Consider the following 71,868-nt stretch of genomic DNA (forward strand, 5'->3'; position numbering starts at 1 on the left):
TACCATTAAATGGACCAAGGAATGGACCAAGGAAAAATATTCAGTGGCACCATCTTGGTCCCATGCTGAAAATGCAGGTAAGCATTATCTACTAGCCTGCGTAATGAACTTCTGGGCTAAGCACTGATTAGATTTCCCTCACCCAAATTTAGCTTTTAATACCTATTGGCATATTATTCATGGGATGCAACTGACAGTGATTGGACAAAACCGGGCTCAACAAGGGCTTTTTTTGTAGCTGGAACTCCTTTGCATATTAGGCCACGCACCCCTGATGTAGCCAATACTCCAGGAGCTTACAGGACTCTTAGTACAGGCCTACTGTAAGCATTGTCAACATCAGGGGTGCGTGGCCTAATATGCAAAGGAGCTCCTGCTACAAAAAAAAGCCTTGGGCACAACTCAACAAGACATCACAGCTCATCTTTTCCGTTTAAAGCCCCATCTTTGCAGCATTCTGGACACAGCCCCATGGATGTCCTTATTGCGTAAGGTATAAATGATAGGATTGAGCAATGGGGTGACCACGATATATAAGACCGCAAGTTCTTTGTCACGATCAGGAGTGGCGTCTGACCCGGGTGTCAGGTACACAAAGATAAGGATGCCATAGAACAAGATGACCACGAGCAAGTGGGAGGCACACGTGGAGAAGGCCTTGCGCCGTCCAGCAGCTGATCGCATACGCACCACAGTAGATAATATGAGCATGTAAGATGCAAGGATAACAAAGAAGGGAATGACAATGATAAGAGCAGCCAATATAATAATGGTGCGCTCTGTCACACGTACGTCAGTGCATGCAAGTTTCAACACAATGGGCATGTCACAGAAAAAATGATTAATGCGGTTGGGGCCACAGTAGGGAAGGTGAAGGGTAATACCCACATTTATTGACGCAAGAAGGAACCCACTTGCCCAAGAACCTGAGGCAAGCTGAACCTGACGCCACCTGCCCATGGCGATGACATATCTCAGAGGGTAGCAGATGGCCAAGTAGCGGTCGTAAGCCATGGCGCCCAGCAGAAAACACTCTACGCTACCCAAGCAAATCACCATGTACATTTGAAAAGCACACCGGGTGAAGGAGATGGCTCCGTTTCCAGCCAAGAGATGAGCCAGCATCTGGGGCATGCTGGAGGTGACATACAGGATCTCCAGAACTGAAAGGTTTGAGAGGAAGAAGTACATAGGGGTGCAGAGGGAGGAGTCGCCTCGTACCAACATGATGATCACGAGGTTCCCCACAACTGTGAGGGTGTAGATGAGGAGAATGATCAGGAAGAGAAGAATCTGTGTCTTGCGGTGGTTGGTGAGTCCTACCAAAATGAATTCTGTGATTGCAGAGAGGTTCTCAGCCCTCATCATGGGCTCTTGTCTGCAGAGGAAAGGCAAGAATCAGTGATGTAGTCGTGTATAGTTCATGTCAGTAAAGTAAACAAAAATAGCCTGTCCAACTCAACATCATGAGCTCAGTACAAATAAAAGCCCGAGCCTTGAGTCTTTAGCGTTCCCTTTCAGAATGTATGCCACAAAAGACCCACAATGTCTCTGGACTCAGTTCCCAGAATGTATGAGGGCACTGAGTCCGGACACATAATAGCGCTGTTCTGCTTTAGTAAAAATGATCCCAACTTTCAATCATGACGGGTCGGATCCAACCAAGTTTCCCCTTTTCTGAACAAGAGAGAGGGAGGCTTTTGAGCCACCAGAAAGGGAAGACCAGGAGCCCTACATGGATGAAAAGCATATAGGATAGGGGCTGTAGCCATGTGGGCAAGATGCAAGTCCTGCAGCAACTTAAAAGTCCAACATGATTTCCAGTGTTTAAACTTTCAAGGAAGCTTATATAATGGGAATCATTTTGGGTCTCTATTGAGCTACAGGACTCCGGTCTTGCTGTTCTATTGTAGACCAACACAGCTACCCACCTGAAACTGTAGTAAGGAGAGAAATTTAGTTGAATCAAAAAACTGTCTGAATCCAACCCTATAGTATGAGTGTTAACCATCACAAGCATTTCTGGTGGGCTTGTGGTAGAATTGTGACTTTTGGGGATTCTGTCATAGAACAAATTTCTTTCATAACTGTGAAACCAATACCTAAGCAACCTGAATTACTCTTTCTTTATGCATTGAAGTCAATGTACCTAAACCAACAAAATTTGAATTGAATTTTTACTAGCAGCGGCATGAGCTGCTATAGCATCTAGGTAGAGATGTAAATTATCACCATCAGTTTATTTATGGTTCGATAATATCTGGAGGTTTTTTTTTTTAATATGGAAAAATGTACTGTAATCAATATAGAGGAATCATTCATTGCAATTCTGATTTCCCACTGATTTCCTCTTAAATTATATGGTTTTAATGGATAAAGTTCTGAATCGTGTATATCCTATAGATTTGCTTCAATTGTAATCTAATGATTATCTTAGGCATTTATCTTACAACTCTGTATTTGGTATTGTTGTTACCCATAATGTGTATATTTGTTTGGAGAACATATTTTATTAAAATAAAATTTAAATAGGAAGGAAGGAAGGAAGGAAGGAAGGAAGGAAGGAAGGAAGGAAGGAAGGAAGGAAGGAAGGAAGGAAGGAAGGAAGGAAGGAAAATAAATAGATATGGGAGAGTGATGAAAAATAAACAACTTTAACTTTAAATACATTCTCCAAGATGCTGGCTGTCTTGGCTTGGAGAAGTGATTTAAAGAAATAAATGCCTTCTCCAAGCTGGCTCTGGACTATACCATGCTGCCTTCCTGCTTTTCCTGACATTTGTTCTAGAAAAGCTGGTGTGCAATTGGTTTGTTCATGGTAAGCACAATTCCAAAGAGCACTGGTTTTTATTTTACTTTTTATTTAGGCTATCATGTTTAGAGAAATCAAGGAGGCGGGAAGGCAGAAAGGGATAAGATAAAACTGTCCAAGCTTTCTCCATGCAGTGTATTAAGCAAAGTCAATATGGACTTTTCAAGATGGAGAATGCCTACAATCTTAGCCACATGAGTAAGATCTAGAACAGATAGTTCTAATAGTCCCATCCATAGAAGCATCAGTGACCAAAACAAATCCCACACCTCCCCATTGTATACTGCAAGCTTACCTCAATTCTCCACCCAAGCGTTCCTCAAACAGTGTCACATTTTTCATGTCAGTGGCTAGCATTAAGGCATGCAAGACCCGGGTGGTTTTTAGTCTGTTTTCTGGTGCCAGATGCTGAAAAATCATGTGAAAGACAACTGGATTGCCACTGGTTACAGGGGACATTTTCTCTCACCCAGCGATGGAGGCTTTTCCATGCTGCTCTGAAAGAGTTTACGGTTGTTTTCTTTTTCCAGTTTGAAAACTTGAACCTGGAAAAGGACAAAATCCTCTGGAATCAATTCTGTGTCATATTATTAGTTGGGAATACATTGCGTGTTTGACTGAGTCACAGAGCCTCCGTTCCAAAGCAGATGGAAGAAAACAATGATATTCATCTTTTCCAAGTAGGTTCTTTAAGGTTCAGGGCACTTTTAAGATAAATGGTCCATCAAATCTATCTATATCTAGATTGGCAGAACTACGTCTGGTTTTCTGATAAAAAGACTTCCATAACTTAAAGCCTGTAATCTTTAATTGGCAGCCTAGAAATTTCATGCATTCCTGGATATCCTTTAGCAATAAGTTGTGGTTATCAACCCTTATTGAAAAGGACTCCTACAATCGTTTTGTGATGCCTTCTAAGGTCAGAATTCACACAACACTTCAACTGTTTGACTAGTCTCCGCAGTAGAAGACTGACAGCATTGTGGTGTTTTTTTTCCCTGTGACCTGTCCAAGATTCAATGATTCAGTAACATAATAAAGACTGTGGACCTACTCCATGGTTACTACTCTAATTCCTGTGGCACTTCTCCTCTGGTTCATTAGTAGTCTGTTTGTTCCTTCAACCTCTTGGGCATCTCAAGTACTTAGAGCAAGACGGAAAAGAATTATGTAATCATGAGGGATGGGGTTTGGGGTGTTTTTTTTTTTTTTTAACTTTGCAGGTTTTCAAATAACTTGTAAGTTGTTGGCAAAGAAGAAGGAGAGAGGAAAAGGATTTCCCATGTTTATTTATTTCGTTTATATCCCACCTGGCCATCAAAAAGTTGAGAAATTTGATGAACCAGCCTGTCAATGTGGGGCTTTTTTGAGATTAAATTCAGGCTCTACATTTCCCTCTCCTAATTTCTTTCTTTTTTTTAATTCCAAGTTTGGTTGCATTTTTTTCCAGTTGTTGTTTATAATTCTATTATAACCAGTCACATGAATACATGAAGCTGCCTTAAACTGAATCACACCCTTTGTCCATCAAAGTCAGTATTGTCTACTCAGACTAGCAGTGGCTCTCTGGAGTCTCAGGCTCAGGTCTTTCACATCACCTACAACCTGACTCTTCTACCTGGAGATGCTGAAGATTGAACTTGGGAATATCTGCATGTCATGCAAGTTGCCACTGGGCCTCTACTCCTCCGCTTCCAACTCCAAATTGCTGTTTTTGCCCTATAAAGCCCTATATCATCTGAAACAAGGATACACAGATGCCCACTGAAGTCTTCACTAGAGGACCTCTTCTCTGTGCCCTTACATACGGAAACTAGGTGCTTATGAATAAGAGGCAGGGTCTTTTTGAGATTGGCACCCACACTTTGGAATTGCCTATCCACAGAAGCTTGGTTCAGGCACCAGACATCTTTTCTATCAAGTTTTTTTTTAGACCCCATACAGCTGATTTTAAATTCCATGTCAATCGGAATTTTGCCTTAGGATATGGCTTGAGCTGGCATTTCCACAAGCGGGTTGTATAAACGTGCCGGCTGGAGATCCGGACCCTGCGGGACCTATCCAAATTCCGCAGGGCCTGAAGGACAGAGCTCTTCTACCAGGCTTTCACTTGAGCCAGCAGGCATCCTGTGAAGTCACCGCTCCCCCCAGCACCCTACCATCAAGGTGCTCAAGCTGTGCTGAAGCTTCCAGCCTACATGCTGTTGTGAGGTCCGTTGCCAATGGTTTGGATTACTGTTCTCGGATCTGATTTGATATATCTGTCGTTACAATGTTTAATTTTGATGTGATTCATTGTAATGTTGTTTTAATGCTGTAAGCCGCCCTGAGCCCACTTGTGGGATAGGGTGGGGTATAGATGGAAAAATTAAATTTAAATTAAATAACATGCAAAAGCGTTAGCTCTCGTGAGCTTTTGGCAGGAGCTCCTCTGAATATTAGGCCACACACCTCTGATGTAGCCAATCCTCCAAGAACTTGCAAGCTCTTGGAGGATTGGCTACATCAGGGGTGTGTGGCCTAATATGCCTCCTCCTTGCCTGGGGCCCAGTTAAAACTCACACTGAATCTCTGGGGGTGGAGAACGGGAAGTGTAGTCAGCCAGCTAATCAGCAACCTGTAGCAAATGAGGTTGTAAGTGCCTGCCATGATACACACTTTCCTGCCTAGCTCAGCAGCAAATGACTCAAATCCTCCTCCTTTCCCCTTCTTGGTAGGTAATTGGGGCTCATTGCAGAAAATACTAAACAGTAGTTTTGGCTGCAGGAAAACTGTTTTCTATCTCCCATATAGGATTGCCAGGTCCAAGTCAAGAAATACCTGGGGACTTTGGGGGTGAAGCCAGGAGATATTGGGGGGTGGAGCCAGGAACAAAGTTGTGACAAGCATGACTGAGCTCCAAAGGGAGTTGTGGCCATCATATTTAAAGGGACTGCATGCCTTTTAAATGCCTTCCCGCCATTAGAAATCATGGATGGGGGCAGCTTTTTGGGGGCTCATAGAATTGGACCCCCTTGTCCAATATTTTGAAACTTAGAGGGTGTTTTGAGGAGAGGCATCAGATGCTATGCTGCAAATTGGGTGCCTCTACCTCAAAAAACAGACCCCCCCATGCCCCAGATATTTACTGATTAATTTTCTATTATACCCTATTGGAATATGTCACCATAGGGAATAATGGAGTGCTCAGCAGACATTTCCCTCCCACTTTCTGATGACCCTGAACTGGGGGGAGGGCCTCCAAACTGGAGGATCCCCTGCCCCCACCTGGGGATTGTACAAAATTTATATATGACTTATCCACACAAAAAAACAACCAAAAAACTCCTCCTCTTCAGCTGCATATTGTCATGGGTGCTGGGGACCCTACAGAAGAAGCTGAGCCTGCAGGAGAAACTGTGCCCCTGCCACCTGCGCCAATGCCCCCGCCTCCTGCTGGAGAAGATCCAAGCCCCCCTGCCTCGCCCTCTCGGGTGGCTTGGGTGCGTGACCGCCTTCATCGGGACCTCAGGGATCGAAGGAGGATGGCACGCTCACGAGCAAGACGCTCCCTGAGCCCTGAGTTTTAAAAGGATTCTGGCCTTCCTAGGTGTGAGGATGCTGGAGTCTCAGCAGGATCCTGGCCGCCTCTCTGGGTCAGCAATTAGCCCAAATGGGCAACAGACAGCAGAGGGCTATATAGCTGTGGGTTTTGGGAGGAGGCTTTGTGGAAGCAACTAGTCACTTACCTGATGTTCTAGCATCCACTTCGGCTTCTGACTTTGGCTTCTGGACCCCTTGAAGTTGGCTTTGACTTCTGGACCCCCTGACTTTGACTTCTGAACCTCTGACCTGCGATACCTGGACTGTGATTTGGTTTTGGTGCTTTGAACCCTCTTTGCTCACCAGCTACAGACCTTGGACTGCCCCTGGACTTCGCCTGGCCTGGCCCCAGCTCGTGACACATATGTTCTATTTTTGCAGGAAATACATCAAATATATTATGCGATAGGATTAATCGATTTAATTTTCCCTGTTTTGCTTCCAATGCCTTATCCAAGCTAAAGCTTATTTCATTCTAACCTTTCTTGTCACATTTTCCACCGCTTCACTCTCAACCTTCAACGTAATTGGCAATGTAAATGACAAAGTGCTGGATTCCTCATCTGATGAAGTGTGCTTGAGAGCACACGAAAGCTTACGTTCTAAATAAAAAGTGGTTGGTCTTAAAGGTCCTACTTGACTCCTGCTTTGTTCATGCCATTTGAGTTGAGCCTGTGTGGAGCCGGGAGGTCTATGCCTGGGCCTGCGGTGCGGCTCACAGCAGATGAAGTTGCAGCTGTCGCCTCTTTTTGAAATGCCATGGATAGCTTAATAAACTGTTACCGTTTTCGCACACAGCTTGCCTCGCAGTCACAATCCTGTTCCCTCCGCAACGTCTGGTCGGATTTCCCACCATCTGCACCGGAGTTACAGGAAGTGCCGCAGCTTCTGTGTAGCAAACGTAAACTGGGTTTTAGCGGTTTACGTTTGCTATGCAAAAGCCGCGGCACTTCCTGTAACTCCAGTGCAGATGGTGCGAAATCCGACCGGACGCTGCGGAGGGAACAGGATTGTGACTGCGAGGTTTGCTGTGTGGGAAAATGGTCTGTATCTTGCTGCATTACTGAGCAGGGGTGGACTGGCTATTTAACTTACAGGGAAATTTCTGAATGGCCACTGACTTAGAGGGCCACTAGTGCAGGAGCAAGCATACCTAAGGTCTAGCAAGTTTGGCAAGGCCCACTTAGCTCTGTCCTTTCATCAGGGATAGCAACTGATATCAGTTCATCTTTTCCTGCTCTACTACTAATTTTCAGGAGGAAGCCTTGTATGAGCTACTATTCATTGTTTGCACCTCTTAGTTGAGTTGTCTGGGTTGTGTGGGCTTGTCAGGCCACTCAGCTTGGCTTGTTCCAAGGCCATTTTTACCTCTGAACCCACACCTGTTTTTAATGGTCATCTTCATGCTTTCTCTTCTGGTAGTTTTGGTTCTGCCATTTCTCCTTTTGGCTTTCTTTCTTTCCCTCAGCTTTTCCAAGGATGCAAGAATGGGTTATAAATAATGAATCTGAAATGGGTCCTATAGGATAGTGCAAGTTCCAAAGTCCATGGGGAAAATTTTAGGGTGAGTTTTCATGATCAGATTCAAGACTCCAGAATCTCTGGTCTAATGTTTGTAGTAGGCCAGTCTTTGGCAGTATCAAGACCAATAAAATAATAAGAAGAAGAAGATGAGGAGGCAGAGATTAGATTTATACCCTGCCTTCTACCACCCGAAGGAGTCTCAGAGCAGTGTACAATTTCCTTTTCCTTCCCTTCCTCATAATAGACACCCTGTGAGGTAAGTGGGACTAAGAGAGCTGTAAGAGAAAGCCCACACAATGAACTTCTAGGCTAAGCAGTGATTAGAGTTCCCTTGCCCCAAAATAGTGTTTAATACCATCTAGCATATTATTCATAGTAAGCAACTGGCAATGGCTAGACAAATCTGGGTGCAATTCATCAAGACATCCATACTCATATTTTCTATTTAAAGCTCCATCTTTGCAGCATTCTGGACACAGCCCCATGGATGTCCTTGTTGCGTAGGGTGTAAATGATGGGATTGAGCAATGGGGTGACCACAATGTATAGGACTGCAAGTTGTTTGTCACGATCAGGAGCTGTGTCTGACCCCGGTGTCAGGTACACAAAGATAAGGATGCCATAGAATAAGATGACCACTATCAAGTGGGAGGCACAGGTGGAGAAGGCCTTGCGCCGTCCGGCAGCTGACTGCATACGTATCACAGTAGACAGTATGAGCATGTAAGATGCGAGGATAACAAAAAAGGGAATGACGATGGCCAGTGCAGCCAATATAATAATGGTGTGTTCTATCACACGTATGTCAGTGCATGCCAGTTTCAACACAATGGGCATGTCACAGAAAAAATGATTGATGCAGTTGGGGCCACAGTAGGGAAGGTGAAGGGTAATACCCACATTTATTGACGCAAGAAAAAAGCCGCTTGCCCAAGATGCTGAGGCAAGCTGAACCTGACACCACCTGCCCATGGCGATGACATATCGCAGAGGGTGGCAGATGGCCAAGTAGCGGTCGTAAGCCATGGCGCCCAGCAGAAAACACTCTACGCTACCCAGGCAAATCACCATGTACATTTGAAAAGCACATCGGGTGAAGGAGATGGCTCCGTTTCCAGCCAAGAGATGAGCCAACATTTGGGGCATGCTGGAGGTGACATACAGGATCTCCAGGACTGAAAGGTTTGAGAGGAAGAAGTACATGGGGGTGTGGAGAGAGGAGTCACCTCGTACCAATATGATGACCACGAGGTTCCCCAGAACGGTGAGGGCGTATATGAGGAGGATGACCAAGAAGAGAAGAATTTGTGTCTTGCGGTGGTTGGTGAGTCCTACCAAAACGAATTCTGTGACGGAAGAGAGGTTCTCGGCTCCCATCATGGGCTCCTGTCTGCAGAGAAAAGGCAAGAATCAGTGATATAGTCAGATATATATCTCTGTCACATGAAAGTAAACACAAGGAGCCCATCAAACTCAACATCAGTCAAAACAAAAGCAAGAGTCTTGAGTCTTCAGTGTTCCTTTATTAGCCACTGTGTGTGTGTGTGTAAATATATATATTGGCCACTGTATGATACAGAGTGTTGAACTGGATGGGCCATTGGCCTGATCCAACATGGCTTCTCTTATGTTCTTATGTAGTGTCCCACAGTATGAGGGCTCTGAGTCCAGACACATAATAGTGCTGCTCTGCTGTAGTTAAAATATCTCAGCCTTCAGTCATGATGGGTTGGATCCAACCAGGTTTTCCCCTTCTGAAGAAGGGAGAAGGGGAGCTTTTGGGTCACCAAAAAAGGAGAACCAGGAGACCTACAGAGATGAAAAGCATTTAGGATAGGGACTGTAGCAAGGTGGACAAGGTTCAAGTCCTGAAGCGACTTAAAGATCAACAAGATTTCCAGGGTATAAACCTTCGAGAAAGCTTATACCATAGGAATTGTTTTGGGTCTCTAGGTGCCACTACATTCAAATCTTGCAGCTCTACTGTAGACCAACACAGCTACCCACTTAAAACTATAGTAAGGAGCAGGGCTATTTTTGTAGCAGGAACTTATTTGCATATTAGGCCACACACCCTTGATGTAGCCAATCCCCCTGGAGCTTTCAGTAGGCCCTGTACTAAAAGCCCTGTAAGCTCTTGGAGAATTGGCTACATCAGGGGTGTGTGGCCTAATAGTCAAAGGCGTTCCTGCTGCAAAACAAGCACTGGTAAGGAGGGAGTTTTAGTTGAGTAAAAAAATAACTGGATCCAACCCTATAAGGGTTATTCATCCTAATAAAACCTGGGACTATTCAGCAGTTTCTAGTGTCAACTTCTACACGCCACGGTAATTACAGGGCACCTCAACATCCAGGGGCAGAAAAGGTCTCAATACCAGTGCTTGGAGGTAATATTGGCAAAAGTCTTCACCTTTGTTGGTTTTCTTGTTTTCTTATGTGTTTTGTGCCACTTAGTTTAAGAACCAGGGGAGAAATCTAGGCTCTGTAACGTTATCCTCAAGGCAAGAGGCTGACCATAAAACAATTATTCAATGCTGACTGTGTGAACCCATTGCAAGTGGGAAGAAGAGGCTGCCTATAGTCCCAACAATTCTGAAGACCTCCCAATTTGTACTTGATTATTGAAGTGAACTAGAGCTGCCAGCTGCCAGCTCTAGTTTGGAAAATTCCTGAACATTTGGGGAGGGGATACTAGAGATGGCAGGGTTTGGGGTAGGATGGACCACTAGAGGAGCATAATGCTATATAATTTGTAACTCACAGCAGTCTTTTTCTGCAAGAGGACTGCTCTCTGTAGCCTGGAGATCAGTCGCCATTCCATGAGATCTCCACACCACCCATGAAGATTGGCAGCCCCAGTGTGAATGAAACAACACCTCTGCACAGGAAAATTCTGATGCCAAACACCAAAATGTATTCCCTTTTCACATCTAGTTGTAAACCATCACTAAAGTGCATTGGAAGTGCATTACCTCACTGGGTGTGAAAGCAGCCCTTGTGTGTGTGAGTGCCGTCAAGTCATGGAAACCCCAGAAAGGGGCTTTTGAGGCAAATGAGAAGCAGAAGAGGTCTGCTGTTGCCTTCCTCTGCAGAGTCTTCCTTGGTGGTCTCCCTTCCAAGTACTCCTGCTTAGTTTCCAAGATCTGGCAAAATCAGGCTATACGATACTGCCTTCTCACCTCCCCTGATAATAGCTCTTTAAAAAAGCCTGATGTGAAATTGGTTTGATCATGGTAAATACACTTCCAAAGAGCACTGGTTTTTCTTTTACTCCTCATTCAGGCTCTCAAATTTAGAAAGATTAAGGTGGAGGAGAGGCAGAGAAGGATAAGATAAAACTGCCCAAGCTCTCTCCATATAGTGTGTAATCAAAATAACTTATCAAGATGGAGAATGCCCACAATCTTAGCTACATGAGTAAGATCTTGAGAAGATGGTTCTAACAGGCCCATCCATAGAATCATCAATGACCACAATGAAGAAGACTGCAGATTTTTACCCCACCCTTCTCTCTGAATCAGAGTCTCAGAGCGGCTTACAATCTCCTTTATCTCCTTCCCCCACAACAGACACCCTGTAAGGTGGGCGGGGCTGAGAGAGTTCTCCCAGAAGCTGCCCTTGCAAGGACAATTCTGCTATAGCTATGGCTGACCCAAGGCCATTCCAGCAGCTGCAAGTGAAGGAGTGGGGAATCAAACCCGATTATCCAAGATAAGAGTACGTGCACTTAACCACTACACCAAACTGACTCCCTGCGCACGTAACCACTAAAACTGGTCCCACATCTCCCCACTATATACTGCAACATAAAAGCTTACCTCAATTCTCCACCCAAGCGTTCCTCACACAGCATCACATTTTTCATGTCAGTGGCTAACATTAAGGCATCCAGAAGCTGGGTGGTTTTTAGTCTGTTTTCTAGTGCCAGATGTTAAAAAAAATCATGCGAAAAGACAACTGGATTGCCACTGGTTACAGGGGACATTTTCTCTCACCCAGTAATGGAGGCTTTTCCATGCTGCTCTGAAAGAGCTGTTGAGTGTTGTTTTCTTTTTTCAATTATGAAAGCTTCAAGTTGGAAAAGGACAAGATCCTCTGGAATGGATTCTGTGTCATATTATTGGTTGGGAATATATTGTCTGGTTGACTGAGTCACAGAACCTCCATTCCAAAGAGGATGGAAGAAAACAAAGATATCCATCTTTTCTACTGGGGTCTTTCAAGACTCAGGGCAGAGTGGAAGCTGCGCTAAGATAAGTGCTCCATTGAATCTACCTATATCTATACTGGCAGCACTACTTCTGGGTCTCTGATAGATAGACTTCCATAACATAAAACTTGAGGTCTTTAAGAGGCAAAACAGAGATTTCATGCTTTACAAGGAAATCATTCAGCACTAAGCTCTGGTTACCGGACCCTGTCGAGAAGGGCTCAGACGACAACCATTTTGTGAGGTCTTCTTAAGAAAGAGTCCACACAACCTATTTTCTTCAACAGTTTGACCGCTTTCAGCAGTAGAAGACTGGCAGCATTGTGGTGTTTTTCCCTGTGACCTGTCCAAGATGTGAGCATTCAGTAATGTAATAAAGATTCTGGATCTACTCCATAGTTACTACTCTCATCCCTGTGGTACTTTTCCTCTGGTTCATTAGCAGTCTGTTTGTTCCTTCAACCTCTTGGGTATCTCAAACACTTAGTGCAAGATGGAAAAGTTATAGAATATTGTTTTTTTTTCTTTTTTTTCTTTGCAGGTTTTCAAATAACTGCTAAGTTGTCGGAGAAGACGAAGAAGAAGAAGAAGAAGAAATTTTCATGTTTATTTCATTTATATCCCACCTGGCCATCAACAAGTTGAGAATAGCAATGAACCAGCCTGTCAATTTGGGGCTCTTTTATGATTAAATTCTGAACCCACATTTCCCTCTCCTAATTTCTTTCTTTTTTTAAAAAAATTACAGTTTCTGTTGTATTTTTTTCAGTTGTTTATAACTATTACATCCAGTCACACATGAAGCTGCCTTTTACTGAATCCATCAACCATTTACCATTTACTTGGTCCATCAAAGTCTATATTGTCTACTCAGAATAGCAGTAGCTCTCCAGGGTCTCAGGCTTAGGTCTTTCATATCACCTACAACCTGACCCTTCTACTGGTTCTACAAATTTCCACACAACTCTAGGCACAGCTCATGTCTCCAATGAGATCTTAGGGTTCTATTCCATTGTAGACATGAGCTGTACCTAGAGTAGTGTGGAAATTGGGTTCCATTTTTCAGCCATTTATTTGATGAAGAATTGTTTTGAAATGTCTTGTATACTTGGGAAGGATGTATCGGCTGTAGAAATTTCTCTGGGACATCCTCTGCCTTCTTTTTGGACTTTTGGAGGTCTCTTGGACACTACTATATGAAGGATTACAGAGGAGTCTCTTGTTGGATTTATGATTACTATTGAAGAATGTGTTTGGAATGGTTATATCTATTTCTCACTACTTGGATTTGAATTGTGACCACCAATTCTATTTATTGTATTGTTTATGTTTCAATAGACTGATGGTGACTTGTGAAATTTTGATGGTCCACCCTTTTGTTTTCTGTCTTTGCATATGGGGTCCCTATTGTTTGACTAAGAGGAGGAGGCAAAGAGGGACAGAGGCTGGGCACTGCAATGAGAGTGGTGGTGTGTGGGCAATAGTGAGCTTCTTGGACTTTATCCCCCCACCTGAGTTGCACAAATTTAGTGGTTGCTTTGAAGCCCATCTCTAATTTTCCCAGCGGGGAAAATCCCTTTGCTGCAGCCTTCTTTGAGCTTTGGACATGACACCAATGTTCCATTTCATTTTTAAAATTCTGCACCGTGATTCATGAGGTACTACTGACTAGTGACATTAGCATTTTAAAGTTGCCATTTCACTGAATGAGGTTGTGATTAGTGTGGTGGCACTGATAAACAGAATAAGACCACAAGAACATATGCAGAGTCCTGCTGAATCAGACCAGCGGTCTATCTGGACTGGCATCCTGTCTCACACCACAGCCAGCCAGTTCCTATGGAGGTCCAACAGCAGGTCACAGAAGCCCAGGCCTTCCCTGATGTTGCTTCCTGGCACTGGGATTCACAGCCAGCTAGCTCTGAATCCTAGAATCCTGACTCCTTCTGAATGTGGGTGTTCCTTTTATTCACCATGGCTAGCAGCCACTGATAGACCTATCCTCCATTAATCTATCTAACCCCCTTTTAAAGGTATCTATGCCTGTGGCCATCACTGCACCCTCAGGCAGTGAAGAATGATCTTCGTGTGCCTTCCTCTCATAGTCATTATTTCTCAATCCAAGAAGGATCTCTCCAGTGTGCTCCTCGAGGCTGTATCTCACAAGCTTAAAATGGCAGCTTCTTTTCCTCCCTCACACCAGCCATTGACAGGAATATAATATGTCTGGAGAGGGTGTAGTGAATGGATGTACCTGATAGGATGCACTACTGACAGAGACAGAATGATTCTCATGCATCCGAAGTCCAGGGGAGGAGGAAAAAGAATTTATTGCAAAAGCTTGTGGAGCAGCCAAGGCCTGCAATACCAAGCTGCTCCGCCCCCTTTCAGGGTGGTCAGTACTTTATATAGTCTTGATGACACATTGGGATATGTTGGCATATACACATATTAATCGGCCATTACACCCATCATTGTGAGAGTCAACTACACACTGCTGATTCATTTTGCCAGGGCAGCATCAACTGACTGCTCAAGATTTATGTCACCGAAAGAAATTTGCTTCACGTGCGCCTTGACTAGATAAATCCAATTCTGGGATTTAGGAGCCCCCTTTAGTTCTATTGTTACTTCAAGCATAATAGGATCACTGTAAAGCATAAGTGAAAGTTATGTATCTGTAACAGATAACGCTGGGGTTTTAATAATTCTCTGTCCTCTTTCTTCTCAGTCAGGCCTACCTGTGTATTAACCCTTAAAGCTGCTACTTGAGCAGGCTGAGCAGGCTTTAGGCCTTCCCAACTAGAACCATTGTCCCCACAAAAAAGTATAAAGAAACAAATACATTTCCCAAAAGGAGAACTGTGCCACTGAAATTAAGTGGAATAGCTTGGTGGAGAAGGATCCTTCAGTTCTAAAACAGTATTTTACTAGAGAGGAGCTCCAGTTTCTGAAGCTTTCAACTATTTAGACATGCCACCAAAGTAAGGGGCACAACCAAAGTAAGTCCCGCCCCCTTTTCCATGTTTTACTTTCTTGGTCTCTGTCTGCCTCTTTCTTGTGATCATATGCCATCCCTAAGACTTGTGAATGTACATTATGTCCAATCTCAGCTCTCAAGCCAAGCATCTGTGGCATAACACGTGCAGCAATCAACTCACAATCCCAGATAAAATACGAACAAACTAAGCCAGAGCAGATACCAAAACTCAAATTTTGGTTGAAAACCCAAGGAGTGTTGATGGGCTAGTCCCCATTTTCCCCAAGTTAGCGAGCAGGCATAGTAAGAAAACATACCAAATTCCCTGAGGCACTTGATTAAGACCTCCTGTTAATCTTAAATCTCTGTTGGGCCACACCAATCTGGAATCCATAGGGATTGGTCTGCTGTTGCTAAAACAACAGAGAGTCTTGGGGAACTTTGAACGAGTATTGTATGTATTGCTGAAGAAGTTTTCATGGGAGGTTCTGGACAGGGCTGGCCTGTCACTAGGCAAGCTAGGTGACTGCCTAGGGTGCCAGCCTTCTGGGGGTCACAAATTGGGCACCCCCCCATGAGACTCAGTGACATTATCAGTTCGAGGGGGGGGTGCCAGTAGTTAGCCTTGCCTAGGGTGCCAGACAGTCTAGGGCTGGCCCTGATTCTGGATCACACACAAGGCTGCTGAAATGGGCAATTAGGGGAACAGAATTTCAGGGGACTTTGGCAGTCTGAGGAACCATAGAGCAGAACAAGTCATATGATCGGTTGTCACATGACATTGGAGTTGAATCCAGGTGAAGCCAGGAGGTCTATGCCTGGGCCTGTGAATTCGACATGGGTCCTGAAAGTCCACAGGGAAAATTTCAGGGTGCGCTTCCATGATCAGACTTGCCTCTAAACTCTCTGGTCTAACAGTCATAGTCTGCCACTCTTGGGCAATCAGAACCAATAAAGCAAGATGCCAGCGGTCAACCTTTCTCTCCAAAGTCTCGCCTTCGAAGCACCTTGACTACTGCACCGTGGACATCTTTATTCCGCAGTGTATAAATTATTGGGTTAAGCAGGGGAGTGACCACAATGTAAAAGATGGCAATTTTCTTGTCCAAATCAGAACCTGAGCCCAACCCAGGCCGCATGTACATTGTGATGACAGTACCGTAGAACACCGTGACCACTATCAGGTGGGAGGCGCAGGTGGAAAATGCCTTGCGCCGTCCCGCCGTTGTCCTCATTTTTAATACTGAGGATAGAATGAGCCCATAAGAAGTCAGAATAACAGACAAGGGACCCAAGAGGATTAGTGCCGCCGTCCCGAAAACAACCTTTTCCGTGATACGGGTTTCAGCGCATGCAAGTTTCAACACAGCTGGCAACTCACAGACAAAGTGGTTAACGTGGCTGGAGCCACAGAAAGGATGGTGAAAGGTGCAGCTCACATTTATCGTCGCCAGGAGGATGCCTACTCCCCAGCAGAAGGAAGCCAGCTGCAACTGGCGCCACCTGTCCATGACAATTGCATATAGCAAGGGGTGGCAGATGGCCAGGTAGCGATCATAGGCCATGGCGCTCAGCAGAACGCATTCAGTGCCACCCAAGGTCAGTATCAAGTGCATCTGAACTGCACAGCCGATGAAGGAGATGGTTCGGTTTCCAGACAGAAGGTTGAACAGCGCCTGGGGCAACGTGCTGGTGACATAACAAATCTCCAGGCCTGCGAGGTGAGTGAGGAAAAAATACATGGGGGTATGGAGGCGGAAGTCGGCCCGCACTAGTACGATGACCATTCCATTACCCACCAGGGTGAGTGAGTAGATGACAAGGATGACCACAAAGAGCAGAACCTGCATCTTGCGGTGGTAGGTGAATCCCAGCAAGGTGAACTCCTTGACAGAGGTGAGGTTCTGAGTCACCATTCTGGTTTCTTGCCTGCAGAGAAAGGATGAAAGTGGAAGTCACTGTCTCTGAGAATTAAAAAGGTAAAGGTAGTCCCCTGTGCAAGCACCAGTCATTTCTGACTCTGGGGTGACGTTGCTTTCACAACGTTTTCATGGCAGACTTTTTTACGGGGTGGTTTGCCATTGCCTTCCCCAGTCCTCTACCCTTTCCCCCCAGCAAACTGGGTCCTCATTTTACCGACCTTAGAAGGATGGAAGGCTGAGTCAACTTTGAGCTGGCTACCTGAACCCAGCTTCCACTGGGGTTGAACTCAGGTCGTGAGCAGAGCTTAGGACCGCAGTACTGCAGCTTTACTGCTCTGCGCCATGGGGCTCTTTGTCCCTGAGAATAGGACAACCTTAAGAAGAAAAAGAAGACTGCAGATTTATACCTCGCCCTTCTCTCTGAATCTGAGACTCAGAGCTGCTTACAATTTCCTATATCTCTCCCCCCCCCCGCCCAGGTTTCCTTTACCTGCCCTAACTGTGAGGGGGAATCCTTTATTTGTTCTTCATATCCCTCCCCCACTTTTAAAATGATTTCTTTAGGAATGGACTTAATTACTTGTGGGTAGAAATTCTGTAGCAGAAAAACGTGATTTCTCATGGAGTATGTAGAAGGCAGAAAGGATCGCCTGCACTATGAAATCAGGATCTCTCTCCCTCTCTTGGCTGTTTCCAGGGTAGTGGGAAACAGGAACTCTTTTGCCTTAAGTGTGAATGGGTTCTTTGGAGTCTCCACAGATATTTGTGGCTTGCCTTTAAGAGAGGCAGATGCCATCATTTGAGGAGACCCTCTTTTGCATCATGACCCTTACAGGACTTCCACATGGTCAGCACAAAACATGGTTTGTAGCCTGGAGAAGTCAGAGGAAAAGTGAGCCCATATTTTAGCCAAGTTTTATTGTCCATACTGTCCCTGACCATGGAGTATGGCTATAGGAAGTGACCACACAGAAATTCCTTCCTTCCTTCCTTCCTTCCTTCCTTCCTTCCTTCCTTCCTTCCTTCCTTCCTTCCTTCCTTCCTTCCTTCCTTCCTTCCTTCCTTCCTTCCTTCCTGTGAGCTCTTGGAGAGGATCTCTCAGAGAAAGGGCAATGCAAACAGCTTCTTCACAAAGCAGCTTCTTCTTTTCCTTAACTAGTCATAGTTTGCTTCTTCTCCTCAGAGGAGAATCCAGCACAGTTGATAACATTAGTCACCCCTCCTCCATTTTATGCCCACACCAAACACTGAGAAGAAGTGACTGACCAAAATCACCCAGTGAGCTTCCCTGGCACACGTGAAGATTCAAACCTGGGCCTGCTAGATCCTAATCCAGCTCTCTGACAGCATCACTATGAGGAGTATTGAAGACTTAAAATGCCCTTGATGTTGGCTACCTGTGTACAGTGCCTTACCTGCATCAGTTAAAATAACCTGTTATCTGAATACCCAGTTACATAGAATCTTACCTGCTTTCTCACAGGTGTTCCTCTACAACCACAAGGGAAGCTTGCGAACCACCCAGCAGAGCGAATTGACTTCAGATATTTAATTCAAGATGAAGGGAAACTCTTTGGAAGGTCAGGGGACTAGCAGAGTGGCCATGAAGAAAATTAGCAGCATTTCTCAAATGGGAGCAATAGCTGGTGGATTCTTTCCCCATGCTCTGAAAGCTGCCTGCAGTATTATCTGAGTAGCTTAAAAGTTTCATGCCTGTATGAACATGTCTCAAATTTCCTAGGTAGAAAAATGACCAGAAGTACCAAAAGCTCCTCTGGGTTGAGTTACGGACCATGGACACATGCTGCCGCAGAAGATATTGGACACATTTTCTGCTTAGTTTGTTACCGTTAGCTTATCAGGGTCTTTGTTTCTGTGAGAAATGCATAAGCAAATAAAATAAGTCAGTAGGACAACTGTTGACCAGCTATTTTGCTTCCAGGGCAGAAGCTCCTTGATGCTGTGAAATGGTCCATTTAGCTAGCATCATCTTCTCTAGCAGCATCTTTCCAAGGGTTCAGGTAGATGGCCTTCCAAGCCAGCTTCCCAGAGATCCTTTAGCTGAAAATATGAGGAACCTCATACATGCAAAGCCCTAACTCTTTGCCCAGGAACCAGCCTCCCAAACCATTTTTGCCAATATGCCTACAACCAGTTTGCAGATACTCCAGTTTGGCTTCTTCCACTGCTTAAGAAATCTCAGTTTTGGAAGACATGGCAGCAAGCTGCTCGGAGTTTTCTGGGTTTTTTTCCTTCCTGGAGCTTCTCAAATATTTGAGAATTCAGGAAGATGATGAAGACTGTAGATCAGCTCTCCTGGGACTACTCCAGTCCCTTGATAGCTTTGGATGATTAATAGTTGTTTGTTAGCTCAACCTCTTGGGTCTGTTGAGAAAGCTCCATAATTAGCTATTTGAAGGGGGAAGGAAGAAGAAGAAGAAGAAGAAGAAGAAGAAGAAGAAGAAGAAGAAGAAGAAGAAGAAGAAGAAGAAGAAGAAGAAGAAGAAGAAGAAGAAGAAGAAGAAGAAGAAGAAGAGATTGTATTTATATTCCGCCCTCCACTCTGAATCTCAGAGTGGCTCACAATCTCCTTTATCTTCCTCCTCCACAACAAACACCCTGTGAGGTGGGTGGGGCTGGAAGAGCCCTCTCAGAAGTTGCCTTTTCAAGGACAGCTCTGTGATAGCTATGGCTGATTCATGGCCATTTCAGCAGGCGCAAGTGGGGGAGTGGGGTATCAAGCCCAGTGCTCCCAGATAAGAGTCCACTCACCAAGCATCCTACAAATCAATAATGCAGGGGCCCTTGTCTCACTCATATTGTGCAATACAAGCTACAATGTATGGGCCAAGAGCCGCCCAAAATGATATAGTAGGTAATGCAGCAAAACCTTTTCCTCCTTGAAAGGTGCACGCCTATGCATTATGTCTGAACGTGGAAGCCCATTCTGATTGGTAGTTTGTGCTCTTTGTGATGTCATCAAGGTGGTCGAAGCCAATTTTTCCTGCCATTTGTAAACTGAGGTGTCACTTGTGAACCAAGTGACCGATTTCAAATTTTAAAGCATTTTAAGGTGCGTTAGGCATTCGGTACATCAGCCAGATAGCCAAATTCTCCCCAACATCCCACACCAGACCTGCACACTCAATGCCGGTGATCTCCAGGGCCAGGAGTGCCTGGAAGGAGTAAGTATGAAGAGCACCATCCCGCCCATTAGTCTGTGCTTGGTGGTGGACCGAGAACCCGGGGGGAGCTACTTAGGAGAGAGCTACTGTCTTCCCGTCTCGCACCCAGGTCTCAGTCACGCAGGCCAGGTCCATTTTCTGCTCAAGCAGATAGTCTTGTAGGACTGCAGTCTTATTATTTATGGACCTAGCGTTGCACAGCACCAAGGACAGAGGCAAGCACTTCCACTTGGCCTCCATACCTGCCATCGTTGGGATGGGACACAGGCTGGAAGGGGAGCATGCCCTCCTGTGTCTCAGCTTCCTTCCTTTCCCATTATGCCTGTTCCCACCGCTATACTTGCCCCTCCCCAGGAGCACTGGTATCCCTTGGGCTAATTCCTTCCAAAGTCAGAGCCCTCCCCTCCTCCCCCAATGTTTCTGCCTGATTTTGCACAAGCTGCTGCAGGGCTGTGACTCACCCCGCCTCTTTCCCGCAGCAAGCAGAAACTGGTTTTCAGAGGATCTTGCTTGCTGCGGGAAAGAGGTGAGGCAAGTCGCAGCCCTGTGGCAGCTTGTGTGAAATTGGAAGGAAGTGTTGGGGGTGGGGAATAATTCCAATGCTGGAACAAGCGTAATGGGGAATTGGTCTGGGTCTCCTTTCTTCATTTCATGGGCTAAATGGCTAAATGCATGTAATAAGAACCCACACAAAGAAATACACTGAAAAGCATATTTAGCTATTATTTATTGTTATTAGGAGAAATAATAAATACTTCAATTTTTTCTCCATATTATTTGCTCCTTTCTGTTCAGTTGAGGTTTAAGTAATATAATGTAACACTTTGGACAAAATATGCATGCCAATAAACCAGCACTGGAAGCCAAGATGGAGAAGATCTCCACAGCCACTGTGTATTTCCCTTTGGTGCTCAGATAGCTGGGAACAAAACACAGCCAAACACTGCAGAACACCAACATACCAAAGGTGATGAATTTGGTTTCATTAAAACAGTCTGGCAGTTTCCTTGCTAGGAAAGCCACGTTCAAACTTACGATGGAAAGAAGTCCAATGTAGCCGAGAACAATAAAGAACATAGTGGCAGACCCTTTGTTGCATTCGGCGACTATTTCTCCTCTAACAGACTGTGTGTCCAAATTGGGGAAAGGAGGGGAGGTTCCCAGCCACAGCATACAAAAGCCTACTTGAAGAAGGGAGCCGGAAAAGATAATGGAGTTGGCCAGTCTTCTTCCCACCCACTTCCTCATGCTGGACCCTGGCTTGGTGGCCACGAAAGCCACCACCACAGTGATGGTTTTGGCCAGTATGCAAGAAACAGCCAGTGAGAAGATGATGCTGAAAGCTGACTGGCAGAGTAAGCAGGTCATCTTTGTAGGTTGTCCAAGGAAGAGCAAAGAGCAGAGGAAGCAGAGCAGGAGGGAGACGAGAAGAATATAGGTGATCTCTCGGTTGTTGGCTTTGACAATGGGGGTATCTTTGTAATTAATGAAAGTTTGGAGTACTAAGGCTGTGATTAGGGCAAAACCAATGGCTACTGAGTCTAAACTGATTCCTAAAGGTTCTTTATAAGACAAAAAGCTTATTATCTTGGGTATGCAGTCATCTTGGTTCTTGTTTGGGTACTGATCATCTGGGCAATTGAGACAGTTGTCCATGTCTGGAAGGGGGGAAAAAAGAGAAAGACGGCCCACCTGAATGCGCCACCAGATGCAGACATCTAGAAACACATGCTGTTACTGGATGATTTTTTCTGATGTTTTTTTTGCTATCTCTTCATTGTGCTTAAGAGGAGCCCTGTGGCACAGAGCTGCAGTATTGCAGTCGGAGCCCCCTGCTCACGACCTGAGTTCAATCCCAGCAGAAGCTGGGGTTTCAGATAGCCGGCTCGAGGTTGACTCAGCCTTCCATCCTTCCGAGGTCAGTAAAATGAGTGCCCAGCTTGCTGGGGGGAAAGTGAAATGACCGGGGAAGGCAATGGCAAACCATCTAGTAAAAAGGTCTGCTGTGAAAACGTGAAAGCAGCGTCACCCCAGAGTCGAAAACAACTGGTGCTTGCACAGGGGACCTTTCCTTTTTCTTTTTATTGTCCTTAAAACACTTAGCACTTCCATTGTGTTCAATTGTTATTTTACCCAATAACAAAGCATGCTTACCTGCCTTTTCATTTCTGTAAGTAGCAAATAAAGAACAGGCAACGAGGACCTTCCCTTAAATCCTTGTCACCTTCTAAATGAAACACAACTCTGCATATAGAGATACTAAAAACTATTGACATGTTGGGTCAATATGGCAATACAAGTTGCTGACCAATGCAAAGAATTCCTTGGGGAAGTCTTGATTACTCCAGTTCCATCCTACCTCAATGAAGATTTGGGACCATATGAAAAAGATCTAGTTCAAATAATCTCATCGTTAATTCCACCCCCCACCCCCCATTACTCTATGCCATTCATGCCCATCGTTAAGGAATGTCTCCCTGCTGAGTTATCACACTCCATAGATTGGGTGTGTGTAATGGAAAAATAATGAAAAGCCAGGTACCTACAAAAGTGCTATTCATATCATCAAAGGAGTGAAAGTTTCAACCACCAGCAATCTTTCCCATCACAAAGTGTGTCCATAGTTTATCGAACCAGAGGTAAAGGGTAACATTATGATTTAGTGGTTTAGATATTTTCAGGTCGGGGATAGGATAGAAACCATGAGAAGAAAAGGCTGCTCCTTGTTCCTGTTTTCAGTTTTTCAGATTATCTCCAAGGAAAATTATGGGAATTCGAGAGACCTCCTTTCTTATCTTCTATCTACAGTATTCTCATAAAGGTCTTTACAAAAGGGCAGACATTCATGCAGGAGGAATGGGGACTGGATCTGGGTATGGAACTTTCACTTACCAAATGGCATCAGGTTTGGAACTTGGGTGCTTGCTCCTTAATTTTATTTTATTTTTTAAATATTCAGCTTCAGGTTCTTAAAATGCAGACCAGGTGATACTGTACTCCCTCTAAGTTACATAAAATAAATAAGAGCATTAGTCCACTGTGTTGGAAGGGACGCGGTCAAGTTGGTACATTCCGACACTGTTGGTGGGACTGTCCCATCATCCAGGGATTCTGGTAAGACGTCTTAGCTAGGATTGGTAGAATAGCAGAACAGGTCATCCCTCCTACCTTGGATCTAGCCCTGCTAGAACTGTGGTCTCCCTGAATAAGGGTAAGAAGATTATGATTTCTGTCTTACTGGTGGTGGTGAGGTTAGCCATTGCTTCCAAATGGAAAGCCAAGGAAGCACAAACTTTAGAACTTTGGTTCAATAAACTATGGACACACTTTGTGATGGGAAAGATCGCTGGTGGTCTAAACTCTCACTCCTGTGATGATATGAACAGTTCTTTTGTAGGTACTTGGCTCACAGTTCTGCAATATTTAGCTGAGAATGAGATTATTCCATTTAATATACACTTCCGGGACTGGATTTATATCTGAGTGATTGGTCATCAACAGTTTCTCTGTTGGCATTCTGGGAAAGAAATGCCTTCTTTTTGACCCAGGTTTATTAGCAATAGAATAATTAACAGGCATTCTCACATTCTGAAATGTTACTGTTTTATGGCTTCCCACGCTAATTCAACCCAGATCAAAGGTTTTCTGAATTTGTTAATTTTACTATTCTGCTGTTGGTTTTTAACTTTGTACCACTTGGCATTCCAAACCCCACCAACTATATGTGGTTCTGCTTACTGTACCTCATTCCTCGTCTGAAGAAGTGTGCATGCACACGAAAGCTTACGTTCTGAATAAAACTAAGTTGGTCTTCAAGGTGCAATTGACTCCTATTTTGACTTAATGCCCCTAATAGCAGGAATATGGTACTTGCCTTCCCTTTGCTATGTAGGTGTTATCACTTCTTTCCTTTACCTGTCCCCCCCCCCCACAATTATATGTGTTTTTAATGAAATAAAAATGAATTTGTTTTTTAAAAAAGGGGGGGGGGGATACAAGGTGCTAGCCAATGCAGATAATCCCTTTGGGAAGTCATGATTGCTCTAGTCCCATCCTATATGCGCTAGGGTGACCAACCTCCAGGTGTCTCATGGAGATCTCCTAGAATTAGAACTCATTCTCAGGTGACAGAGAACAGTTCCCCTAGAGAAAATGGCTGATGGTGGGCTATATGGCATTATACCCCTGCTCCTCCCCAAACCCGTACCTCCTCAGGCTCCGAATTTCCCGGATTTCCAGATATTTCCTAACCCAGAGCTGGCAAACTTAATATGCACACTTGATTTCTCACCACATGTGACCCACATCGGAAATGTGTAATGAATGGACAGCCTTGGAAGCATGAACTTTGTGTTGATCCTTTTCCCAAAGTGTCTGATTCTGTGCAGAAATAGCCCTAACCTTACCTGTAGGAATGATACAGAGCCCTGGTTTACCAAATTACTGTGCACACAGTATGGCATGTTGGCATTAGACATATTATCATTGGAATTATCACCACATGCAGAAGAAGCTGTTTTGGAATTATCATCACATGCAGGCACCACCTACCCTTCTGGTTTGAAATCATCCCATCTGGGCACAGATCACAATCATAGCAGCAAAATTTCTCGCCTTCCTTCTTTTTCTTGAGGTATCCAGGAGGGCAGTGGTCACTACACAAAGAAAGAGGAGGCACCTATCCCAAAATATGAAAAGATTTTAGGATGGGCCTCAAGAACCATTATTTAGTGTTTAGAAAGAAATACAGGAATGAACAACTGAAATGGAATGATGGAGAACATGATGGGTTGGATCCAATGCTAACCCTAGAGCCTTTGTCTGAGGCAAAGAAACTCCCCCTGGCACAAATGCCCATTCTGATTCAAGAGGTTGTTTGCCAGCAGGAGTGCTGAGGCACCATTTGTCAGGGGAACAGAACGCAGATGTGTCAAATGCCTCAGTTTCCTCAAGTGTTTCCTCAGGAATCTCCTTGGCAACCAGCAATAGTACCACAAATCTCAGAAAATAGCAAATAAAAAATGTGGTGGACTTTTTGCAGGCTACCACAGACTTTCAAAATGCCCCCCTCTTGCATTCTGTTCTGAGGAATTGGCTTCACTGGGCCTGAAACTCCAGACTGTAAAATTCCTGGAGATTTGGGGGTGGAATCTGGGGAGGGCAGGGGCCTCAGTGGAGTATAATTCCATAGAGTTGGAAGGGGTAATACAGTCCATCTAGTTCAACACCCTGCTCCATGCAGGATCAGCCTAAAGCATCTCTGACAAATAATCATCCAGCTGCGTTTTGAAGACTGCCAATGAAGGGGTGCTCACCACCATCCTAGGCAACTGGTTCCACCTCCAAACTACTCTGACTGTAAAAAAAAATGTTTCCTAATATCCAGCCGGTACCATTCTGCTTGTAATTTGAGCCTATTGCTTTGGGTCCTATCCTCGGCTGTGAAGTGGAACAGCTCCTTGCCCTCCTCTAAATGACAGTCTTTCAAATATTGAAAGAGAGTGATCATGTCCCCCCTCAATCTTTTCTCCTCCAGACTGAACATTCCCTTAGCCCTCAGTCTTTCCACATAGGGGTCTTCCTCTAGGGCACTCCCCCAAAGATACTGTTTTCTCCAGAGGAAATGACTTTCGTGGTCTGGAGATCAGTTGTAACTCAAGGATGTCTCCAGGTCCCACCTGGAGGTTGGCAACCCAAACACCACACTAAGCACTGGCGAAGGGGAGAGCAAGATGGGGTACCTGGAGAGTGGGATAATGAGCATCCAGCAGGAAGCTGAAGCTAACAGGAAGAAAGGAAGCAGGAAGCTGAAGACAGTATGTGGGAATGGAATATCCCCTCCTATGCAATTCCTCTATAATAATAATAATAACATTTTATTTATATCCCGCCCTCCCCGCCGAGGCAGGCTCAGGGCGGCTTACAACCTCAGGGGTCCATCGCTTGTAAAAGGCATGATCCAATAAAAATAAATAAATTCTTACAAACCAAGGAACAGCTAAATAATAACATCTGAAAAATAACACCAAAGCATGCCGGAAAATCCCACCGTAAATTAATGCTACTCCCTTTAGAGATTAAAACCCTTCTTCTCAAGGAAGGTCCTACAAGTTGCAGGAAAACTTAATAGCAAAGCTTTCTGTCTAATCTTTGTGGTGAGAGGGTTCCTGAAGGTTGGTCCACCAAGCAGGCTCTGTTTCCCACAGCTGTTTATCTTTGCAGTAGGAGGGAACCACTAATAAATAGTATACAACAGGGGTGGCCAAACTTGCTCAATGGAAGAGCCACAGATAATAAATGTCAGATGTTTGAGAGAAGCGAGGGAGGGGAGAGGGAGGGGAGAGGGAGGGAGGGAGGGAGGAAGGAAGGAAGGAAGGAAGGAAGGAAGGAAGGAAGGAAGGAAGGAAGGAAGGAAGGAAGGAAGGAAGGAAGGAAGGAAGGAAGGAAGGAAGGAAGATAAATGGATGGTGAGAGAGGTGAAAAGAAAGCAACTTTAAATACATTCTCCGAGCTGCTGGCTGACTTGGCTTGGAGAAGTGAGTTAAAGAAACAAATGCCTCCTCCAAGCTGGCCAACGGGGTGGTGGGGGCTTTGAGAGCCACACAATGTGTGTGGAAGAGCCACATGTGGCTCCCGAGCTGCAGTTTGGCCATCTCTGGTATACAACTTTCTGCCCAACAAATCATCCTTACACAGAATATGGTGTCCCATGAGAATGTCCTAGAATCCACACCTGGTTAAAATGCCTTTGCCACACAATTAAATCTTCATGAATGATGAATTTGTTTCTTCTGGGATCCACTCTCCCAACTTTCTTTCTAAGGAAAGAGTTGTTTGGGAATATGATCATGTTCATTATATCATATCCAGTTTCTGTTTCTCTGTTATCATTAAAGGACACAGATTTTCCTGCTGAGTCATTAAATGAAATTCCTTGAAGAGACAGGTGTACCTTGTTGAAAGAAAAGGGAGGGGGAGCAGTAACAAGATATAGAAACTGGTATCAAGATTTCGGAACATGTACGGTCAGGACTTTTTTTGTAGCAGGAACTCCTTTGCATATTAGGGCGCACTCCTCCAATGTTCCCTCTAAGCTGTGTTAGTGTGAGCTGGCTCACAGTTTTTTAGCCTCCAGCCTCACACATTTTTGTCTCAGCTCAGGAAAAATGGCCCTAGAGCAAATGAATGTGTGCAGTAGTTCACAACTTTAATGCCAGTAGCTCATGAAGCAGAAGTTTTGCTCACAAGACTCCACAGCTTAGAGGGAGCATTGCATAGGGTTGCCAATCCCCAGGCGGGGGCAGGGGATCCCCCAGTTTGGAGACCCTCCCCCCGCTTCAGGGTCGTCAGAAAGCAGGGGGAGGAGAGGGAAATGTCTGCTGGGAACTCTATTATTCCCTATGGAGATTTATTCCCATAGAAAATCATGGAGAATTGATCTGCGGGTATCTGGGGCTCTGGGGGGGGGCTGTTGTTTGGGGGTAGAGGCACCACATTTTCTGTATAGCATCTAGTGCCTCTCCCCAAAATACCCCCCAAGTTTCAAAAAGATTGGACCAGGGGGTCCAATTCTATGAGCCCCAAAAGAAGCTGCCCCCATCCTTCATTATTTCCTATGGAAGGAAGGAATTGAAAAGGTGTGCCATCCCTTTAAATGTGATGGCCAGAACTCCCTTGGAGTTCATTTATGCTTGTCACACACTGGCTCCTGGCTCCTCCCCTAATGTCTCCTGGCTCCACCCCCAAATTCTCCTGGCTCCACCCCCAAAGTGGAAGCCAAGCAGTTTCTAAGCACATGCTGGGAAAGTGAAAGTAACTGATCTGCCAAGTAGATCATCTAAAGTGACAGAAGGTGGCTGGTTGCCAGATTGCATCAGCCTGGACAATGTCAGCATGACTCAGCAGCAAGCTGATTGGTCACCTGGGTGGATGAATTGTATAAATGTACAGAGACACTTTACTGTGTGTGGGTTACATATGGTGGAGTTGCATCGGAGCATTCTGTCGGTTTGGAGAGTGGAGGTGTAAATAAATTGTATATAGTAGTTTTATCACTGCTGTGTGCAAGCCTTCATTCTTTGCGTCACTAAAGACCACCCTCACTAAACACAGGCGCATCAACACAAAGTCTCCAGATATTTCTTGAACTGGACTTGGCAACCCTAACATTGCACCCCTCTTATGTAGCCAATCCTCCAAGAGCTTAGAGGGCTCTTATTCCAGGGCCTACTGTAAGCTCTTGGAGGATTGGCTATTACAGAGGAGTGTGGCCTAATATGCAAAGGAGTTCCTCCAACAAAAAAAAGACCTGTGTATGGTAGTAGTAAATATATATTTCATGCTGTTTCACTCAGATCTAACTAACAACAATTTAGCATTCATAGGTTACTGCAGCTCCACATTATTCAGGTTCTGTGTCTAGGAAAAGATAAAGGTAAAGGTAGTCCCCTGTGCAAGCACCGATCGTTTCTGACTCTGGGGTGATGTCGCATCACGATGTTTTCATGGCAGACTTTTTATGGGGTGGTTTGCCATCACCTTCCCCAGTCATCTACACTTTCCCCCCAGCAAGCTGGGTACTTATTTTACTGACCTCGGAAGGATGGATGGCTGAGTCAACCTTGAGCCGGCTACCTGAATCTGGCTTCTGCTGGGATTGAGCTCGTGAACAGAGCTTGGACTGCAATACTGCAGCTTAACCACTCTGTGCCACGGGGCTCATCTACGAAGAGATATGCAGCTACAAAACACTGACATTAGATAATGTATTCAACACCATTTTGCCATGTAGAAGAAAGCTGGACTCTGTCTCACCAGGTACTCATCTGTTCATTGACAGAATGGAGTTATACAGGGAAGACAATACCTGCCAAGACTGGAGAACTTGAGGTTCAGCTCTATTATATCTCACTGTTGTTCTCTGATCAGACATTGACTGCAAAGCATATGCCACAGCATAGACAGCGTTACGGATACCATAACCATAGCTAGTCACGTTGGTTTCAAAAACAGCCGTAGGAAGGCTCTCCAGCCTCTCCTCCCCGGTACATGCTTCGTTGACTCCCACTGGTTCTGTGGGATTGGGAAATGAACAGTCAAATGCTTGTGCCCAGAAATCCTTGACGAAACCATCTCCTTGTACCCAATAAGGTTTTACAACCTGAAGATATTCCTGGAATTCTAGAAAGTCAATCGATTGCATTTGAAAGGAAATTGCACCTTGAAAGAATTCGAAATCGGCACGCCTTAGAAAACCCGTTGATGCAAAATCAGTCTCGCCCATCATAATCCATACCTTTCTTAATAACTCGCTTTCTTTATATCCTGGGTCTCCTATAAACAACAAAAAACTCATTATGTTAATGGTCAAAGCTTCTCCATAGAGGATAAATGCATGGGCTTTGTTCTCTGTGAAAGGTACGTAGACGTCCGCCACAAAATCATTAACATCACCCAAATTGTTCCAGTTTGTTTGCTGAGGGATTCTTCCTGTGACAGATGGACAGATTCCATATTGAGAGAACAACGGCTCCACAGTCTTTAGGAAACGGGCTCCAGAGTCACTGTCCACAACAAAGAGTCCTACCCATGTCCATCCGAAATGAAGAAGCAGATGAATCATAGCCATATACAGATGTGATTCGTTAGGAACCAGGCGGTAAAAGGAAGGGAACTCTTCTGTGTCCCTCTCCACTGGGGCAAATGACCCATATGTCAGCTAGAAGGAAATGTGAAGATATACTAGAAACATAGTAAGACAAATGGGTGTGTGTGTATATGGTTGCTTAAAGAATACATTTTTCCTAAAAGAAAGAATGAAGAGCCTCTCACTGTATTCCATTTTTAAAGCCCAAGGGGGGAGAAGGTAAACCCATGGCCTAGCTGGGGTCATCCCTGAGCTCCCTCCCTGGTAATGTGTTTCTCCCATATGACTCTGGTACTGAGAGGCCCTTGAAGAGCCTCACAGGTACATTTTACTTAAAAACCCAGATGAAGTCAGTTACCCTTCTGGAATCTGCACTACTCCTCTGAAACGTCACCACACACACACACACATCTTACCTGTGGAGTCTTGTAAAGTCCTAAGATATCTGCCATGCGGAGAGAGACCTCCCTACTGAGTCCCCCAATAACAGCTATCACATTTCTCTGGATGTCACATTTGTAGTTGGGGGAAAACGCGTGACCTTTAAAGAGCAAGTCCAGAGTGGTCCGATAGGCCATCCTCTCATCATAGTAGCTGTCATAGATACGGAAACCAAGAGTGGCGTTGGGCAAGATCTTGGGATTATTATTGATCTCATTGACTGCAAATGTCAAGGCCAGGACATGTTGGTAGAACTTGGTTATCATTCTGTAAATAGAGGTTAGCGCTCTTTAACAGAAAAAAACTTAATTTTGTTCCAAATGATTTTTGTCGTAATTATGGTCCATTCAAGGTCCTACTTTCTCACCTCTCATTTGGTATCATTATTTCTAAATTACCAAACAACACTTGATGCTACATCAAAATGCTAACTATTGAGCTATTCAGAGAATGCTGGCAAACTGCCTTTCAAATATGGCCATCCAGTTACCCTTGTCTAACATAAATGACCCCTATTTCATAGTCACTGCCCTGGTAAATTGCTGTATGCATTTGGAACATCACAACATGATTGGGAAAAGCTAAGAGGAACCAAACCTTTAAGGCATTTTTGTTTCAGAGAATCCTTTCTCTGGTATAAACAATTCTTAGGGTTTCAGTTCTCACAAAATTCACACGAGGAAGAGTGAATAGACTGCCTTACTCTGGCACCTCAAATAAATTCAGGAACGGCTGTTCTTCAAAAGACATGAGGTAAAATGGGTAAAGGATCTGAGAGAAAATCCCACCGATGAGGAAGTCCCCTGGCTGGTACCATTCATGTGGAACAGGGAGAGGATCCTTGGAAGAGCACTGTAGAGCTTTTATGTTCCACCACATGAGAACTGACAGAAATATCATTAACACTTCCGTCACCATTCCACCTGCAGATATTCTCCTCGGATGCAGACTCTCCTGTGCTCAAGTACAGCTCAGGGGACTACTTTGGATGGTCACTGCTTCAACTGACCAGCTTCATAATGGGAAACATACAGGCCTTCTTTAATCAACACAATTAAAGAGGAAAGCCTTGAATGCTAGCAAGATGGCACAGGGTCAGATTTCAGATGTTCAGAAATAAGCTTGGACACACAGAGCCTTGCCAGCCTGTTATGTTGACTACCGCTCTTGGCATCCGTGGCCAGGTGGGTGGATTTATAACCCCATTCAGGTGTAATACCCCCTTCTGGAGGCTTTTTTGAGAAGAAATTACAGTGGTTTACATAATTGTATGGGGAGATAATTCCCTCAGAGTTAGCTTTGAAGAGCCAAATTAATGTCTTGTTTTCTTCCTTTCAGAACTGCTCTCTAGACTGAAGCTGATATTGGTCTCTTTATTTCTGTTACCTTTATGTCATGCCTTTTCCCCAAGGAGTGTTAGGAGGTGATTATGGGTGGTTGTCCCCTGGTCTTCAAAACTTTGTGCTTGTGAAACTTGTGGTCTGTATGTAAGTGGATTAGAACAATAAGAATTTGTAGGATGGTGTTCAGCCCCTTCCTTGAAGAAGGATTTGAAATAGACTTAATGCCTGGCAAGCTCTGTTGAGGTGGTTTATGAATTGTCCCTTTGTCACTTCCAATTTTTTTGCACTTTGAAAGCTTTATGAATTGCACTTGCACAAGCACCTTAATGAATTGAGAAAATTCATATTGAACAAGAGCTGCGCTTTGTGTGAGACTGGATTGTTTTATTGTGAATGTTTTGCATTACATTGAGAATTCTATTCTAAAATTATATTAAGAGTTTCATTAAATATTGTTGTTATTGCGGATTTCTTAATAATTCCATTCAAGGTACATATATATTTGTATAAAAGTACTGAGGTGTTCAAAAGTAAATCCCGCCTCAATACCCAGCAGTGAAGGAATGCTTTTGAATTCTACTTCTGGCCAAAGATCTCTTTACTTTGTGTTACTTTACAACATGGAAAGTGAGTTCTAGAGCTAGGGTATTGGTGAGTGCTGGGTCAAGGTGAGACCTACGGCTCTCATACCTTTTGCTAAAATGCCACCGGAGGTATACTTGCGGGTAAAAAGAAAATCTGAGAGGGCAGTTACTATGTCCAGAATAATTTTATTGCTGATCATTTATTAGAAATATTAGAAATTTGGACAACAGTGAGCAGTTAACTGTCCCCTTAGATTGATCTGTTGGCTGCAGCAGTAATAAGCTCTCATTCACTTTGTCTTTAGGGAATGATGTATTGTTTGTACCCCAGAGCAATTTTGACTGAATTATAATACTTCAAGAAGAAGAAGAAGAAAATATTGGATTTATATCCCGCCCTCCATTCCGAGGAGTCTCAGAGCAGCTCACAATCTCTTTTACCTTCCCCCCCACAACAGACACCCTGTGAGGTGGGTGGGGCTGGAGCACAGCAGCTGCCCTTTCAAGGACAACCTCTGCCAGAGCTATGGCTGAACCAAGGCCATGCTAGCAGGTGCAAGTGGAGGAGTGGGGAATCAAACCTGGTTGCCCAGATAAGAGTCCGCACACTTAACCACTACACCAAACTGGCTATCCAGTTTGTAGTACTTTGGGGAGGGATGGTGGCTCAGTGGTAGAGCATCTGCTTGGGAAGCAGAAGGTCCCAGGTTCAATCCCTGGCATCTCCAAAAAAGGGTCCAGGCAAAAAGGTGAGAAAAACCTCAGCTTGAAACCCTGGAGAGCTGCTGCCAGTCTGAGAAGACAATACTGACTTTGATGGACCAAAGGTCTGATTCAGTATAAGGCAGCTTCATATGTTCATATGTACTTCATTACTAAAGTATTTATAAAAGACAGTCAATGAGAGCATGGGGATCAGTTAAGCAAGATTTTAATGTTTCAATTTAGTTCCCAAGCCCCACCTTTGGATCACTTTGGCCACTGCTCCATGGACATCCTTGTTTCGCAGGGTGTAAATTATGGGGTTGAGCAAAGGGGTGACCACAATATAAAAGACAGCAATTCTCTTGTCAAGGTCAGTAGCTGTACCTGACCGAGGTCTCATGTACATAGAGATGACAGTGCCATAGAATAAGGTGACCACCGCTAAGTGAGAAGCGCAAGTGGAGAAGGCCTTGCGCCGTCCGAAAGCTGACTGCATTTGTAAAACAGAGGATAGGATGAAGCTGTAGGAGGTCAGGATAACTGATAGGGGAACCAGGAGGATTAGCACAGCTGCCCCAAATATAACAGCCTCTGTAACATGAGTGTCTGCACATGCAAGTTTCAGGACTACCGGCAGCTCACAGAAGAAGTGGTTGATGTGGTTGGGGCCGCAGAAAGGGAGACGCAGGGTACATCCCACATTCATTATGGAGAGGAGGAAGCCACCTGCCCAAGAGGCAAAAACCAGCTGCAACTGGCGCCACCTGCCCATGGCAATGACGTAGACTAAGGGATGGCAGATAGCCAAGTAGCGGTCATAGGCCATGGCGCCCAGCAGAAGGCCCTCAGTGCTACCTAGAGATAAAGCAATGTACATTTGTGCAGCACAACGGGTGAAGGAGATGGCTCCATTGCCAATCAGTAGGTGAGTCAGCATCTGAGGCACTGTACTGGTGACATAACAGATTTCCAGGCTGGACAGATGTGTTAAGAAATAGTACATGGGTGTGTGGAGGTGGGAGTCCATGTGGATCAGCATGATTATCACCAGGTTCCCCACAATGGTAAGCAAGTAGACAAGGAGGATGACCACAAAAAGAAGAATCTGAGTCTTGCGGTGGTTGGAGAGTCCCACCAAGATGAACTGTGTGACAGAGGTGATGTTCTCAGTCCTCATCCTGGGCTCCTGTCTGCAGAGAAAGGAAAGAGAAACATGTTCTCAGAAAGGATCCATCATAAAAGAAGAAGCTATGCTCTGAAACACTGTAGGGGAGCAGAACTGCCTTCCAAAATTTAAGGGGAGAGGCTCTGTGGTAGAGCATCTGCTTGGCAAGCAGAAGGTCCCAGGTTCAATCCCTGGCATTTCCGGTTAAAAGGATCAGGCAATAGGTGCTGTGAGAGATGTCTACTAGAAACCCTGGAGAGCTTCTGCCAGTCTGAGTAGACAATACTGATCTTGAGGGTTCACGAGGCAACTTCATGTGTTTGTATTTCAAACCCGTTCCTTCATTTGCAGCTTTCATTAAAGAAAACTGTATTCCCCCTTTTCTTACACAGATATTAAGTGGCCTGTCCACCTCTTCCTACTTTATCCTCACAGCTGGTCTGTGAGGTAGATGAAGGTCAGACTGAAATAAACTGACACACTCTTGGTCTCCTAACAAGTTCCATGTCAACTAAGGTTTGTGAGCTTAGGTCTCTCAGACCTTTATCTGACCAAAGGACTAACATGGTTCAGTTTGAGCCACACTGAAGAGAAACGAAATCAAAATAGTGTTCCCCCCCTGCCCCGCCCAGTTGGAACAAAAGTTTTGAGAAAATAAAATTATTCCCTCAAACAAAAGGTCTGAGAAATTAAAATTATTCCCTAAACAAAACAGAGACAATGCTGGCTATAATTTCTGTATTTGTTAAGAAAACCAGCTCTGGTCTTTCTGACCAATGAGTACAAAGGAATTGCAGTGGCCAACAGTGTGCCCTATCACTGCCTTTATTGAGGTATTGTGAGTATGTCAATTTAATCAGTTATTAAATGATTGAAATCTTCCTGAAGCTGTAACATTAAGTAGCAATGAGATGTGAAATCAGATATTTACATTCCCTACACGAAAATGAGCCATAATTTGAGTGCAAATATTTTTGATATCTGAAACGATTGATGCATCACTTTAACAGTGCAACTATGCTACATAAGAAGGACTGGGGAGAATTAAGAATGTGAACGTAAGAACATAAGAGAAGCCATGTTGCATCAAGCCGATGGCCCATCCAGTCCAACACTCTGTGTCACACAGGGGCCAAAAAACCCACCAAGTGCCGTGTAGGAATACCTTTGAGACCTGTACATAACTTCAAGGGTGCTAAGCACTAATATTAATGTCTCACACACATCTAAGCATGTAGACATAAAATATGTAGTAGAACAAGGGCTGTACCTTTTGACCCTGACCTGATGTACATGCAGGCTGATATTAGCACAGAATACATGCAGGTAACCACTTCTGTGGATGCAGGCTTGGCTTAAGTGATGTGCAAATGGTGAAATAAATGGACGTGTGTAAGATTTTGTGCCACACTTAGCGCTTTCCAGAAATTGGTTGTGAAAAATCATGTGCAAGTGGGAATTGATTCATTGCAAGCAGCTATTGCAGTCTTTTTCTGACAGTTCTTGGTTGAATGCACAGCCCACTCCAATGGTGAAGGGAAGATTAAGAAACCTTCCTTACTCAGACTACTTTTGTGATGGTTCTCAGGGGGATATTGGTACTTGAATATACGTTTTATTCGATTGCCCATTTTATCTTAGCCTTAGAAACAGGTTTTCAACACAGTGCCTGGATAATTTTTCATCTTTTTTTTCTTATAAAAAATAGTTTTAATCCTTTTTTCTGACAGGCCCCGTAATGTTGCCCTTACTGTTGTGAGATTTTTTCCCCCATTGCTTTAGTGCTGAGTCCAGATGATGCTATTTAACAGAAGGGTTTCAACTACTCCGAGACTTTCAGTCAAGGAGCTTTAATCAGATTAAGGGAAAGGGAAGTGTTCTAGCTCATGTAGAAATTTAGCTCTGGATCCAGCCCATTGCTTCAGCTAAGAATGCTGCTTTTTCAGGCTTTTTAATAAAGGGGACAATCAAAGGTGAAGTCAAAGGTGTTTCATCCCATTGTCCTCTCAACTTGAATTACTTGGACTTGTGTAAGAAAAGAAGGCATGGATTTTTTTATTTTATTTTGCACCTTTCCAAAGTCAGAGAAGTAAGGGGGGGAATGGCTACTCTTGCAAAATATTCTCCCTTGAGTTCAGTGTAAGTTATCATAGAGTAAAATCTATTCACTTCGGGGATAGTACTTACTGTGCCCATGTTAAGTAATGCAGCAAATTGCAAAATACTCCCCGTAATCCAAATTGTAAAATCAAATTTTACCTTCATGTTTCTTCCAGGTATTCCTCAACATCCACCCAGGGCTACTGATGTAAGTTGCGCATTATGCAGCTCTGAAAAAGCTAACCATGACCCAGCCAGCCTCAATTGCTTATTGTCTTGTTCCTCCAACGGAAAAGCAGAAATCATTTGCAAGCCGTTAACTGCAAAACAGCAGGATCTGAAGATCCCCTATGGGCTTAGGCGACACAAAGATCCACACAAGAACAATGGATGAACCATCTGCTTTGCTGGCTTAGGCTGTGCAGTTTCGCTTAGTATCATTGACTTTCAGGAGAAGATCCCCACTGTTCTATCATCTAGAATTAAACCCTTTTTGCCTAGTATTGCATTTTTTGAGTGGAAATAGCTTTCCAGTCCTTCAGGGAGAAGTCTTTCCATGCCATACTAGCTGAAATCCTTTAGCTGGAGATGGCAAGGATTCTTTGCAAGCAAAATACATAATTGGAAATGACCCTCTGGCTACTATACCATTCTGATGCTCTTGCTACTAGTTTTAAAGCAATCTAACAATGGTTAGCCCCGACTAGATGACTCAGACTAGTCCAATCTCATCAGATCTCAGATACTAAGTAGGGTCAGCTCCGGTTTGATGGGAAACCACCAAGGAAGTCCAGGGTCTTGATACAGAGGCAGGGAATGGCATAACCACTCAAGTCTCTAGCCTTGAAAACCATACAGGGTCACTGTAAGTCACCTGTGACTTAATGGCACTTCCACCACTCAAGTGATAGTCAACCCAACATAACCATTCCCAGTGTCAACGCACAGCAAGCATGCTTTCTTTCTACCTTCTCTATGACTTGGCAATGGTTTGGTGATTCAGGTAAGTAATGAAGACTGCAGATCTACTCTACGGGGAGCTTTCTGATCCCTTGGTGATTTATTTTGGATTATTAATAGCCTGCTCTCTCTTCTCTGCCTTGGGGGTTTGAAAAGCTTCAGGCCCTAGCCAGTTTGAAAAAACTTCACAACTCCCCAGGCAAATTTTGACAATTAGCCAGTCAGCCAACAACAAGGACTGGATGCATTCTTGCACAAAGCAAAAATTGCAACATTTTAAATTAGGATTTATGAAAACTGGATGTAGTTAAAAGCATGTAATTAGTTTTGCAGGCTTTGATTTGGTCTATTATTCAGGGGGGAAAGTATTGTAAACCGTCATACTGGCCCATGCAAAAACAAAAATCCATGCGATTCTTTTTTTTTTAGGATTTGTCAAATGATGCAAAGTATTGCACAAGCTTTCAAGAATCTAACACCTCCAGCAATTACACAAGTCAGTCTGCCTGTCTGTATTCAACACCACTAGAGTTAGCATGGAAGTGTATTTTCCTCCTTAATGTTTTAATTTTGCAACATCTACCTGACTTAGAAGATAGAAGAAGATGAAGATATTGGATTTATATCCCGCCCTCCACTTCGAAGAGTCTCAGAGCGGCTCACAATCTCCTTTACCTTCCTCCCCCACAACAGACACCCTGTGAGGTGGGTGGGGCTGGAGAGGGCTCTCACAGCAGCTGCCCTTTCAAGGACAACCTCTGCCAGAGCTATGGCTGACCCAAGGCCATTCCAGCAGGTGCAAGTGGAGGAGTGGGGAATCAAACCCGGTTCTCCCAGATAAGAGTCCGCACACTTAACCACTACACCAAACTGGCTCTTAGGGTTTATACTGTGATTATCCTCTACTCCCCTCTGTGTTTTGTTCTGGAATATATGAAAAACTCAGATCACTTTCACTACTTTTTATCTTAGCAAAGTCTATTTTAAAATCACAAGTACCAGTTTTTCATGCAAATGACTATCTTTTATTAAAGAAAAAAAGGATTTCAGTGTTGAATGCAAACAAAGGAAAGGGGATGTCATTGAAGAATGAAATGGACATGAGATGTAAAGAGAAAGAGAGACACCGGGATGGGAAGCCTAAGGCTTTGGAAACACTTCTCCTTTTCATGCTTTAATTAACAAAGATTGAGGGGAGGGGACTATTTTGGCAGACTCTGGTGCAGGGGTGGCCGAACTGCTGCTCAGGAGCCACATGCGACTCTTTCACACATATTGTGTGGCTCTCCAAGCCCCTACTGCCTCATCAGCTAGCTTGGACAAGACATTTGTCTCTTTAAATCATTTATCCAAGCCAAGCCAGGTTTTAACATTGTGTGTGTGTATAATAGCCAGGCGATCTTACAACTGTCTGGCACTCAGAAGTTCTTTAAAGTTGCTTTCTTCCCACCTCTTCCTCCCTATGTTTCTTTCTTGCAGCTCTCAAACATCTGACATTCATGGCTTGTGAGCTACTTCATAAATTAGTTTGCTCTGGGGCCATCCTTCCTGCGCTAAGATAAAAATGCAGGAGCAAGAAGCTAAAAAATTGTGAGCTCACACTAACTCAGCTTAGAGGGAATACTAATCCTGACTGGGGAGAAACAAAGGAAAAGAAAGAAAGAAAGAAAGAAAGAAAGAAAGAAAGAAAGAAAGAAAGAAAGAAAGAAAGAAAGAAAGAAAGAAAGAAAGAAATGGACAGACTTCCCCAAGCCCACACAAGTGAATAAGAGACTGAGTGATTGGATCTTCTTGCAGTCCAAGGGACTCTCAAGATTCTTCTCCAGCACCACAGCTCAAAAGCATCTATTCTGCGCTCGGCCTTTCTTATGGTCCAGCTCTCACAACCATACATTACTACTGGGAATACCATCGCTTTGACTATACGGACTTTTGTTGGCAGGGTGATGTCTCTACTTTTTATTATACTGTCCAGGTTCACCATAGCCGTCCTCCCAAGGAGCAAACATCTTTTAATTTCATGGCTACAGTCACCATCTGCAGTGATCTTGGATCCCAGAAATGTGAAATCTGTCACTACTTCCATGTCTTCCTCTTCTATTCGCCATGGTGTGATGGGGCTGGATGCCATGATCTTAGTTTTTTTGATGTTGAGTTTCAAACCTACTTTTGTGCTCTCCTCTTTCATCCTCAACAAGAGGTTCTTTAGGTCCTCCTCACTTAGCTCAACTGGGATAGCATCATCTTCACTTGCTTTGCTGTTAGTAATGCTTTCTAAGGCCTATTTGACTTCACACTCCAGGATGTCTGGCTCGAGGTCAGCGATTACACTGTCATGGTTGTCCAGGACATTGAGATCCTTCTTGTATAATTCTTCTGTGTATTCTTGCCTGATTTCTTCTGCTTCTGTTAGGTCCCTAACATTTTTGTCCTTTATCATGGCCATCATTGCACGAAACGTTCCCTTGATTCCTCCAATTTTCTTGAAGAGATCTCTTGTCCTTCCCATTCTATTATTTTCCTCTATTGTTTTGCATTGTTCCTTCAGGAAGGCCTCCTTATCTCTCCTTGCTGTTCTCTGATACACTAGCAGAAATCATATAGAATTGCTTAGATATAAAATGGGACGGAGAGGGGAATCTGAAGAACCTGCACACATCTGCCAAGAAAAGAAAATGGTTCTACTATTGATTGGGAAGTGCCTGCCAAGACTCCCCTGGGCTCAGCCTGGGCTCAGGGGAGTCTCAGACATTGCCATACCTGGCCAGCTGGCCAGTATAGGTGGGTGCCCTAGGCTATCACTCTGGCTGGTCAGCACATCAGCAAGGGGTCAGCCAGGTGAGGGTGGGAAGTGGTGGCAGACTGCTTCACAGTAACTGTGTAGAGGCCTGACTCGTCTATTTAAGCTGTGCTGCTCCAGAATCTCAGCAGATAAGATATTTCCAGATCCCCACACTTCCCCCTTCTCTGTATCCTCTCTATTGTCATAGCTTAGGTGGTTTTGGGCATCGGAATGGATCCTTTTGGGGGAGATGGGCCTGTGCCCACATCTCTTATTTTGGGGACTTCCCTTATGGGGTCTTGTGGGTTGAGCCACTATGCGGTATGCCCAGTTTGAGAGATGTTCTTCGGTTCACCAACATGTGGGAAATGGTACCACTTAGCAGCAGCTGCCCTTGTTACTCCCTTGTTTTCCCTGGCAGGTGAACTGGGAGAGTGCTTTATCAAGTGCTAGGTGGGTCACTCGATACTCAGATCCATTCCCATGCTATGCCAACACTCCTTGGCTTATAATCAATAAAAAGTTGTGGTCTTTTCAACTCCTCAGAAGTGTTATTGTTTATGTTGTTTCCTCTCTGCATGACCACTCCCTGGGCCTGCAATGTGCTACTTAGCTTGCTACTGTTCTCCATCACAATCTCCCTTCCAAGAGAGAAGAAAGCCTACTGTGACAGACTACACTTAAAAATTAGGCTTCTAGTGCAGCAGAACCAGAGATATGGGAGACAAATGGTTAACATGCACTGGAATGGAGAGAGTGAATGAGGGGAGGGACGGTGGCTCAGTGGTAGAGCATCTGCTTGGGAAGCAGAAGGTCCCAGGTTCAATCCCCGGCATCTCCAACTAAAAGGGTCCAGGCAAATAGGTGTGAAAAACCTCAGCTTGAGACCCTGGAGAGCCGCTGCCAGTCTGAGAAGACAATACTGACTTTGATGGACCAAGGGTCTGATTCAGTATAAGGCAGCTTCATATGTTCATATGTTCATATGTTCAATGACAGGCTACTCTCAGGGCTGGCCCTAGACTGTCTGGCACCCTAGGCAAGGCTAACTTCTGGAACACCCCCCCCCCCCACACACACACACACACTCCATTGCAATGATAACATCAGTGAGTCAGATGGGAAGAGCTCAATTCGGCACCACCAGAAGGCCAGTGCCCAAGGCAATGGCTTAGTTTGTCTAGCGGCAAGGCTGACCATGACTACTCCTTGTTTTTGATTGCTCTTTGCCAGCTGAGGTAAAACTATTGGTCAGCCTGGTTTTCCCCAGCAGGTGGACTGGGAGAGCACTTTATTAAGTGCTCCTACACCATCCAAGGAAAACAAAACCTTATGCCAGAACTCCTGTAATTTCTCTCTGTTTGTGGGAATAAGAACTGTTACATGATCTAAACCATAGGTTCACAGTGCAGATTAGGGCAAATGGCAGGTGTCACAAGGACTGCTAAATGTGTTTTATAGCAGAGGAAAAATTAAATTCCCCTGTGCAAGCACCAGTCGTTTCCGACTCTAGGGTGATATTGCTTTCACAATGTTTTCACAGCAGACTTTTTATGGGGTGGTTTGCCATTTCTTTCCCCAATCTTTTACACTTTCCCCCCAGCAAGCTGGGTTCTCATTTTACTGACCTCGGAAGGATGGAAGGCTGAGTCAACCTTGGGCCAGCTACCTGAATCCAGCTTCTGCTGGAATCGAACTCAGGTCATGAGCAGGGAGTTCAGACCACGGTACTGCAGTACTTCTGTTTTACCACTCTGCACCACGGGGCCACTATTAAATTAAATTTAGTCAGGAGCTTGGGAGTGCTACTGGAGTCCTCCTTGACAATGGAGGCCCAGATAGCGGCCACTGCCAAATCCGCCTTTTTTCATCTTAGACAGGCAAGGCAGTTGGCCCCCTTCTTGGAGCGAGGTGACCTGGCAACAGTGATCTATGCAACGGTCACCTCAAGATTAGACTACTGTAATGCCCTCTACATGGGGCTGCCCTTGTACCGAATACGGAAACTACAGCTAGTACAGAACGCAGCAGCCAGGCTGCTAGTGGGACTACCCCGGTGGGAACACGTGTGGCCTAGGCTGCGGGAACTGCACTGGCTGCCAATTGTATACCAGGTTCGTTACAAGGTGCTGGTTATCACCTATAAAGCCCTATATGGCCAAGGACCTGCCTACCTCAGGGACCGCCTCTCTATATATGTTCCCCAGAGAGCACTGCGTTCCAGTTCACAAAATCTTTTGGAAATCCCTGGGCTTAAGGAGGCCAAACTTAAAACAACTAGGGAGCTGGCCTTCTCTATAAAAGCGCCCCAATGGTGGAATCAGCTTCCGGAAGAGGTGCAGGCCCTGCGGGACCTCAACCAGTTCCGCAGGGCCTGCAAAACTGCCCTCTTCCAAGAATCCTTCAAGACGTGACCAGACTGAATATTACGCTGCCTGGATAAATAGAGACTGTAGCACCACCATATTGTTTTTTAGCTTTTTAACATTAATTTATATTTGTATTTATACTGCAAATTGTTTTTACCTGTATTGTTATGTCATGATACCACATCATGTTTTTGTAAGCCGCCCTGAGCCTGCCCCGGCGGGGAGGGCGGGATATAAATAAAAAAAAATTAAAAAATAAATAAATTGCCACTGTCTAAACTCAGTTTTTGACAGAAATTTGCAAAGTGATTGGCTGATCTTAAGCAATTCCTAAGTAAGACATCTGTGCTCAGTGTTTTTGTCCAAAGACTGGTCTCCTCAATACTTTGTCTGCTGCCCTGTGGTGTTAGGGAAACTGCTCTCAAAATAAAGTTGGGGAATTAGACTGAGAAACAGTTAGCCCAATAAACGGAATCTTTGTTATCTGTGTCTACGAGGCTCAACCGATCAGGGAGTCAATGCTCAATAAAGGACTCTAATTTAATAAAATCAATTGTGGTTTATTTGAAACAATAGTTCGTTCACACAAGGTATAAAATCAATCACACATTCATACAGGTCTAGGAAAAATAGAGAGATCGATAGGGGAACATAAAGGAATGGACATACAGGGCAATACTACCTCTCGCAGACTCCAATGGAAGGCTCCGATGGCGACGAATGAGGAAATGGGGGAAAGGTCCCGAAACTGATCAGGAATCGGGGGTGTTACTACCCAGCGGGAATGGGGGTTTACTGAGTAGAAGGCACACCTGTGGGTAGCTAGTCCACAGGTTATATAGAGTCACCTTAGTCCTGAGGGGATGGGAGGTGACTGGGAGTGGTAATGGGAGGTTCTGCTGATGACCAAGAAGGCTGGACATCGGCTGGACCAATGGTGAGTCAATGGCGACACCTGATTGGGTGTGTGCTTCAACCAATGAACATCACCTTCATCCTGGGCATCCTGGAAACTTCCAGGTTGCGACAGGGCCTGGGGCGGCTCCGTTGGTATCAATGTGGGAATGACTGGGTGATTGGGAGGAGATGGGATTAACTGGGAAAGGGACAATAGAGAATCAGATATGCACCTAGGTATTCCGGTGTAGACAAAAAGGGCTTGGTGATATCAGGAGGAATCCTTCCTCTTTCTCAACTCTCCGGGGTGAAGGCAATTGTTTAGGAAATCACTGGGCAATCAGGATTAATAGTGGAGCCATTAATCCATTCATAGACTAGATGGGTTGCTTGCGGGCTAGGAATGACTCAAGGTGTGTACGTGAGGTTTCCACATAGAAGGAATGAAGCCCAACCCGGCAGGAGGATGGCTACATGTGGTGTAAGCAAAACACAGTGGTTTCCATGCTTAACGCTTCACACCGTTCGCCTGGACAGCTCCGTGACGGCGTAGCCTCCTCCTTGCCATGGCGGGTTCCACGTGATGGCGGGGAAAAGTTAGAGCGCGGCTGCAGACACTCTGTGCCCGACTCAAGCGCTCATATACTTGTTAATAGGTACACTGGAGTCTTATGTAGTTCCTGGGTAGCATCACTCGCATTCACTGGCCAGGCGGATGCAAGCTTACTTCTCCAGGCGCCCTGGCAACCATGCTGGTGATCATGATGTGCACATATTATGAAAAGTAGGGGGCTTTTCCTCACAGTTCCCCCCCTCGAGACTGACGTCACCGTTTAGTGGCGAAGTCTCGCATATGCAACGGATAAAATAAATAAAAATAAAAAAAAACGGGGCTTCGTTAAGAGGGCGGTGAACCCTTGAAGCATGGGAGATCTACTATGGAATACCGGCTACCTGCAAAAAGGTTGGAGCCGCTATCTAAAACTACTTAAAAACATAATTTAAAAATGCCAATGGGCCATCAGATCCTTCCTTGGCGTTCGTGCTTACAGGGAGGCCTTCTGGGATACATTGTACATATTCAATATTTCATATAGCATTATTAAACACATAGTAAAGTTTCACAATACACAGTATCTGAACCAAGGGTTCATATAACAGTATTAAAAATTCATAAAGGCACATAATAAAATCTCATAATACAAAGTATTTAAATTTAAAGGGTTACTTAAAAGCAGAATATAGCGTTATTAAAATCCATAAAAAAAAACACATGGTAAATCTCCAAGTATAAGTATTCGAATCAAAGGTTACTTAGAGGCAGAAATCATGTGTGCAGTCTAGACCGGCTAGGCTGGCATAATTGATTAGACAGGCAATAAGCATTTTATATTATACGCAGATTCCCAAGGCAAGTCATTTAAAATCACTGGGTTACATTTCATACATATGATAAAACACAAATCCTATCACTATGCTAGTACATAATTCATCTGTCTGACCTTTTTGGTCTTCAGTCTTCTTCTCCCCCCCTCGACAACTTCCACGCTGGGGAAAAGGGGAGGCTTCCCTTCTCATTTGGCTTGTCTGTAGTCTCCTTCTGGAGGGGAGGAGGCTGGCGGCGCCGAGGAGTCTGCGGCGGATATCCCACCCCCCCCCCCCCTTGTATCCAGGCTGCCCACAGTGAAGCCAAGTTACCCATGGAGCATGCCCAACACGGAGGCCTTCGATCCTGCTCGGACCCGGTCGGGGGCCCGTTCACATGGTCTGGGGAGACCCTGTCAGAAGGAGTTTCCTGTATATTTATGTAAATGTCATGGACAAAGGGTTCTGGGAGAGGTTATTACAGATTTTTGTCCAAGTTTATACAGCTCTAGCACAATAATAAACTTTCCAGGCAAAACACTAATACATAGTCATAGTTTCTTATACCTTTGCAGCCCTTTCCCGTTTGGCTCCGGACTGCTCTCTTCAATCTTAAAGTAAGTCCGCTCCCATGCCCTGTAGGTTTGGCATAGGGGAACGGCATACGATGGACGTGCGGACCCATGGGTCTACAACCCGAACCGGGGAGTGTGGCCACGGAAAGGCCTCTCCTGGTGTGTAGGTTCGGGGAAGTAGACCCAGGGATCGCTTCCCATATTTTAATCGGGAGCCCGTTTGGGCTCCGGAGAACCCGCTTAAGCGTGGTTCTCTTTTAGGGCCTATTGGAGTCCCTCCCTGACTGGGAGGGGGGGACTCCCCCTTTACTTGGTAAAAGATAGAACATAAGCAAAAACAAACACATAAGGAAAACTTAGGTTCCCATTGACACTCAACCTAAGGGTCTCTGTCTGTCAATCAAAGTTTGGATTGGCAGGGGAGGGTTCTGCGTTGCCTGGAGGTTCCCACTTCCTGTGGGGTCGTGCCCTTAATGTGGTGCCAGTAGTCTATTGGTGGGTGTGGGAGATGCAAATGACCCTGTGCAAAGCAGTGTGGGGGGTTTTCTTTTTCTATTCCTCACGCTAACCTGCCCATGCGGTGGAAACCATGGGGAGGAGGGCTTTTAGTGCGGCCAGTTACTCCTTTGGGTGGGCTTCTCCGAGCCTACACCACCAGGAGAGGCCTTCCGCCAGGGAGATGCTTCTTGGGAAAGCTTGATGAGATAGCTCGTAAAAGGGCTAACTCGATTCTCGCTCCCTCCAACTCCATACTCCTTGGTTCGGCCTCGCAATTTCTCCAAAAGCCTGCTCTAATTTTTGAGCCCAGCCCACCCGAAAAGGGTGGGCACCCTTCTTTTGGTCAAAAATAGATTCATAACATCTTACAGACATACATATAAACATGGCTGGTCGGCCAAAATCCATTTTCCGTCCCTTCTCCCGCCCGGGAGATGACAACGGGTAGACTGACACGTCATGTCTTCCGCTGAGCGCTGCCTTCTACTGGCAGACAGGGCGGTTTACAGAGGCGTCAGGCAAGGAGGATATTCAGTTCATTAAGCAAACCAAGTGGGAGGCACATATGCAAATACTCTTTTGCCTTGGAATGGGTTCCTTGGGCCATTGTGGGGTACCCCCTTTATTCAAAGTCGCCCCAAAAGGTTTGAGGTTTTATTTCAGCGGTATTCCTATTATTGGGCACTCCTTTCTGGTGGGGGAAAGCCAGAGTCACTGTGACTTGAAGGTGCTTCGGTGTGTTTGGCTCTCCCGGTGGGGGCCGAGTTCGAGCATTCTGCCTGGTCTCGTGTGCGCCTTTACAAACTCAGGGTGCCCCTGCAAGTATGGCACCTGGTGCAGAGTCTGTTCTGGCCCCCTGAGACCCTTAGGTGGGCGGAACTTTTAGCTGGAGCTCCGCGCTCCGGAGGGCAAGTGTCAGTGCCTGCCCTCTTTTAACCCTCGGGCTGCTTCGGTGGCCCAACCTTCTCTGGTAAAAGATAGACAAATCTTAATAGCACCAGTTCATTACCCACATGGGGTGTTGGAACTCTAAGTCCCAGATGTCCCCAATCCTGTGCTTTTGGGTTAGTGCATGCGCATGGTGTGTTTATGCAGATGAACTAAGCCTAAGGCATGTTGGGAATAGGATATTATAAAACATTTTCAAATATATATGGAACTAGGTTCGGTCCGCTCCTGCGGGAATAATGGCCTGTGAACGGGCCCTAGTTCAGGTGTGTTGGCTCCCAGATTGCTCTTCGCCCGCGTTGCCTTTTTAATCTAAAAGGTAGCTGGCGGACCTAGGGTGCCCGGGGGAGGTGACTTTTCCTAAGCTCCTCGGTTCGGGTGCCCATGCACAGCCTGAGTCCCTTCCACAGTTATGTGGGTAAGGGCTGCACGCTCAGGCGTCCCAATGGGTCAGAACAGTGGCTGCGCCAGGTTCCTGATGCTTTGAGCGTCTGCAACTTCTTCCCCCCTCCGTTCCCTGTGTTCCTTCAGGATCACGGAGCGCCGGAAGAGTCACAGAGCTCAAACACTGGACTGCTGGGAGTCTCTCTGGGTCAGAACAGGTTCTGTCCCAGAGTCACTTCGGGCCTTGTAGTGATGGATCACTTGGTGGGACTGTTATCTAGACCATCAAGAAGCGATCCAACACTTGCAAGAATGCCCTGAGTTTGTTCTGCTCAATTTGGGCTTCCTCTCACCCCTTCCCCCTGGGCCAACGAGCCCACCCTTTACTTGGTAAAAGATAGAACTCCCCATAGGAACAGAGCGAGGGGCTGAAATATACTGACATGCATAATGTAAAGACGGGCTGTGGGGACTACACTTCCCATCGTCCTCTGTTTCCCATCCCGAAAGTTGGAGCATGTGCCGAAGAGATCTATGCAAATGCCCCAAATACAGGGTGATCTGGGAGCGACGGGGCAGTGGGGTCTTCACCCTTAAAGCCTTGTCCAGGGGTGAGCAAGGAGGGGGAAGTTTTCCAAACCCATACACAGGGTGTAGGGATTTAAAATATATATTGGGCCGAGCTTTCATTTGACTCGTTGTGACCCTTTAGCTACTTGGTGGAATCGAGGCATCAGAGGGGGATGATCCGACGGCTTTAGCCTGTGACCCGACCGGTCCCCGCTGTTGTTAAACATGTGGGGCTGCAAAACCGGGGGTCCCAGCGGGCCTGTTGAACTGAAGCGCCTGGCGCGATCCAGTTCAGATGGGAGCCTGAAGTGGCAAAGCAGGGCACGCACCCGATGGGAGTCTTCCAATGAAGACTTCTGAACCCTCGGATGGCGGCCCTTGCAAGCTCTACCTTGCCACTGTTGGTCCTCACTCCACGGTTCGGTTTCGTCGCCTTTCTCCCCTCTCCCTTTCCCTTGGGCTATACAGCCCTCCCTTACAAGTAAAAGAAAGATCTTGGAAAAAGGAATAAAGAAAGGGAGCTCCCCCCCCCCTCGCACAAGTGGGGAAGGGATTCAAGGCGGTACTTAGGGCTTTTCTATGACGAGGGGACGATATCTCCACATGGTTTGGAGCTCGTCCACCTTCTTGAGCTGCTTTCTCAGCCAGCACCCCAAGACAATTATTGCAATGCAGAGTATAATCTGGAAGACCAAAATGACTACAATAGGGTGCAGGGCTACGTTAAGGATCGCTGACCCAGTAGGGCTCCAGCCAAGGAGCGCGTCAAGGAACGAATGCTTTCCCGTGTCCTTGATTTGTGTCAGTAGCCCGGAGATTTCCTGTCCGTCATGTTTAATCACCATGGACGCTGTGTCTCCGCTCCTCTTGATTTCCTGCAATGTCTGTTTTAAAAGGGGATGGGACAGCAGGGATCTAATCGCCCGCAGCCCCATGCCCAGAAAAACTGGCTGAATGAATTTGAACAGACTCGGGGCCAGCAGGATTTCTTCCCTAGTCCATATGGGGACTGTGAATTCTATATCGCATCCCACAATGGAAGATAAGTTACAGAAGCATCTGTTTACATCTGGTAGCATGGGTTGGATGTGGAATGTATTTATAATGAGATACTCGCAATACGTCCTCACGCAAGCACACCCTCTTCCCAAGTACACAAAAGCGGAGGCGTTCTCTTGCCTAAGCGCATATTTGCATTCCTGAGGGGAGTCCCTTAAGGGGTTCACGCAGGGGTGGTGAGTTTGTAGAGTCTGCTCATCACAAATAAATCCCAGGTTGTCTTTGTGTACACATGCCTGTAGACCCACAGCTTCCCAACTTCCGTTTTCATTCCTGGCCCATTTATCTGAGTCCAAGGAATACAGAACTTCGGTTGGTCCCACTTGCAGCCCTAGTGGCACAACGGGGTGTACATAAAAGAACCTTTGTGCAGTGGGCATCAGGATGAGAAGTCTCAATTCCTGCCTGTCCACTGAGAAAGATGTATTCACCAGAGTCCACCAGGCTTCCAATTCCAATTGCGGGGTGGGAATTTCTGGCTTGATTAACTGCTTGATTTCCAGGGGGACATTTCCCTCCGTGGCTTGTCTGATCATGCCCATGGTTACTGCTAAATTCATAGCTTGAGCCTGGGTGCATGCCAGTGCTAAAGAAATATTTAATTGTAGTGATTGAGTGCCTCTCAGCAGCAAGGCAAAATCTCTTTCAATTTGGTTTTCCCAATTCACTAAAATGGAGCTGATGGAATGCTGGACTTCAGAGATGGTGTGGAACGAGTCATTAATGGGTTTCCCCAGCTGGGAAATATAGGAGGTAGCGTAGGCGAATTTATTTGCGAGGGTTTCTATATTTATAGAATCTAAAACCGCTACTCCCCCAGCAACTGGTGCAACCCAGTCTCCTACAGATCGTTTCAATCTGCGAGGCGTGTTCCCCACCCATAACTGCAGCCAAGCCTCCCAACCCTTTTTACTGGGTTCCAAGTAGGGAGCACATTGTGGCAATTTTTCGATGGTATTTAATCCCGTCAGGCTGACCCTGATTTCTTTTAATACCATCTGTGGCCGAATTAAAACTTGTTCCCTAATATCCCGCTTAATCACATGGGAGCCAATTATGTGAGAGTTGGCACTTAATGTGCTCTCAGCGTCTGGAATGAGAGGGTTGAATTGGAGCTGGGTAAAATTCCCTATTGTGAGGGTGTAGTTTCCTTCCTCCGATGGAAGCTCTGTGTTGAAGGTGCCCAATTTGGTGAATTTCATTCCCATCGTGGGCTCCCGCTGGCATAGAGGGTCTATTACTATAAACCAGTCAGGAGGTCCCTGTGTCCCTAACTCCGAATCAGTAACAATCCAATTTTTATTTGACCATGCAGTTAGCTGGTAGTGATGCGTCTCTCCACTAGGTGTCTGTATTGAGAACGCAAGCGGCTTTTCTATCCTAGAGCCAATTGATAATATAAATTTGAAAGGATTCTTTGCGCTCCACACTGCGGTCGACACGATTGCAATTTCACAGTATGGCCCCATGTCCTCAGTAAACCCTTTAGAGGCTGGAGTAGCGCTAGGAGTTATTGTGGGTGTTGTTGTTAATCTCCGTGGGCCCTTTGGGACATAAACACAATGCATTGGCACTAGAGGTCTCATGGTGTCCTCATGAGAAAAACAGTACAGTTCCTGCGTTAACATTCTGGTCCCAGCACATAACAAAATCATATTAGGTGGTCTGACCCACTCTTCATCACAGCTGCGAAAGTCATAGCTGCTTCTGGGGAGTCTGCTATCATTTTCCCCATAATTAGACTTTATGACTTTGCACAGCATGATTTCCTTGGGATATAGGCTTGTCTTACATCTCCAATGAGAGAATGGGACTATAGTGGGCAATACTGCTCTATCAGCTGTACATTCCTCCTGCATTAACATCAACACTAAATACATTGCATACATCATTGTTCTCACAAATCTCACCTTCACATTCTGGTAATCCATATTGTGTACCTGAAAATAAAAGATAAGATTGCGCTGTAGACCCTTCTTGCTATTTCTATAAGCTTGAAGGAGTCAAAGTACTAAGACAAGGTTGGGGAAGAGGAGGAAAGGGAAGGAGCAATTTTCACAGGAGAGAAAAAAAAAAAAAAGAAACTGTTGTAGTTCTAAAGTTACATGTTTGTGTTCTGAGTTCTTTTTCTCCTACACTCCCCCCCTAGATTACTGTGGACAGGTCTGTCTCAGGAATCTTATTCCTATACTTGGACTTGTTCAAGTTACACCAAGGGTGAGGAATGTGTCACTTAAGGGAAAATCCACCGGTTCAGGACAGGGCATGACAGAGATTTGTCGGATTTCGGCTCTTCTCTGCGGCGGTGCCTCTTCAGGTGGCTGAATCTGATTAGGGTTAGCTGGCTCAGTCCCCTTCCATTCCTTGAGTTGGGAACAATGGAAGTACTTTCGCCAGGTTTCTCCGTTCTTTTTCTGAATTTCTACTTGGTATACTGCCGGGCTGATCCTCAATGTTATCGGGACTGGACCTAACCATTTGGCTTCTAAGGAGTGCTCGTTTTGCGAGAATCTCCTATATAGCACCAGCTGGCCTGGATTCCACACTCGAGGGTTTTTAACCCAGCCTAATCTCTGATCCATCGCTTGCTGTGTTTTTCCTAGTTGTTTAGCTACCTCCAGGTGAATATTGTGAACCTCCGTGACTAGCGATTGCACCCACGCGTCATTCACAACCACCGGCATCCAGTCAGATGGAAGTTGTGTTTTGAGCCAGAAGGCTTCTGGCAACACCATTTTCCTTCCTGTCATGACCATATGCGGTGTGTGACCATGGACTGCAGTAGTACCCCTCAGCGCCATCAGGATAATGGGTAACTTCTCATCCCAATCCCTGCCTGTGGACTTCACTACTTTCCGTAGGGCTTCCTTGATAGTCCGGTTAGTCCTCTCAATTGCCCCTGAGGCTTGGGGGTGCCCGGCAATGTGAAACCGCTGTTCCACCCCCAAGGCTTTGCACAATTCCTTTGTGACCTCCCCGATGAAGTGTGACCCCAAATCCGAGTCCATGACCCTCGGGATTCCCCACCTCGTCCATAGGTGGTTAAATAAAATTTTAGCAGTAGTAGCGGCAGTATTATATTTACACGGGAAAGCCTCCACCCATTTGCTGAAGGGATCGATCACCGTGAGACAGTATCGATTCCCTCTTGCTGTGCGGGGAAGGGGGCCGATAAAATCGATTTGTATACGAGCCCAGGGTCCCTCTATTCTTTGGTGCTGGATGGGAGCTTTGGGTCCTGATGTGTCGGCATTAACCATAGCGCACGCGAGGCAATTATTAACCCACTGTGCTACTTCCTGGCGCATGCCCGGCCACCAGCCCGTCTCCTTTACCCGTTCCAAAGTTAGATTTGCACCGCGGTGTCCCTGCTCGTGCACAAACTTGATTAAATCCCCTCTGACCTGCAGGGGTACAATCCAGTGTTGCTCCCCCTGACTATCTACTGCCCAGTAAATGCCCTCTTTCTGAATGATGGTGTATTTCCCCGTTTCATCCTTCTGGGCTTTGGCAAGCTCCAGGATCTCTGGGTCGTCTTTCTGGAGCTCGCCCAAATCCATTAGGATTTCCCTCCCTTTGCTCTGGTTCCGGGTGGTGACCGGGTGTAAAGGAAAGGTGGGGGGTGAGCGGAAAGGATTGCTGTCTGCGAATGCAGCTTCTTTGGCAATAGCGTCTACTCTATTGTTCCACATCCCTTCCTCTGTATATTGTCTCTGATGTCCCTTAACGTGAGTCACGTAGGTGGAGTCAGTTCGCGCCTCTATCCTTTCCGCTATTTGCAGCCATTTCTGAGAATGCGCGACTGTTTTCCCCTCGCTATTCTGCCAATTCTGTTTCTTCCAAATGGGCAGCCAGGCCGTGATCGCCTGCACCGTCCAATGAGAATCTGTAAAAATGGCTAGGGGAACATCCAAAGGCTCGAACTGGAGGATTGCTAACACTGCTTCCACTTCTGCGGCTTGGCTAGAATGAGGGCGGACGGTTCCTTTAAGGACTAGGGAATCCTGCACTCTAATGGCGCCGTAGCCGGTTCGAGCTGAGCCATTTACATGGAAAGAAGACCCATCGCAAAACCAACAAACAAGCTCTTGTTGTCGGGCTTCCGCTAGGGTTATTCCTCCATTAACTGGCCAGGGTATAGGTTGTACCACTGGCAGCGGACACTCATGCTCTTCCCCTTCAACTACAAGGCCATAGGGCGAGGTCGGTTCCTTTTGTTCCTTCTGGAAATCGACCCCTCTATTAGTTAACGCCAGCGTCCATTGGGCGATCCTTTGGTTCGAAACTTGCCCATCTTTAACCTTCCCGGAGAGAATATACTTAAGAGGGGAATGAGTGGTTTGAACTACCACCCTTGCTCCTCCTATTATAAACTCCCAATGGGTTAAGCTCCAAACCAGAGCGAGGCAGACCTTCTCGCAGGGGGAGAATTTTTCCTCCACGGAAGTAAGGTTCCTGGAGGCGTAAGCCACCACCCTCTGCGATCCCGCTCGTCTCTGGATCAGAGTAGCCCCCAGACTGTGCTCCGAGATAGCCAGCTGAATGAAAAACGGCTGGGTAACGTCGGGATGGGCAAGCGCCGGAGCCTTTGCGAGGTCATTTTTGAGCTCTGCAAAAGCCTTTTGCTGCTCCGGTCCCCAATACCACTGCACATCCTTCTTCAGGAGCTCATAAAGAGGTCGGGCTTTCTCGGAGAACATCTCGATGAAATCCCGGGAAAAGTTAAAGGTGCCTAACAAAGCTCTTAGTGAATGGGGGTCTGTGGGGGCGGGGAGTTTGGAAATCACTTCTACTCTCTGTGAGTCCGGTGTTCTCCCTTCTGCTCCTAGTGTAATGCCGAGGTACTTCACCTCGGTCTTTACTAGCTGAGCTTTCTCCCTGCTTGCTCTAAAGCCCGTTTCCTGGATGAGGTTGAGGACCTCCTCAGTGACCTCCCGGACCTTCTCCTCTGTCTCTGCGTGGATCAGCACGTCATCTACATAACTGAGCACGCAATCCTTTGATCCAGGCAGCAGTCGGTCCCACATCTGCACAACATGCGCGTGGCAAATGCTTGGGCTAGAATGGAATCCCTGCGGTGTCCGCTTGAACACGTACTGTTGGCCGCGGAAGGTAAATGCAAATTTATACCAACAAGATTCGTGCAGGCGGATCGAGTGGAACGCGTTGGCCAAGTCCACCACGCTGTAATATTTAGATCCCGCTGCAATGGCTGCCACTATCTCGTTGTACTTGGCGACCACCGGGGCCACCGGGGGAGTCACTGCATTGAGGGCTCTGAAGTCCACTGTCATCCTCCAAGTTACTCCATCTGCCTTTAAGACCGGCCACAAGGGGGCATTGCAGATGGACTGCATTGGGAGGATGACGTCCCACTTCAACAGACCCTCAATTGTTTTTCCTATCCCTACTTCTGCTTCCGCGGGGTATTTGTACTGACGCTGGGGAGGCGGATCTTTGCCTTCTATGAGAACACAAGCGTTTCTCACCGTCCCACACTCCGCCTTGTCAGTAATCCATACCCCGGGAAACTTTAGGGTCCATAGATCTCCCGTTACTGAACATACAGGGAAGGGAGCTTTTAAAGCTGCACATCGGTGTATAGCATTAATAAAGTCCGGGCCTCCCGGGATGTGCCACAGGAGTCCGTTGGCTAAATCTACCGTTAAATGGTTTTTCTTTAGGAAGGGAGCCCCAATCATCCCATCGTCTTCTCCTGCATTATTACAGGCTCTCATGGTGGCTTTGAGTCTCCCTACTGTGATGGGAATCTTTTTCCAGATGTGGGAGAGATGGCTTCCTCCCGCATACCCAGCCAGTTCCAGAGTTTTATCTGTCTGGGTTCCTTGAGTAACTAGCGTTGGATGGAGCACACTAATCGATGCTCCTGTGTCTACTAGTAGAGTGGCAGGTTTAATGTTCCCTGGAGCCCCAATGCCTGCCTTTACCATTGGTCTCCCCCAAGTGTCTGGCTTAAGTCTAGCCACTACTCCTTCGGGGAGATTAGTGGGCCCCGGGCACCCCTAGCGCAGACCCTGTTCCTCATATTCCGGACTGTTAACGACCGTTTGCTGCTGGACCGCGGCTATCGGAGCCGGGTATAGCTGAACAGTGGGGTGCATTGGAGGAGGTGGATGTTGAACTACTGCAGCTACGGGCGGTGCATACCCTTGAGGTGCCGCAAAATGAGATTGGGTTGGCGGAGGTGGGGGAGCAGACGGCTGCTGATTTCCCCACCCCTGTATCACTTGTTGTTGCCTTTCCATCAAAAGTGCAGTGGGTGCTAGATCCATATTGGTCATATCGCACCCTGCATGGAGTAAAAAGTTCCAGAGCGCTTTCCGCTGAGTCTGTTCTCCGGGCGATAGCGAATTCCAAAAACGAGTCCGCTCGGCCTTTCTGTTAAAGGGAGGCTTGTACCCTCGACTCTGATTCTGTAAATCTTGATATGCCTCCCCATAAGGGCCCGTCATTGTGTTAGGCTGTGGGGCCGGAGGCGGTTGCACTGCGGGAGGAGGAAAAGGGGCCGTGGGTTGCACTGGTGGAGGGGGGGCTCTTGGTTGATAGTTAGGGTTCCCCCCCCCCGCTCCTGGCTTCTGCCTGGCCGGTTTCCCGTTGTTCCGCCCTTGGGTGTGCTTATTTTGTCCTGTTGGAGGATTGACTGGAGGCTGCGATGGGTTATAGGGGTCCGGATTAACTTCCCTCTTCTGATACTGAGAGTGAGGCCCATTGTTGGCATAAGTAACCGTGTTAACGGCTTCCTTAGCGCGGTCCTTCTTGTTACCCCTTTTATCAGGCCCATATTTACCTATATATCTACTGATATTCTTGAGGTTAGAATGAAGGAGATCCCACTCGGGGTTGTGTGCATGGGTGGGTCCTAACATCTGTCTGGTGGTCCTATTAAGACCTTGGATGACATCAAGGACAAAATCCTCGTCATTATAATCGGGCGGTTTTCCCTCATCTACTATGACTACATCTGCAATTACGGCTAGGAACTGTTTTTTTTGATAGGTAAATTAGGGGGTCCTCATCCGGACCCTGTACAAGCTGGTTGTAAACATATTTAATGCTCTCTTCCTCCCAGGTGACTGCTAATATTTCAGCTATCCATTCCCGGGTGGTGAGTGTATCTGGGTATGGGATCACCAATTGGGCCCTTACTTTTTCTGCATTTGGGCCCGCTGCGGCCAGTCGCAGAACCTGATTTAATTCCTTGATGGTGATGTCCGGGTATTCCCGTTTCAGTTGCATCATCCATTGTACCGATGTCTCTTTATTATATGGACCGAGGATTTGAAAAGCCATTTTAACGTTCTCGATCTTCCAATCTTGAACTTCCTTGGTTATTTGTACAGTTTCTGTATCGCCCCCTTGTTTAGTGGTGGTTTGTCGGGTGACCACCGGGTATATTGGGGCGGGGGTAATCCCCCATGGCTCCGAAACCCGGGAAACTGGTTGTATTTCTCCCTCATCCTCACTTTCCTCATCAGACGAAAACTCATAGAGGCCAGGTGCCGAGACGGCCGCTATGAATGTTTTCTTTAGTTCTAATTTCTTCTGTAAGGCCTCTATTTCCTTTTTACACGCTTCGTGATTAACTGCCTCCCTTGCCTTCCTATTTTTCTCTGAGGCATATTCTAGCGCATATTGCAATTTGTCATTTCGATCTTTGGTTTGTTCCAGCTCTTTGCTCAATGCTTTTACTTGCGATTGGGCCTTCTTTAGAGCTGTTACTGTATCTTGGTGTATTAAGGCCAGGGTGTTTTTCTCTATCTTGACCTCTTCTATGGTTCGACTTGCCTGCTGCCAGTCGAGGTCCAAGCTATTATTTTCCCCAGCTAGGCGTTCCTTCTCTGCCTCATAATTTTGGAATGCTTGTTCTAATGCTTCTGCATGTTTCTTAAGAGTTTCCTCAAATTCTTGTTCCTTCCTTTCTATCTGCTTATCTTTCTGGGCTAGCTGCTCCTTGAGTTGTTTGTTCAAGGCTGAGCTATCCCGCAGGGCTTCAAACAGGCCCCACGAGGCAAAAAGATCTCTTTTGCCAGTGCTAATTGTTTTGTTGTCGCAATTTTCTTCAAATATATCCCTAAAGGACTGAAGGGGGTCCGAGCCTTGGTTAAAGACTCCCTGGTTCCAGGGGTTGTCCCCTTTCTTTATTAACCATTTCTCTAACTTGGGGAGCCCCCCCTTTTTGGCGAAAATCTCCATTTCAGTGTAATTTCCTTTATATCTCGCCTACTGCCAACCTCCAGTGGTGTTTCAGCTAAAGTTACGGGGCACCGAGCCGACCCAACGATCGCGTCTCAGGTGAAAAAGGGAGCCACGGGCCGACCCAACGATCGCGTCTCCGGGCAAAGTTGTAGGCAACGAGCCAATCCTATGATTGCGTCTCGGCCACCAGGGGAAATCCACGAGCCGACCCAACGATCGCGTCTCGGGTGAAAAAGGGAGCCACGGGCCGACCCAACGATCGCGTCACCGGGCAAAGTTGTAGGCAACGAGCCAATCCTATGATTGCGTCTCGGCCACCAGGGGAAATCCACGAGCCGACCCAACGATCGCGTCTCGGGTGAAAAAGGGAGCCACGGGCCGACCCAACGATCGCGTCACCGGGCAAAGTTGTAGGCAACGAGCCAATCCTATGATTGCGTCTCGGCCACCAGGGGAAATCCACGAGCCGACCCAACGATCGCGTCTCGGGTGAAAAAGGGAGCCACGGGCCGACCCAACGATCGCGTCACCGGGCAAAGTTGTAGGCAATGAGCCAATCCTATGATTGCGTCTCAGCCAAAGGGAAAATCCACGAGCCGACCCAACGATCGCGTCTCGGGTGGAAAGGGAGCCACGGGCCGACCCAACGATCGCGTCACCGGGCAAAGTTTTAGGCAAGAGCCGACCCAACGGTCGCGTCTCAGCCAGAAAAGGGCGCCGCGAGCCGACCCAACGATCGCGTCTCGGGCAAACAAAAACAAAATAAAAGTTCCCCAGCAGTCAGATTGCAACGGTCCTGTGACCCGCTTGCCTTCTTGACTGTCGGGTGCCTTAGACTAGCCTTGGCCTAGACTCGTGTAAGGACTTGGGTGTGCGTGTGTAGGTGTTTGTGTATGTAGTGTGTGTGCGTGTGTGCACTAAGCTCTAAAAGAAAAGGAGAAGGGAAGGGTGCTCTATCCAGATCTTAAACAATCCTAGCCTGTCCTGACATTCCCTCCCACGATAGACGCGTTTAGAAGGCCTCGGGACGGCGGCCGGACTTCACGGGACTTCCCCCTTGCGTTCGATCGGGCTCAGTCCTCTTGCGAGGTGTCTGGCCTCCTCGGGGCGGCTGAGAAGTCCAACGCTGAATGATAGAAAGGGGAGCAGCCCGACCCACAAATTATAGAAATGCTCGCTAGAGCCGTTCACACAGAACTCATTCACTCAATCACTCACGCAATAGCCTCACTAGCAAGACTTTCTGAACGGTGCAACCTTACGTCTGTCTGTATGAAGACACGCGTGTCGACTCGCGTGCGTTCATACAAACAGGATAATGCCCAAGCTTTCTCCACCAATTTCTGTTAGGGAAACTGCTCTCAAAATAAAGTTGGGGAATTAGACTGAGAAACAGTTAGCCCAATAAACGGAATCTTTGTTATCTGTGTCTACGAGGCTCAACCGATCAGGGAGTCAATGCTCAATAAAGGACTCTAATTTAATAAAATCAATTGTGGTTTATTTGAAACAATAGTTCGTTCACACAAGGTATAAAATCAATCACACATTCATACAGGTCTAGGAAAAATAGAGAGATCGATAGGGGAACATAAAGGAATGGACATACAGGGCAATACTACCTCTCGCAGACTCCAATGGAAGGCTCCGATGGCGACGAATGAGGAAATGGGGGAAAGGTCCCGAAACTGATCAGGAATCGGGGGTGTTACTACCCAGCGGGAATGGGGGTTTACTGAGTAGAAGGCACACCTGTGGGTAGCTAGTCCACAGGTTATATAGAGTCACCTTAGTCCTGAGGGGATGGGAGGTGACTGGGAGTGGTAATGGGAGGTTCTGCTGATGACCAAGAAGGCTGGACATCGGCTGGACCAATGGTGAGTCAATGGCGACACCTGATTGGGTGTGTGCTTCAACCAATGAACATCACCTTCATCCTGGGCATCCTGGAAACTTCCAGGTTGCGACAGGGCCTGGGGCGGCTCCGTTGGTATCAATGTGGGAATGACTGGGTGATTGGGAGGAGATGGGATTAACTGGGAAAGGGACAATAGAGAATCAGATATGCACCTAGGTATTCCGGTGTAGACAAAAAGGGCTTGGTGATATCAGGAGGAATCCTTCCTCTTTCTCAACTCTCCGGGGTGAAGGCAATTGTTTAGGAAATCACTGGGCAATCAGGATTAATAGTGGAGCCATTAATCCATTCATAGACTAGATGGGTTGCTTGCGGGCTAGGAATGACTCAAGGTGTGTACGTGAGGTTTCCACATAGAAGGAATGAAGCCCAACCCGGCAGGAGGATGGCTACATGTGGTGTAAGCAAAACACAGTGGTTTCCATGCTTAACGCTTCACACCGTTCGCCTGGACAGCTCCGTGACGGCGTAGCCTCCTCCTTGCCATGGCGGGTTCCACGTGATGGCGGGGAAAAGTTAGAGCGCGGCTGCAGACACTCTGTGCCCGACTCAAGCGCTCATATACTTGTTAATAGGTACACTGGAGTCTTATGTAGTTCCTGGGTAGCATCACTCGCATTCACTGGCCAGGCGGATGCAAGCTTACTTCTCCAGGCGCCCTGGCAACCATGCTGGTGATCATGATGTGCACATATTATGAAAAGTAGGGGGCTTTTCCTCACAGTGGATCTCTTTGTTCCGCAAGCTATAGATGATGGGATTGATCATGGGTGTGACTACTATGTAAAAGACAGATGTCCGTTTGTCACGATCGAAAACTGCATCTGTACTAGGTCTCATGTACATAAAGATGAGGGTACCATAGGAAAGAGTAACCACCACCAGATGGGAGGTACAAGTGGAAAGTGCCTTCCGCCGTCCAACTCTCGATCGCATTCGAAACACAGAGTAGAGAATGCACCCATAGGAGGTTAGGATAACTGAAAAGGGACCCACGAGGATCAATGTAGACAAAATTAAGATAATGGGTTCTGTGTAGCGGGTTTCTTTACATGTATATTTAAATACAACTGGCTGCTCACAGAAGAAGTGGTTGATGCGGTTGCTCCCACAAAAGGGGGTAGAAATAGTGCAGGTCACATTGACTGAAGCAAGGAGAAACCCAGTTGCCCAGGAAGCTAAGATGAGCTGCCACTGGCGTTTTCTGCTCATAAGTGCCGTATATACCAAGGGGCAGCAAATGGCCAAGCAGCGGTCATAGGCCATGGCAGCTAGAAGAAGGCATTCCGTGCATCCCAGGCAGGTGACGGCATACATCTGGGCTGCACAGCGGGTGAAGGAGATAGCACCATTTCCGGTTATCTGGTGAGCCAGCATCTGAGGCACAGTAGCAGTGGCAGAACAGAGCTCTATACCAGCAAGCTGTGTGAGGAGGATGTACATGGGTGTGTGGAGACACGGGTCAGCCCACACAAGTAATATGATCAGCAGGTTCCCCACAACAGTAGCTGAGTACATGAAAAAAAAACACCACAAAGAGGAGAATCTGAGTCTTGCGATGGCTGGAAAGTCCCACCAAGATGAACTCTGTGACAAAGGTGACGTTCTCAGTTCTCATCCTGGCTGCAGAGAAAATGCAACAGTTAGATTCTCTTAAAACCCACTAAGGTAAACCCCAAACCAACCTGTTGAATTCAAAGCCACTAGGGATGTGTGCAAAAAATTCTCAAATTCTGGTATATTGGAACCCCCAAAATATCAGTATTACTGATACTCCCAAATTCCAATAACAATATGGTGTTTGGATTAATAACTTTCCATGGAATCTTGGTTTTATTTTTATGCCGTCACACTCTATGGGAAGCATTATAGTCAATGCGGAATATACTCAGGGATTTCTGCGGGTTTAGGGTCCTTTTTTTTTTTTTGTGGTACAGGCACCAAATTTACAGCTTTGCTGCCAGTGCCTCTTCTCGGATGGACACTCAAATTTAAAAAAAGATTGGACTAACTAGAAAAAACCAGGGATAGGTCCAACCAGCTATTCATCTCAGTCCTCATGTCTTCATGTCCTTAGAATAGAGAATTTAGAAAATGTATGTATGGCCAAATGGCAAAAGACATTAAACCAACAAGATGTGCCCAACAGGTATTTCAAACTGTAAAAAAATAGGCTTACCTTCAGGCATCTCCTGGCCCTGGGTGTTCCTCAACAACCAAGAAGAAGAAGACTGCTGGTTTATAGCCCGCCCTTCTTTCTGAATCAGAGACTCTGAGCAGCTTACAATCTCCTAAATCTTCTCCCCCCACAACAGACACCCTGTGAGGGTGAGAGGGCTCTCACAGCAGCTGCCCTTTCAAGGACAACTCTTGCAATAGCTATGGCTGACCCAAGGCTATTCCAGCACCTGCAGTGAAGGAGTGGGGAACCAAACCTGGTTCTCTCAGATAAGAGTCTACACACTTAGCCACTACACCAAACCAAGGAAGATGCTCTCATCTCACAGATATCTGTTAAGGTGTTCAGCAGCAGAACAAGTTCCAGTCCCTTTTTACTGGCAAGATGTTGAAGAATTTCAAGGAAAGTTACTGAGTAGCCATGTTGGACTCAAGCAGTAGAATGAAGTTTGAGCCCAGTGGACCTTTATGACCAACAAATAATTTCTGGATATAAAGCTTATAAATAGAACTAAACTTTGTTGGCCTTAAAAGTGCTACTGGGCTCTTTGTGCTGAGGAAAGTCGCTGGTCTGTCAGTGACCAGGGCAGAACACACAGCGTCGGTTGCAGAGATATTACTGGCACAGCTTTCTCCGTACTTTCTGAAATTAGAAGGTTGGCTGGGGTCGATCTCAGAAGGCAGAATACCAGGTGTCTTGTGTCTCTGATACGGTAGGAGAAATAATGTTGAATTGCTTAGCTGTAAAATGGGAAGGGGGTGTGTGGCTAAGGTCTGAAGAGCCTGCACACAAATGCCAAAAATATGGTTCTACTGCTGACTGGGAATGTGCTATATGGTTAGTTTCTGTTGTCCAACAGAATTTCCCTTTCAAGACAGAAGGAAACCTACACACCCAGCTTTTCTAAGGTGGTTCATCTACTCTAGGATTACAACAGATGCTTCTTGAATCGGAGTCACCCAATGGTCCTTCTAGCATGGCACTGCCTCTCCTGACTGACGGGCAGCAGCTCTCTGAGGTCTTGCATACAGTCAGTTTATGGCTTGCCACTTTAGTTCTTCTCCACTGAGATTCCAGGGAGCTCATGTGCGCAAGGCATGTGCTCTCCTCCTATGCTGTGTCCCTAAAGCAAGTCCAATATTCTTCTCTAAGCAATTTATAAAGTCTCGTAAACTGCCAATCAATGTCACCTGGTTCATTCAAATCCCCAGCTATTCTGACTGGGACAAGGGTGAAAATACCTTATCATTTTTTGCTTCTAATGATCCTCAACCACTTGAGGATTCAGTGAGATCTTGGACTGTGGCTGTCCTCCACTGGGATATGTCCAGTCCCTTTGTTTTTCTCTTCTGAACAATAAACTGTTTGCTGGTTGGATTGCCCAAGAGCTTAGCATAACACAATGGAAACTTTCCTTCATATTGCATCGTTTACGCAGCTGCTATGATGCAGATTTTCAAATAACATGTAATAGCTGCCCTAGGGAATAAAGGGTGAGTTGCATATTCCTTTTAATTGTTTGTATCTCATCATGGCTCTGAGGAGTCACAAATGCCGTTTTAGCCTCATTATAACCGCAGTGAAAGTCAATGTGGTACAATGGCAAAGAGTGTTGGAAGAGGGTCTGTGAGACCTGGGTTCAAATTCCATGGGAGCCATGGAAGCTCACTGAGTGACCTTGAGACAGAAACACTCTTTCAACTTAACCCACCTCACAGGGTTGTTGCAAAGACAAAATGGAGGAAAGAGAAAAATGCAAGTCGCTTTGGGTCCTGACCAATATTTCCTCTAAGCTGCGGAGTTTTGCGAGCAGAATTTCTACCTTGTAAGCTACTGGCATTAAAACTGTGAAGTACTTCATAAATTAGTTTGCTTTAAAATGGGAAGGGGAGGTGAATCTGAAGAACCTGCACACATCTGCCATGAAAAGAAAATGGCCACTGTGTGACACAGAGTGTTGGACTGGATGGGCCATTGGCCTGATCCAACATGGCTTCTCTTATGTTCTTATGTTCTACTATTGATTGGGAAGTGTTAGGCAAGACTCCCCAGGAAATCAAGATTGCAGCCTGAGCTCAGGGAGGCTCGAAGGAGACCTTGCCTCACCTGGCCAGTAAAAGTGGGTTCCTGTGGCTTCAACTCTGGCTGGTTACCACATCAGCGAGGGGCCAGCCAGGGGAATGTAGAAACTTCTGGCAGACTGCTTCACAGTAACTGAGCAGAGCCCTGACTGGTCAATTTAAACTGTTCAGAGTCTCAGCAGAGAAGGTATTTCCAGATCCCCACACTTCCCCCTTCCCTGTATCCTTTCTATTGTCATAGCTTAGGTGGTTTTGGGCATCAGGATGGATCCTTTTGGAGGAGATGGGCCTATGTGCCTACATCTCTGATTTTGGGGACCTTCCTTAGGGGGTCTTGGGGGTTGAGCCACTATGTGGTGTGCCCAGTGCAGGGGTTGTTCATGGGTTCACCAACATGTGGGAAATGGTACCACTTAGCAACAGCAGTAGCTGCCCTTGTTTTTACCACAAAAAAAAAAAGTTACTCTCTGGTTTTCCCCAGCAGGTGGACTGGGAGAGCAGTTTACTAAGCGGTAGGTGGGTCACTCGATACTTGGATCCAGCTCCATGCTATGCAAATGCTCTTTCATCTGTAATCAATTAAAAGTTGTGGCCTTTTGAATTCCACAAAAGTGTCATTTTTGTTGTTGTTCACTCCCCTCATGGCCACTCCCTAATAAGCTCTGGGCCTGCAATGTGCTTCTCAGCTTGCTACTGTTATCCCTCAGAATCTCCCTTCCAACACAGAAGAAAGCCCACTGGGACAGACTGCACATTAAAAAAAAAATTTCTAGTGGAAAAGAATCAGAGATATGGGAGACAAAGGGTCAACATTCCACCAGAATGGAGAGCTTGACTGACAGGCTGCTCCTTCTCCATGATTGCCCTTTGCCAGCTTAGGGAAAACTATTGGTCAGCCAAGTGCTGAAGAGAGTTCAATTGTGTCCAGCTCATTCCATTCCAGAGGTATTGTCAGATGTAACAAGGGCTTTTTTTGTAGCAGGAACTTCTACATATACTCAGGGATTTCTGGGGGTTTAGGGTCCTGTTTTTTGTGTGGTACAGGCACCAAATTTGCAGCTTTGCTGCTGGTGCATCTTCTCAGATGGATCCTCAAATTTAAAAAAAAAAAAATGGACTAACTAGAAAAAAAGCAGGGATAGGTCCTACCAGCTTTTCATCTCGGTCTTGCCCATTTCCTCGGCTCACTACAGGTGTCTCATGCTTAGTTTTATTCTAGTAGGTCCCACAGTGGCTAAAGGGGACTCTGCTTTCTCCTTCAAGAGCAGAAAAACTGGCAACACCCAACCCACCATTTCCAGTGCATTCCAGTAATAAACCCTCTCAGAAAAATGAATTAAAAACCCACTAATTCTTAATTTATTTATTCTTTGAGAATTGTCAGTGATATTGAAGCAGCACATGCAATGCACAGCAGCCAAGAAGGACAGAGCACCTGCTCCGGCTGCAACGCCACTGAGGATGTCCTCCGCAGCTGAGAACGAAACGTCTGGAAGGAAAACTTTCTCCAGTAGAACACGGCACTTGAGCCCGAAAGATTCTACAAACCCTAATGATGTTACCAGCCGTAAAAACCTGAAATCTTTGAGATCTGGGATTCATTTAAAAATTTACCAAGAGCTGTACAGTTCCTGGAGCCTTGCAAATGGGAATGAGACAGGTCCCAGTGTGTTGTGTCAAACAAAAAAAATGAAACATTGCTAATGTTGGCTAAGCATTCCCAAATATTAAACTGAAGATGATTTCTAAAACTAATTGCCTTGACAGGAGACAAAATACATAAACACAAACAACAAAGAATAGTCGTGCAGTGCCCTGTGATCTGTGCAAATACAGCAGCCACCAAGTTTTCCAGGGATGTCTCTCGCCCAGCCTCTTCCAATGTTTGTTGAGCTTGATTAGTGAGACGCTTCACATCCCCCCATGTGACATCACAAGCTGTCTGGGTGTGTGGGCGTTGCACCATCTCCCATGTGAGGCTGAGATTGAAATAGGGAATCGGATTTTGGAGGCCCTGATGCTACACCATCTTTACCTGGGCGAATGCAATGTGCCAGAACCCACAAAGGACCTGCAAGAGAGAACACAGCAGCATGCCCGCGCCCCCAGGTAATAAGAGGAACCAAACTATGCCAAGTTAATAAGACCAAATTCAATTGTTCCTGAACCTACATTTGGGTAGGAACCTTCATTTTCACTCCTTTTAATTGTTTTTGAACAGTGGTTTTCAATGTCTGATTAGCGCATTCCACAATAGCGTGACCCGTGGAATTATACAGAATGCCATGTCAGATTTGAATGTTCCATTGTGCACAAAAATCAACAAATTCAGAAAAACTATATGCTGGGGCGTTATCAGTTTTCAACAGTTGCAGACGACCCATTACCACAAAGGCAGAAATAAGGTGAGCCATGACATGTTTTGTGGCTTCACCACAGTGGGCAGTAGCCCAAAGATATCCAGAGTACGTGTCTATGCAAATATGGACACAGTACCAGGGTTTCAGGGAAGCTATATGGGTAACATCCTTTTGCCAAAGCTTGTTAGGGAACACTTTCCCTATGAAGAAAGGTTAAAACGCTTGGGGCTCTTTGGCTTGGAGAAACGTTGACTGCAGGGTGACATGATAAGACGTTTACAAGTTTATGCATGGGATGAAGAAAGTAGAGAAAGAAGTACTTTTCTCCCTTTCTCACAATACAAGAACTCGTGGGCAGTCAATGAAATTGCTGAGCAGTCAGGTTAAAACAGATAAAAGGAAGTACTTCACCCAAAGGGTGATTAACATGTGGAATTCACTGCCACAGGAGGTGGTGGCGGCTACAAGCATAGCCATCCCCAAGATGGGACTGGATAAAAACATGGAGCAGAGGTCCATCAGTGGCTATTAGCCACAGTGTATATATATATATATATATATATATATATATATATATATATATATATATATATATATATATATATATATATATATGTGTGTGTGTGTGTGTGTGTGTGTGTGTACATAGAAGACATTGGATTTATATTCCACCCTCCACTCAAGAGTCTCAGAGCGGCTCACAATCTCCTTTATCTCCCTCCCCCACAACAGACAACCTGTGAGGTGGGTGGGGCTGAGAGGACTCTCACAGCAGTTGCCCTTTCAAGGACAACCTCTACCAGAGCTATGGCTGACCCAAGGTCATTCCAGCAGGCACAAGTGGAGGAGTGGGGAATCAAACCTGGCTCTTCCAGAAAAGAGTTTGCACACTTAACCACTACACCAGACTGACACATATATTGGTCACTGTATGACACAGAGTGTTGGACTGGATGGGCCACTGGCCTGATCCAGCACAGCCTCTCCCATGTTCTTATGTTAGTTTGCAAACCACACAGGTTAACAGCATAATCAGGAATAGGATTATTAGCACAATGTGAGTACGAGCAAGCAATCTGCTGAGCCTGATCAAAGGGTAACAAGAACTGTTTTGGCTGGTGCTTTGGCATTTTGGTGGAAATAACTATGACTGAGAAAGGGATCAGTAAATAGAGAAGTAATACCTTTTGAGGTCTTATCAGCAAATACATTGCCCTGAGCATTCAAGCCAGGAAGATTAGAATGGCTTCGAATAGTGAGCAACAGAAAAAGGTAACTCATAACAAGAAATTAAAAACTGCAAGATTAAAAATATAGCCAATCAAATCAAGGTCAATTTGAGAAGTGATACATGCACCAGGAAGTTGATGAATCAAATTAAATGCATATAAGGTGTCAACTATTAAGTTGAAATGCCTTTGTAAATAGAGCTGAAAGCAGCAATTTCAGCCTGCTGTGCCGAGCGCTGTTGCAATGTAAAGTGTGTCTTTTACACTTTCCCCCCAGCAAACTGGGTACTCATTTGATCAACCTTGGAAGGCTGAGTAACTTTGAGGCAGCTTCCTGAACCCAGCTTCCACCGGGATCAAATTCAGGCTGTGAACAGAGCTCAAAACTGCAGTACTGCAGATTTACCACTCTGCACCACGGGGCTCTTTCTGAAGCCAAATTAGCATTTTCCTTAGCCAATTTCATCATCAATTCTCCTCCTGCATCAGGATTATCAACCTGTCTTCTGATTGCTGCCTGAAGATGGTTGGTAAAGTCTAAATAGGATATACCGATAAAACATCAGCCAACCTTTCCCCTGTCAAATGTACAGGGCAATTAGACAACATTTCTGCCAATTCTGGGACATCTTCCAATTTAGCCTGACCAAGTTCCTTCTCCAAAACTTCACGGACCATTCGTCCCAGGGCGTTAGATGGTGGGCCCTCGGGTGAAGCCGTTGGCGGAGGAGGGGGAAAAGGAGGGGCAGGGGGCACAAGCTGGACACCAGCATATTTTTGGGGACAGTCTTTGGAGAGCTGACTTATGTTTAGAAACAGGCATAAATTTCTCTCCTGCATACCGACATTGATGCCAGGCCTGAAGAAGTTCGCCCGAAGCTCGGGGCTCTGTATGAAAGGTATTCCCTATCTTCTCCTAGTCCCAAAGTTTAAGAGAACCTCCCTCCGGGTACCAGGGGCATTGCTTACTGATCTCTTGTAAGAGAGTCTTAAGTTGGACAGAAGTCACAGACCCACCGGACTTATGGATGAGGAACCGCAGCTCCTCCAAATGTTTCCTCTGGGTTTGCGAGAACTGTCCTCCCATACTCACCAATGAAGGGGTGGTTGAGAACAACAGAGTGCACTAAAGGGGCCTATGCCAGGCGTTGATGAGAGGAGTCCCTGTTTGGGCTCCCACTTGAAGGGATTTCACGACTCAGGGTTGAGGTTCACGCACCAGTCTCTGTCCTTTTCCTGTCTTTGTCGGACCGTGGTGTTTTATTTTATACATTCTTCTTTACACAATCATTTACTAGAAACATGCAGAATAAGGAGACATATGTTTACCTTAGCTCTACCCCAAATGTGGATTCCGGGAAGGAGGTGAAAGGTAAGAGAGCATTCCAATAGCCTCAGCAGTCTTGCATAAGGGCAAAAGACACAAAGGCTTAAGACTGCTTGCTAAGTCTATAGATGAAGTCAGATCAAGGTTGGTTTGCCAGACCATTGACCTTTCCTTCAATAAGCATTCCTGAGTAGGAGATTATTATTCTGATCTCAGAATCATAGTTTTTCCATATTAAGAGAAGCATTATAAAATAGAATACTACCAATACTCCCTCTAAACTTTGCAGTCTTTTGAGCAAAACGTCTACTTTGTGAGCTACTGACATTAACGTTGTGAGCTACTGCATAATTTAGTTTGCTCTGGGGCCATTTTTCTTGAGCTAAAACAAACATCTGTGAACCTGAGGCTAAAAAAACTGTGAACTAGCTCAAATTAACACAGTTTAGAAGGAACAACGAATACAACATGTACCAAAAGTAGATAAAGCCACATTTAAATGGTCACCCAGCACTGTTTGAACAATTTCTCCTACTTGAAGGTAGAAAGTGTCATCAAGACACAGCTGCCCAGAAAACCTCAGGGCTGCTGCAGCCTGCCTGACATGGCATATACGTTCATAAAGACCAGGTAGCCACTGAGAAGATGGCCTAGCCAATTGCATGGCATAGAATCATAGAGTTGGAAGGGACCTTCAGGGTCATCTAGTCCAACCCCCTGCACAATGCAGGAAACTCACAAACACCTACCCCAAATTCACAGGATCTTCATGGCTGTCAGATGGCCATCTAGCCTCTGTTTAAAAACCTCCAAGGAAGGAGAGCCCATCACCTCCTGAGGAAGCCTGTTCCACTGAGGAATCGCTGTAATGGTCAGGAAGTTCTTCCTAATGTTGAGCCGGAAACTCTTTTAATTTAATTTCAACCCATTGGTTCTGGTCCTACCTTCTGGGGCCACAGAAAACAATTCCACACCATCCTGTAGGATGTAGGAACAATGAGAAGACCATGATAGCATGAAAGAAGGGGTTGCTTTCGAACACACAGGGCTTTTAAGTGTGAAGAAGGCACCTTGAATTGGACCTAGGAACAGGTAGACAAACATTTAATCTATAAGGGAAGAGCAATTATATTGGGCCAAACTGCCCATCTGATCACTGCCAAAGTCAGAATCTGAGGTCGAAACTTGCAGTGTTTTGTAGAAGTCTGGGCATGTGCAGTTTAATGAATCTGTTGCAATAATAGTGGCTGTGCAGATAAGGCTCCCTCCAATACCATCCAAGGAAAACAAAACTTTATGCCAGAACTCCTGTAATTTCTCTGTGTTTATGGAGTTAAGAACTGTTATATGATTTTAACCCAAGTTAATAGTGGATATTAGGGCAAATGGCAGGTATCACAAAAACTACAAAATATTTTTCATAACTGAGGAAAAATTAAACTGCCACTGTCCAAACTCAATGTTTGACTGAAACTTGCAAACTGGATGGCAGGTCCAAACTCCTAAGCAATTCCTGATCTAATTAAGCAAGGCTCAATGTTTTTTTAAACCTGGTCTTCTCAATACTTTGCCCACTGCCCTGTGGATCTCTTTGTTTCTCAAGCTATAAATGATGGGATTGAGCATGGGTGTAACTACTATGTAAAGGACAGCTGTTTGCTTGTCACGATCAATAACTGCATCAGCACCAGGTCTCATATACGTAAAGATGAGGACACTGTAGAACAGGATGACCACCACCAGGTGGGAGCTACAAGTGGAAAGTGCCTTCCGCTGTCCAACTCTTGATGGCATTTGAAACACAGAGTAGAGAATTAACCCGTAGGAAGTTAGGATAACTGAAAAGGGACTCACGAGGACTAATGTAGACACAATTAAAATAACAGGCTCTGCATAGTGGGTTTCTTTGCATGTATATTTAAATACAGCTGCCTGCTCACAGAAGAAGTGATTGATGCGGTTGCTCCCACAAAAGGGGACGGAAATAGTGCAGGTCACATTGACTGAAGCAAGGAGAAACCCAGCTGTCCAAGAAGCTGAGATGAGCTGCCACTGGCGTTTCCTGCTCATAACAGCAGCATATGTCAAGGGGCTACAAATGGCCAAGCAACGGTCATAGGCTATGGCAGCTAGAAGAAGACATTGAGTGCATCCCAGGCAGGTGGTAGCATACATTTGGGCTACACAGCGGGTGAAGGAGATAGCACCATTTCCAGTCATCAGGTGAACCAGCATCTGTGGCATAGTAGTGGTAACTAAAAAGATCTCTAGACTGGAAAGATGTGTGAGGAAGAAGTACATGGGTGTGTGGAGACATGGGTCAGCCCACGCAAGTATTATGATCAGCAGGTTCCCCACAATAGTGGCTGAGTAGATGAGGAAGAATACCATAAAGAGAAGAATCTGTGTCTTAGGATGGCTGGAGAGTCCCATCAAGATGAACTCTGTGACAAAGGTGATGTTCTCAGCTCTCATCCTGGCTGCAGAGAAAATGTAACAGTTAGATTCTCTGATGCAATTTTAAAACCCACTATGGTAAACCCCAAACCAACCTGTTAAATTCAACACCATTAGGGGTTTGTGCATTTTTTTTTTCAGATTCTGGTATATTGGACCCCCAAAATATCATTAATTCAGTCTGTTTAATACGGTCAGAGACCATCAAACAGCACAACACAGCACAGTATCGCCAAATAACGAAATATAGAATTCAAGGCAGACACAATTTAAAACTTAGACATACAAATTCCAATAATTCCAATTCTAAAATGTTAGACTGATGAATGTTTTTCTTTCAGGGTGCTCCCTGCCCCAAACATAACTGGCATTGAATGTGTTGGTCTGGTATGGGACGCCGAGGAGAGTTTGGCTATCTGGGTAGTGAACCAGCCACCTAACGCACCCCCAGAGAGCCTGCCTGCCCTGCTGGACATGGTATCAGCCTGGGCATTGCACTTCCCCAGGCTATTGGTCCTGGACATCTCTGCAGGCTCAGGACCGAGTATCCTCCATGGAGACACTGGGACTCAGCCAGATTATATTGACTCCCACCCACCAGGCTGGTCACAAGATGGACTTGGTTTTTGGGGTTGGGATAACACCTGAACTGATAGCTGTTGATACAGTTCCATGGTCAGATCATCATGCCGTGAAAGTCCGACAGGACTTGCAGTCCTCCTTCTGTTTAGACCACAAGCAGATTTATGCTCTCACGTGGATCCAATTGGACCCAGAGCAGCTTCGAGAGGTTCTGCGGGATCTGATGACCCCTGGTGGGTTATTAGGTGAGCTAGTAGAGGACTGGTACTCCCGGTACTCTGCTGCCATCGATGACATTACCCCTTGGTGCGGTGCCCTCTTTGTTGCCACACCAAAGCAGCTCCATGCTATACCTTGGAGGTGCAGAGGATGAAATGGCAACTTAGGTGGCTAGAGTGAGTGTGGCAGAGATCTTATGACAGGGAGTCTAGAACTTCTTATAGAACATTTATGAAGGCCTATGAAAAAGCAGTGAAGTCTGCTAACAACAGATTCTATGTGGTCTCCATTGCGTCAGCGAAATTGTGCCAGGTCCAGTTATTTAGTACAAGTTGATCATTAACTACAGTGCCAACAGGAAATCCAAAAGTTAGGGAATTGGCTATAGGCTTTGAGGTTTTTATGACCTACTTCACAGACAGGGTCCTGACTTTCTGCCAAAATCTTCCAGCCATAGTTGATAGAGTACTGGAACCGGAAGCCCATTGTCCATCTTCAGGTTCCATGTTGGACCACTGGAAGATGTGGACAGGATCTTGGCTGCAGTGAAACCAACCACCTACCCACTGGACCCATGTCCATCTTGGCTTCTTAAAGCAGGTGGTGAAGGTATCCAAGACCCTTTAGCTGACATTGTTAACTTGTCCCTGGAAATGGGGACTTTTCCAGCTAAGCTTAAAGAGGCCGTGGTTC

At 45.8% G+C, this 71,868-nt stretch overlaps 3 protein-coding genes across 3 annotated transcripts; all 3 read right to left on the minus strand.

The window, feature by feature from the left end:
- Window positions 1-420: 420 nt before the first annotated feature.
- On the minus strand, window positions 421-1,368 carry LOC132583193 (olfactory receptor 2D2-like). Its single transcript, XM_060254861.1, has one exon. The coding sequence runs from the start codon at window positions 1,366-1,368 to the stop codon at window positions 421-423; it is 948 nt and encodes a 315-aa protein (XP_060110844.1).
- Window positions 1,369-8,359: 6,991 nt separating this feature from the next.
- On the minus strand, window positions 8,360-9,298 carry LOC132583194 (olfactory receptor 2D3-like). The gene has a single exon (XM_060254862.1). The coding sequence runs from the start codon at window positions 9,296-9,298 to the stop codon at window positions 8,360-8,362; it is 939 nt and encodes a 312-aa protein (XP_060110845.1).
- A 6,781-nt stretch (window positions 9,299-16,079) lies between these two features.
- Window positions 16,080-34,111, minus strand: LOC132583195 (putative olfactory receptor 2W6). Its single transcript, XM_060254863.1, has 3 exons — window positions 33,521-34,111; window positions 29,511-29,522; window positions 16,080-17,012 (listed from the first exon to the last, which is right to left on the minus strand). Exons 1-3 carry the CDS (start codon window positions 34,109-34,111, stop codon window positions 16,080-16,082), a joined length of 1,536 nt encoding a protein of 511 aa, XP_060110846.1.
- Window positions 34,112-71,868: the final 37,757 nt, after the last annotated feature.

Source organism: Heteronotia binoei, chromosome 15, assembly GCF_032191835.1.
Source record: "Heteronotia binoei isolate CCM8104 ecotype False Entrance Well chromosome 15, APGP_CSIRO_Hbin_v1, whole genome shotgun sequence".
Classification (NCBI taxonomy): domain Eukaryota; kingdom Metazoa; phylum Chordata; class Lepidosauria; order Squamata; family Gekkonidae; genus Heteronotia; species Heteronotia binoei.

What these genes read in the sequence shown, in the direction of transcription:
- LOC132583194 (XM_060254862.1), bottom strand. Translation starts at nt 9,298, where the DNA reads ATGATGGGAGCCGAGAACCTCTCTTCCGTCACAGAATTCGTTTTGGTA.
- LOC132583195 (XM_060254863.1), bottom strand. Translation starts at nt 34,111, where the DNA reads ATGAGGACTGAGAACATCACCTCTGTCACACAGTTCATCTTGGTGGGA.
- LOC132583193 (XM_060254861.1), bottom strand. Translation starts at nt 1,368, where the DNA reads ATGATGAGGGCTGAGAACCTCTCTGCAATCACAGAATTCATTTTGGTA.